We start from the raw sequence: 51,982 nt of genomic DNA, 5'->3' as shown, positions 1-51,982 counted from the left end.
GGGAGAGGGAGAAGCAGGCTTCCCACAGAGCAGGGAGCCTGATGCGGGGCTCAATCCCAGGACCCTGGGATCATGACCTGAGCCAAAGGCAGACGCTTAACGACTGAGCCACCCAGGCGCCCCAACATGTGTCTTTCTTTTTTTTTTTTTTTTAAAGATTTTATTTATTTATTTATTAGAGAGCGAGCGAGAGAGAAACAGCATGAGAGAGGAGAGGGTCAGAGGGGGAAGCAGGCTCCCCGCTGAGCCGGGAGCCCGATGTGGGACTCGATTCCAGGACCCTGGGATCATGACCTGAGCCGAAGGCAGTCGCTTAACCAACTGAGCCACCCAGGCGCCCACCAACATGTGTCTTTCATCGTACTCTGTCCTCCAGCTCCTCGCTCAACAGCTGGCCCCCGGGGTCGTTCAGCATGCTAGGCCAGTGAATAAAGGCCAGCGTCTGCTCTCTGAATCGGTCTCCTTCCTTCTCTTGCAGAACTGCCTGCTCACAAGTCCATTTGAAGATATTTTCAAGCAGTGTCTGCGGACAATTATTGAAGGGACGCGCAGGTCAGAATTCAGACTGTTGGACAGAACCTTACGCTGCCCGGTTTCTCCAGGGCAGGAAGTAATGGTAGCTCGTGTCCCTTTATCCTTTTGAACTCCAGAGATCAGATCCACCTCTTGACTCCCAAGCGCACCGACACCGGGTTAAGAGGCGTCTCTGAAATTCAAAGATAAACACACTTGACAGGAAAAGGCTGCGAAGACTTTCGCTCTTCCCTTGCTTGCCCTTTACTTCCTCTCTTTTCTCACTCCCTTTTGTGTAAACTCCTATTCCCTGGGAATCTTCCCGGCTGATTCTGAGAAGTGTTTGATGAGTTCCCCAACGAAATCCCTGGGGGCCCCAAACATCTCGAAGCTTGAGTGATTGTTTTGGGGTGAGCCCAAGTCCTTCCCCAGAGTCAGAGCTGCCCCACGTTTCACGGGACACTGCGGACGGCCGAGCAGGCCATGGTAGAAACTTGGGGGCGCGGAGAGGAGATCTTGGATCCTTGCCATAGACCAAGGGGCAGGAACTTTGAGGAGAGATGCGCAATTCTAATTTGAGAGAAAAGGCACTATTCCCTGGAAGAGTCTTGAACTACAAGTAGGAAGTTACTCAGGAAGCTAACATCCTCACTTCCTGCCCCTCTTCGTCCAGGGCCAGGGTTTGAAAGGAATTGGTATAGGTGATGAATCTTCTCCTCTAGGGATTTGCTTGCCTGCGGCTGAGCTCATAGAAAATAAACATTCCTGAGGCTAAGCTTTTAAAAACAAGTCTGTAACAAAGGTGGTTTTTAAAACAAGATGTATAATCTTCCGCCCATTCGCAGTGAGAACTGATCCCAGAGTCGATTAGTCGTAATACTACCGTCTTGTATCGGCAGCAGGGCCGGTCTGGCAGGCCTCAGGGACTGGGGAGAAGCACCCCCTAACTTACCTGGTAGTCAGGGGACTCGGCCTGCGCCTGGGTCTGCCCCTTCCCCACTACCCCTCCCCCCCCAATGAAGTTAATCCAGGTGCCTCTTGCCTCCCACGCTGTCGTTTGTCGTGACGCAGGCCAGACCTGGGGAGTACCTAGTGCCCCTCAGAGATACCCCTCCCCACCCCAACTGCCAGGAGCAGGGCTGGTGTCCCTGTTGGGTCGGGTCCCCTGCGGATGGACAGGGACCTCAAAGCCGTGCCCCAGCAGGCAGGGTGCTCTCAGTGCGACAGTGGGTTCTGTTTTTGGTTCCTCGCCCCACGTGGTGACAGCAGTGGGACAAACAAAGAACAAACTGGGCATTGTTACTGTGGAGTGAGCGCCCAGCGCTGCCAGGCACTTTCTTCTGCAGCCAGTGTGCACCTCGGGGCAGGGGGAGCTGCCCTGCCCTCCCCAAAACAGTATATGAGCGGTCCGTGCTAGGGGGTGGTTTATTTTTATTCCTGAGAGATCAGACGTGCAGAGCACAAAGCTGATTTATCAGTAAAAGCCAGAACTCGCGGAAGCGCCCTGTCCACAGAGCAGAGCAGCAGAGCCGCAGAGGGAGCGGCTGCGGGGACCCTCCCACCGTGATGCACGAGGTTGTGCAATGCTCGGCATAGTTGGAATTTTCTTTCAGATCCCTCCCCCTACAGCCACTTCATAGCCATGAGCAGGAGGGCTGTTTCCTCCTTAACCATTGCCCTTCCAGCACCTTCGCTGAAACAGCGGCTCCACCCCTTTAACCGTGGCCAGCGGCACCTCCGCCCTTTGTGTCCATCACAGACTGAGCCCGTGGGGTCTGGGCACAGGTAGTCCCGGGCGGGTCAGCCCTGGCTTCGGGCACCGATCATGTACTTAATCTGTGTCACAGGGACTGTAACTAATGTGCAGAGTGGTCTCAAGATCCTGGTTTTCTGTTGCACAAGTCTCAGTTCACGCTCTGAGCAGGTATGACAGACAAGTGCCAGATGTGACAACAGTCACCAGTACCTTTATCCCATGGGAAAGGCAGCTGCGTCTGGGAAGGCCATAGATTTCAAGCAAGAGAGGGAGCTGACAGCGAGCGCTGGTGGGGAGTTTTAAACATGCCCTCAAAGGGACACTACGCCTGTGTGGTTTGTAATAGGCCCCTCTGCCGAGCACAGCTGAGGGAACCAAGGAAACGGGGTTTTTTTTTTTTTTCCTTTCCTCTTTTGTGTGGCTGAGGATAAACAGTTGGGTCCTCAAGTTAAAGGTTTTTCTTCGCTTACATGTTGTACCCTAGAGATTCCCCTTCTGCCTCCATCAAAGGAAATCTGTTTTTCCTGTTGCTGTTAAATAGTCCTGTCACTCTTGCAAGACAGTCTGCTGAGAAAAACTTGGGGCATCGCTTCCCTATGCGAGAGGGAAGGGCCTCGGAGAGAGGCCAGGTGCACTCTTCCCCGTCCCTCGGAAGGTGTGTCTGTCTGTTGTTGTAAGTAGGACCCAGTGTTCTGGTAGGAGGCTGCGGTTTGACCCTCTACGCGAGAAGGCAGTGTGAGGGTCCGGTCATGGCTGGTCTCTCCCTGGGCAAGAGCCCCTGGTCAGGGAGACCAATGCCTGTACGCCCCATCTGTGTGCATAGTGTGAAGTCAGAACTTTGGTTTTGTATCTGGCTGCACGTCTCTGGTTCTTTGGTCAGAACCTTGTCTTTCTAGATTTTTCTATTTCCCAATTTCTGCTCCTCCTTTCCTACCAAATAGTCCCGTCCTCTCCCTGGTGGAACACCACATGGAGCCAGGACAAAGCACATCCCGGGTGACCTGAGCCTCGCTGAGGTAGATGTGTGGAAGTGAGAACAAGGTGTCTTTTGCTCGCAGTGTCCCATGGGAAACAGCACCTCTCCTCATAGAATTCGGTTCGGAAATTCCTCTCTGGATGGAGGCTCTTGTCTCAAGCCCTGATATTTTCAGTCTGTCGTCCAGCTGTTCTAACTCGAATGCGCTCATTTTTCTCCCTCTTCTGATGGTTTTTGGATGAAGTAGCTCTGGCTCCCACCTCGTCTTTGTCCCATCCGTGAGGGACGTGCACCGCGAGCCCGTGTACCCGCAGCCACCTTTCAGCTACTCCGATCTGCCTCGAGATGACAGAAAGGTACTGCATCCCCGCTCTGGCCCCTGAGTGGAGGGTGGAGAAGCCTTCTGGGGGCATGGATAGGGCCTGAATCTTAAGCAGCTTTCTTTAACAGACAGATGTGTTTATGATTTACTGTCCATTGGTTTGGCCCCCCTTTCAGTGGTCTCTCCTCCCCTGGGAGACCCCCCCCCCACTTTCATGGGGAAGAAGGTTCTAGCTTTGGTGCACAAATGCTTGTCTCACCCCTTCTTGTTTTAGCGAGTGCAGTTCGTGTCTGAGCCCTGCAGCCTCTCCATAAATGGAGTGATCTTTGGCCTGACGTCCACGGATCTGCTGTTCCACATGGGAGCCGAGGAGATCAGTAGGTGGGAAGCAGTTCTGGTCCAGCAGGCAGGACACTGGCGCCCTGGACCCTGGGCCTTTCTTCCACCAAGAAAATCAAGGGGCTGCTTGGCAGAGCCTTAACTGGGAAGTCCTTAGAGCAGCCCTTTGTGCCAGACCCTTTGGCCATTCGAGTTTCTCTGTTCCCAAGGGGAGCAACGGGATACATCTGTTTCTGCTAGCACTTGTCTGTACAGTGTTGGAGACCCCAAAGAACCATGGCCATGTGTCTTTGCGCTTTGTTTTTAATCCTAGAGGTTCATCTCCTTTTCTTCACCTCCCACACTCACGACCTAAACAGGACTGGGTGTCCCTGCTCCTAGAGGATGAACTGCCGAGCTACTCAGCAGGGTGTCGGTCTGCAGAGAATCAGACCTAGCCTGCCTGCTGATGCAGGTCCGGCAGTTCCCCCATCGCTGGGAGGAGTGTGAAGCAATGCATGTGTTAGGCGAGATGGGTGTGTGCTTGTTGGCTGAGGTCTGAGGGGCAAGGGTCAGCCTGACAGCACACTCACTGCTTGCTGGTGCACTCCTTGCCCATTCTTGCACACTGAAGTTTTAGCCAACAGCCTGCCGTGGTCTTGATCACCTGGGATGCCTGCTCCCCTTCTCAGGTGGGAACAGACCGAGCTCTTTGGCGGGGGGTCTTTCGACTTCCCCAGAGGTACCCTCTCATCACTGTGTGTGGGCCATGTAGCTTTTCCCCGGTTTATCGAATCCTCAGGTCCTCCCCAAAGAGACACAGGAGCTGAGAAACAAGGCTCTGCATTCCATTTCTTGCTTCTCTTGCTTCCCCAGTGCTTCCAGAACTTCAGACAGACTCAGCCGAATCCTCAAGCACATCCTGACCCAGAGAAGGTGAGCTCACTCGTGGGAATATCTGACCAGGACGAGTGTGCTTTGGGGTCCGGTGCTCTGACAGATTTGATTGCAAGCACCTTCCTTGGGCCACTACCAGGGAACTACTCCCTGTGATGACAAGCCTGCCTTCTGTCCCCCAAACACAGGGAGGAACAGGAGAGACAGTCTGTGAAAGCTCGGAGGCCATGTGGGAAGAGGGGACCCCGGCTCAGTCACTACTTACTGTTTCTCTCCGTCTCTGTAGCTACTACCCGCTCTACCCTCCCCAGGAAGACATGGCCATTGACTATGAGAATTTCTACACCTATGCGCAGCTGCCCGTCACCCCGGACATCTTCATTATCCCATCAGAGCTGAAATACTTTGTGAAGGTAAGTTTGAAGTCTGCTTTTTCCCAGAAACGCCAGGACCCATCTGACTTTCCCTTCTAGACCACTGATCCTCATTCCTCATCTGGGGACAGTGGCCTCATTTCTTTGGGAGAGGTGGTAAAGGACTAGAAAACGAATGTTAGTAAAACATTTAAGTAAAAGCCATCCCCCTGCTCCCCTGGGAGCTCCAGGGGCAGGTAGGAAGGCCCTCAAACAGTGGTTGTCACGTGGGGGCCATGTCAGGGTGACCTGGGAACGTTTCGCACATGCCCTTGCCTGCCCCCCTTTCCCGAATTCGGATATGACCTCTGGGGGAGCTCAGCCTTGAGATTGAAAGAAGCTCTTGGTCATTCTCATCTCTGCCACCCGGGGTGGGTCCCTCACGGGGGATCCACCCAACCCGTAGCCCTCTTGCCGAATCAGAGCCAGTTCAACCTCAAGAGGTAAAACTGTGTTCCCGTGTTGGAAAACGATAACCAGGTCAGGTTTGTCTCCCAAGTTGGGGAGCTGATTGTTACCCTTCTTCATTCCGCTTCAGAGGCTCAAAAGGAATTCAGGGTTTTCCGATAAGTTAACAGATTAGACTTGAGATATGTTCAGTTGCCTTCCTTTCCATTTTATCAACCCCTCTCTGGGGTCTGACTCTTAGATGATTCCAGCTTTCTCACATCGGCCCCTTTCCTCTCCCCAGGATGTCCTCGGCTGTGTCTGTGTGAATCCCGGGCGCCTCACCAAAGGGCAGGTGGGGGGCACCTTTGGCCGACTCTTCCTCAGGAGGCAGCAGGCCGAGGGTGGGGAGGGGAGGCGGAGTCCGTGCACTGCTGTCCAGGTGGTCCGGATCTGAGGCCTGGGCGCTTTATCGTCCCCCGTCATGCGGCGCTCGCAGACGTCTGAGAGCCCAAGAGTGGCCCTCTGACGGGAGCGCAGCCGTTGAGAGGTAGAGGAGAGGCCGCGGGGTACGGGCCCAGTGGGCAAGGCCTCATGCAGCTGGACCCTGACCCTGGGTCGAGCTGCTCTGGAAGAAAGCTGTTGTTTCTTCGTGGACACGCGAAGAGTCCCGGGCAAACTGGCTGTGGATGCAGCATCCTCGGAAGAGGCAAGAAGACTTTGTGATTTATCTACATGAATCAGACACAGGAACAACTTTTGGAGAAATAAAAGTAAATTCTGAGGGTGACTTCTGAGTTTAATTCCTCTTCCGCTCTTTCTTTTTCCTGGCAGTGAACAAAGAACATTGCCTCCTTGACCTGTGCCCATGAAGGCCTAGCATCTGTCACACTGGGTTTCCGTCCAGCCGCAAGCCTGGTTCTCCCCAGACCCCGTGGCCTCGGTGCTGAGGAGGTGTGCTGGGCGGGGGCCACGGAGCCAGGCTGCAGAGCGAGCAGCTGGCTGTGGCCTGGCCCTCCCCACCCAGCACTCGCCTGCGTGCTCTGGTCCCAGCCTGACCTCTCCCATCTGGAGGGGGCGGCTGCACGGAGCCCTGCCAAAGCCGGATTCCCCGGTGCCGACCCTGCCAAGCTGCACAGCACGTGGGGCTCACCCACAGCCCAGAGCACTTGGCCAGGCGGGGCCCTCTAGGGTCCCCAAACGTCTCGTGTGTCCCGGCGTTTGGGGAGAGGCCGTCACCAGCTAACCGTGGACCAGGTTTTTGCCCAAAGCTGGCAGGCTGTCCTGCGTCCTGTGCCCAAGCCAAGCCCGAGGGGCCCGACTCCAGGGTTGAGGGAAGTGTGCGAGGGAGCAGGGGGTGTGATGCCTTTGGCCTGAGTCAGAGATAAATAGGTGACCAAGCAGTGTGCAACCTTTGCCTCCCACCTCAGACGGTGGAATCCATGGCAGATCCAACCAGGTTTGGGAGAAACTGGTCTCCCTTTGAAAACAAGCAGCTGTGGTTTTGTCTCGTTTATTTTATAGGCGCCTCCTCTGAACACAAGAACCAGAGACAAGCCCCAACTTGGGGAGCTGATTTTCTTCCTCCTGAAGATCCCCCTGCATGGGAAGCACCCAGCCACTTCGTCTCCAGATGTGCCATTTTGGGAGCCCGGGCCCCTCTCCCAAACCTCAAACAGCTGTGGTCCCCCAGTTCAAGAAGAGCCTTTGTATCATTCCACCAACCCCAGTGTCCGCTAAAACCCTGCCCTCCACCCCCCCACCCCTGCCTTGGAAAACCCTTGCCCGGGAAGATTAACCAACAGGCCCTGGGCCGCGATAAACCAGGCTCTGGGCCCTTATCGTGTGAGCCCATGCGTGGTTCCTCCATGTGTGGCTCCTAGGGAGCCACACTCTTGGCAATTATACCCATGTTGCTGAAGAAGCTTTGTGGGGAATCGCCATGTCGTGGTCCCCCCTTAGCAAGGTACAAAGGCCCCTCTCCCCTTATGACAGACTCCGCAAGATCCAGAGTCCCTGTGGGATGGGGCAGTTGGTGGAGGGGGAGGAAGGTTCTGCATCCTGCGGGGGAGGTGTGTGCAGGGCGGAGGGAGGCAGTGGTGAGAAAGCTGGAGCTCAGCATGAATGGGAGCGCGAGCCTGTTGCCTGGAGACAGTCGTGTGACTGTTGGAAGTGATCCTGGAGGGCTCCGAGCAGGCATTTAAAACTCACACGGAAAGCAGGCTGCGGACCCCAGATTGCAGACAGCTCTGGCAGGCGAGCGCCTCTCTGCCCCCAGACGGTTCCCTTTTGCTCGTGTCAGGAAGCCGGTGCCCAGTGTCTGCCAACTGGCTGCTCCTAGACCCCTTTTCAGCTGGGCCCCTAATTTCCTGAATGGCTGTGCCTCTTGCTCATGGAGGGCTCTTGCCTCTGCCTGTGCTGAGGCACTGACCTCTGGAGTAAGGCTTGAGGGGGGAGGAGGGAGGAAGCCAAGGAGCCAGAGCTGGGCCAGGACTCCTGGGACACTCCTGCTTCAGAACCCCCTTTTGTTTGGTGGCGTCTCCCCTGGTCCTGGTCGTGCCTGTGCCCTTGAGACACAGATCTAAGGGTGGAGCCGATGGTTCTGAGCAAACAAAGTCCCTGTGCTCTTACCAAGTTCCACATCTCGAGGTCCCAGCCCTCATGCCCCCCCCCAGGGTCACCGCCTCTTCCTCACTCACTGGTGCTGGTGGAGCCTGAGGCTGCCCTCCCTTCACCCCTGCATAGCCACCCTTTAAGATTCAGGCTCTGTCCCCAGGAAGGTCAGGAGAGAGCTGCTGAGGGGGACCCCAGTGGGTTCTAAGAAGGAAGCCAGGGGACTGGGGTGGTGGGGGCAGCCAGAGGAGGGCTGGGGCAGGGCCATGACTCTGCTCCTTGGGGCCTCCATCCTGCTCTGTCTCTGCAGCAACTTTGGGCTTGGCGTTTCCTTTCCCTTGACCTGGGGTCACCCAGCCTGGCTCAGCCCATCTTGCAGCTTCCCCTGATGTTGGGAGTAGCCTTCTGGGCTGATTTTTCACTTCTGTTTAGTACACGTTTCTTTTCCCCTGACCTTGGGGCTCCTGGCTGAGTGCCCCCCACCCCACCCCCGAGAAGGCATCTTCCTCCACACTTGAGCCTGCTAACTAGCCATGAAGGGTCTTGACTGACTGGGGTGGGGATGGGGGTAGATTTTTTTTTTTTTAACACTTTAAAAATTAGTGAGATACACGGCCAGCATCAACTTTACCGTCTTAGTGTGTACCATTCAGTGGTTTTTAGTACATTCACAATGTCGTATAAACATCATAACTGTCGAATTCCATATTTTCCTCACTTCTAAAAGAAACCCCATCCGCATTAGCAGTCACTCCCCACCACTCCCCACCCCACTCCCTGGAAAACACAGACCTACTTTCCACCTTGACAGACTTGTCTGCTCTGGGCACATCACACAAATGGGATCATATAATACGTGGTCCTCTGCGTCCGGCTTCTTTCTCTGAGCATCATGTTTTCAAGGGCCATCCACGTTGTAGCAGGGGTCAGAATTTCATTTCCTTTCTCCCCTTGTTTGAGTACTATTCCCTTGTGCAGATAGACAGTGTTGTCTTTCTTCACTCATCAGGTGATGGACACTGGAGCTGTTTCCACATTTTGGCTGTTGTGAATGATGCTCCAGTGTTGGAACATCTGTCTTCAGTGCTCTCGTTACATACCCCAGCATGGCAGGGAAGGGACTTGAGGGTTATGGGGGGAGGGAATGCAAGGAAAGAGGAGGAAAGAGAGGGGCAGAGGGGGAGAAAAGAAGTGATGGGCCAGGAACAGAGCTCTGGAGCCAGACTGTGAAGTCAGGAATGCCTTGCAAAGGAGTTTGGACTTGATTCACCCCAGGGAACTTTTGGAGGCTTCTGAGTAGAGCAGGAGGACAGTAAGGAACCTGCATCTTAGGAAGGCCTGGCGGTGCCTCAAAGGGCAGAGTGAAGCTGGGAGAGGCTGGAGGCCAGAGACACTCTAAGAGCTATCAGAAGACAGAGCCACCCAGTACCCCTCTCTGTTCCCATGGAAACAGTACCCTGATTTCCCTGTGGGGAACCACCCCTCCTCCACACTCCTCCCTTGCCTAAACCAAGCAGCACATCACCCCTCCCTGGCCTCAGTGAATGGCCAGGGATAAGCATGACCGAGGATAGTCCGAACACCATGACTCCAGGACTTCTGCAGGAGTGGTAGAAAAGACACGGCCGCGGGAGTGGAGCTGCTGCAGCCATCTTGCCACAATGAGGGGAAACCCACCCTGAATAGGGACTAAACCAGAGGACACATTGCCAGGAGTTAAGAGGGGGAGATGTCAGCACCAGGCCACGTTTCTGAGCTCTGATGAAGCTAGCCCCCACCCCTCAAAATCTAAGCCACAAAAACACCCCGTTCTTTCTTTCTTGAACTAGTTGGAATTGAATTTTCTGTCATTTACAACCAAAACAATGAGGGCCTGATCTGGGACAGCAGGATTGGGATGACTGCCGGGGACAGACAGAGAAAACACAGCTCAGGAAGGCAAGGGAGTTAACATTTCGGAGGACGTACTGTATGCACTTTGACAAAGAGATCACATCTAACTCTCTCAACAAATCCTGCTGGCAGGTGCTAAGAGGTTGGAGGTCACCGGCCTAAGTAAGTGATGGAACTGGGATTTAAACTCCAAACCCGTTGTCTCTCCAACCTGCCACGCTGACCAACTTGGTACATGACAATGACAGACTGAGAAGGAGTTGGAGGTAGCAGCCCACGTGCCTGGGAGCACAGCGGGGAGGGGGTTGGAGGAGAGGTGTTTGGGGAGGTGCCTGGGACTACTGGGGGCAAGTTGGGACCAAGGGGGGCACCCAAATGGCTATTGGGCTGGGCTGTTGGGTGACAGGAGCCGCACTCTGGTGAGGGGTGGGAACTGGACTGTGGACTGGTTGATCTGGGAGTGGCCTGCATAAAACTCACCGCACTCAAAAGCTGGAGAACTGGGAGGTCCTGGGGGTCTGGCGGAGGAGGGGGGAGCTGGAGGTGAAGCTGACACTCCTGGCCTCTCAGTCTGGAGTCACTGAGGTGGGACTCAATCAGCTGCACTCAGGCTTTTGGGCCCCTCTGTCACCCCTCTATCCCTGAGCAGCCAGGCCTATCTGCCCCCTCCCGGTCTGCCCGAGAAATGGCAAGGGCCCCAGGGGCCAGCCTGCCCTTAGACCCATCTGGGCCCATGGCCAGTTCCCGATTCCCCCACCCAACCCACCCTCCTCCTCACGATCCGGGCTCCCCACCCGCCCAGAGCCTGCCTGACAGCTGAGAGGCCGGCGGCTGCCTGGGCCAAGGGGCCCCTCAGAGGTCTCTGGGACAGCTGCTGCCCAATGACTCTGCTGACCCCTGGTCCTTCTGCGCTGCTCCGGGAGGGCCCAGCCGAGCCCTGTCTCCTCTGCCTGCTCCATCACACCCAGATCTTTCCAGGGTCTGAAGCATCTGCTCAAGGGTCAAGTCAGCAGCGCCCCCCCACCCCCGGAAGAGTGGGAAGGGGGAGATGCCGGGCTGGCGGAGGCGGCCCCTCAGGGCAGCGGCTCTCTTTGGAAGCAGGCAGCAGTACCCTCCTGGCTTCTCTGTTCCAGGAGCAGGAGGAGAGCTGGGCCAGGGTCTAGAAGGCACGGCCATTCCTGATTCCCACAGGTCCTTCCCAAGGCCCACGTTCCCCTTGAGGACTCCGTCCCCTTCAAATGCTCTGCCCCTTAGAACACTTCTAGTAGCAGTGGTCTGCTTCTGGGGATGGGTATGGAAGGGCTAGGGGGCAGGGGCAGGAGGACTCGGAGAATTAGTTGTCATGTCCATGCTCATAGCGCATTTGAAATCTTTTGCCATGTGCTCAGATTACTTTCAAAGAAAATATACACACAGCGATCTGGCCCCTCCACTCTGTTCTCCATGTCCCGTCCCGTGGTAACCCCCTCCCCAAGAATCCATCAGGATGCCTGCTTCCTGAGAGCAGAGATCCTGTGCCATCCCGATAGAGGACATCGCGGGCAGCAGGCCCACGGGAGATACCTGCAGAAGGAATGCCTTCCCTTCCACCCTCCCAGACAGGCGCCCAGAGAGGAGGAAGCAGGAGTGCCTCTGCCCCTGGTGTGCGGACCTGAAGCCCGAGCCCATCACTTCCCACGCTCGCTCCTGTTGACAAACGCTGGCTGTGGGCCGATTCCGTGTCGGGGATGGGACCGGGCTGCAGAGGGGAACCGAGCAGACAATGCCTGCTCCCCCCAGAGCCCCGCTCCAGTGCAGAAACCGCAAACAAGCAAACACCAGGCACAGAAGCAGGCAGATGCTGTGGAGAAAACCAAAGCCGGGCCCAGTGCAGAGGGGGCGCCAGGGCGGGGCCCGCAGAGAAGTCCTTGGCTCCCGGCTCTTACTTCCTAAACCCCGTCTCCGAAACGCCCCCTTCCTGCTGTCCCCAGCCTCATGTCATTCATTCGCGGATCCATTCGTTTGCTTGTTCATCAGGTACCTGCTATGTGGCCCGCACTCTGGGGAGACGCTGGTGGCTACCGTCCGGGGGGGGGGCCGGACGTGAATCAGTGGACGGTAGCACAGAGGGGACAGTGGTCCAGGGTTTCTCCAAGGGATCACAAGGGGACTTGACATCAACTAGGGGTGTGGAAGACTTCCCTGGGGGAGAGAGGCCACAGCTGAGAGCGGCATGATGCGCCCCAGGGAGGTGGCCAGGTGAGGCGAGGGGCGGAGCATGTGCAAGGGGGCTGCCCCTGCGGCAGAGGGAGAGGGGGCAGCAGGGGCCCTGCCCAGGGACTGTGGACCCAGAAGTGTGTAAGCAGGGGCATGTGGGGCGGAGAAAGGGCAGGAGGCACATCATCTTCACCCCCAGAATCTTCCACCTCCTTTGGTGGCCCCACCGTCCTCCCTTCCCTCCCCCACCCACTCCACCCTGAGTCATCACCCTGGATTGGGCTCGACGCCCCCCTTCTCCTCCCTCCATGGGCCCCGTGGCCGGTCTGTCACCAAATTCCAATCTTTCTACTTATTATCTCCAACTCTGGCTTTTACGCCACAGCTCAGAGCCAAGTTCTGTCTCTTTCCTGAACCAACTGTCCCCAGAGTGGCCCCTGCCTCCGGTCAGGCCTCCCTCCAAGGTCCCCCTTTCTGAAGCGACCTTCCTAAGCGAAACCGTGCAGCCAGTCCACAGAGAAGGAACGAGGAATGGCCCCGAAGCCAAGGAAAAGACGGCCAAACTCACTTCGCTACACGGAGGCTACACGTGTAGCTACACGGAGGCTCCTTTGGCTAGGTTTAGGTTTCCCTTGCAGACTAGCAGAGATCAAAGAGCTCGAGAACCAGGCGCTTGGGGAGGCTGAGGAGAGAGGGGCCCCGCAGTCTGTGCAGGGGCCTGGTACCCAGCACATCCCCTGGAAGAACCAGCAGACAGAGCTGACCAATGACAACAGCGCGTGTCCTTTCACCGCCCCCACCCCCAAGCACGTAGCAATTATTCCGCAGCTGTGCTCACGTGTGTGTGAATGCGCAGCTGTACAAGGTGACTCACGGAGCCCTGCTTCTCATAGGAAAGGTCTGGGAACAACCAAAAGGACGGCCGGCTGAGAACGACTTAGGTATACCATGACACCCTGGAAAGCTAGGCAGCAGCAAAAAAGGGAAACTGAGGACACTTTCTGTGTACTGATATGGGGTGGTCATACATGTAATGTTAACTGAAAAAAAGCAAGGTGCAGAACAACCGGAAGGGCAGAGGCTCAATGAGACGCAGTTTCCCAGACGCCCTGGGGGTCACCTCCACTGCTTCTGACATTACGTAGAGCCTGTCCTCCCCCCAGGACCTGCCGGACCGGGGTGGGGGGGCCCTACTCACCTAGATATTGCCATTTGTGTAGAAAGGATGGGAGGGGCTTTGCTTGCACAGGCAAAGAGTATCTCCAGAAGTGTTTACAAGAAGCTGATAATGCTGGTTGTCTGCCTGGGGGCAGGGGTAAGAGGGAGACTTTTGCCTTGGGGGTGGGGTTAGTCACACTGGAGACTCTGGAAAACTGAGTGGTGGGCACCAAAGTAAGAGGGATGATGGGTCGCCTGGGTGGCTCAGTTGGTTAAGCGACTGCCTTCGGCTCAGGTCATGATCCTGGAGTCCCTGGATCGAGTCCCGCATCGGGCTCCCTGCTCGGCAGGGAGTCTGCTTCTCCCTCTGACCCTCCCCCCTCTCATGTGCTCTCTCTCTCAAATAAATAAATAAAATCTTTAAAAAAAAAAAAGTAAGAGGGATGCATGCTGGACAGGGAAGACAGTGCTCACCCACTACCCTCTTGGACTTTCCGCCTCTCCTATGCCATGGTCTCTGGATATCTCTTGTTTCCCGGATCACACCGTGCATCTACTTGTATTCTTCCTGACCTTTGCCTTTGCCTCTGCCTGCTCCCTCTGGAACATCTTTCCCTTTCCCTGCCTGGCGAACTCCTATTCATCCATTAACACCCTGCTCAAATATCACCTCCTCCTTGAAGTTTTCTTAACACTCCCATCAGCCTCTACCCTGGAGGACCTCCTTTATGGCACAGAATGTGTTGTTTTAGCATTGGCTATTTGTTTCATTTGGGGTTATCTGTTCCCTGCAAGCCGGGGACCAGCCTTGGCCACCTGCGTCTTTGCCAGCATAGCCATAGGCAAGAAGTAGAATCAAATATGAGTTTTCAAAATGAGCAGTGACAGAGTGTCTTGAGGAGGTGGGAAGTGTTGAAGACTGCCCCTGCTGATTCTGTGTTCCCCAGGCCAAAGGACAGCCATGCAGCTGGGATGCTCCCAAAGGCCTCTGGGGGAAGTGCCTGGGCTGGTCCCTCCTAGGACAGAGCTGTCACCACTCTGGAAACCCCCATGGTTCTAGGCCTGGGGCCAAAATCCAGACCCAAAGGAAAGTCCCCCCACAAGGCCCTGACACCCAACTCCCCAGGAGGGGTTCAAGACAGAGGCAAAAACTGGGGGAAGCTCCAAGGGGACTCTCATCTGGAATCCCAGCCTCTGGCAGATCAGAGTTCTCTAAAGGAGGGTGAAGAGCAAGGAGCGCAGGGCTGGAGTTGGCAGGAGCCCAGGGGAGGAAGGAAACAAGAAACAATCAAGGAAAAATCCAACCCAGGCCTGGGGTTGGCTGAGGCCATGGGGCCCTGCAGACTGAGCTCAGGCTGAGGTGGAGGAGGCTTCCTAGGGGCGGATGGAGCTCCTGCCTGGCTCCCTGCTGCCCTATGGCCCTGGGCGGTAGGGGTGCTGAAGCCCCTTCCAGATACTTTGTCTTTTCTCACTGGCCCCCTAGGTCCCCCCAAGATTATCACTACCCTTCCCTTGTGACCCTCTGCTCCCAGACCTGCCCCCAGACTCCTGGTCACTACTGTCCCACCTGCATCCCAGAGCCCTAGCTTCCCAGGTAGGTGGGGCTATGGAGAGCTGGCTGCAACCTTGGGGTCCTTCCCTGCCAGCCCCTCCATCCTCCCCACTTAACCTTGGAGGAGAGGGCTTCCGACTCTCTCCACAGGGGCTCGGGCTGCTGACGTAGATGATTTCCAGGAAGAAGGGGCTGGGAGGGGAAGGAAGGGCTGAGTCAGTCACTGTGTGGTGATTACAGGGCCCTATGGGGGAGGGGGGAGCAGCCATGGGGTGGGAGAAACCAGCTAGACCCATCTCCGGGCCAAGGAGAGCTCCCAGAGGAGGAGAAGGAAGTTGAATAGCCCATTCCAGGCATTTCTCCATCAGTAGCCTTCCTTGCCTCTAACCCCTCCCAAACGCCCTTCAGGGTCCTGCCCCTTCAGCCACCAGGGTGTCCAGGAGTCCTTCCAGTGAGAACAGTCCAGGCCTTGGCTGAGGTATTAGACCCTGGACATGGGGTGCAGTCGGGGTAAGAGGAGGACACTTGACCTGATTGTCTGTTGAGTCAGAAAAGCAGGACACCCTGGCTATCCCCTGGCCCAGGATCCCAGCCTCCCCGCCCACACTCAGGCCCTTACACACAGCCTGAGAAGTTGCGCAAAAAAAGCCAATTTTAGCAAATGAAATCCTGTTTCATAAATGCACATTAATTGCAGGGCTTCCACAGCCACCGGGTGTGTACGCAAAGATCCTGCCTATTCAGCAAAACCTCAAGGAGAGGAGCTGTCAGCAGGCTCCTGAGGGATTCCTCCAGCCCCAGCCAAGTGACATAACCTCATCTGTGCATGAAGAGGATGAAGCACTCACCTGAGTGCTTGCAAAGCATAGAACCCACCACCAGGCCCCAATCATGCCTTGGATGTAGGCTTTGTGCGGGTGGGCCCTGAGCTCTGGCTGATGGCAGGGGTGTACCGAGCAGCATGGGGAGCCAGCACTTAGCTGGAACCTTGTCACATCCAGGTGGACTTAAAACAGTCTCCCCCAGAGCACAGACGGTCGTCCCCATGACTCTGGGCCCCGGTTAGGAGTCCTGGCCTGGCAGCCAGGCTGGAGAGATGGCTCCCTAGTCGCTGAGGGAGGGGAGCAGGGGCTAGGGCCAGGCTGCGGGGGCCAAAGCCACTGTTCTCTACCCATCCCCCAATGTTCCCCAGTAGCCCCCCCCCAACCTCTCTGGAACTGGTTCCCAGTGTCATGTGGCCTCCGATGTCTTTGCTGTCCAAACTTCCAACCCTGCAACTTTCTATTTTGTCACCAGCTCTGAATGGAGCTCTTGACCCTTCCCAACCTCCTTCCCCCAAAGGAGGACTCTCAGCAGATGGGTAGAGGGTAGGGGGCCATGCCTCAGCCACATTCCTGCAGGCTCAGGAGGTCTCATCTGTGGAGTCATTCCAGGTCAGGTGGTGAGGCCAGCCTGCTGTCCCTCAAATCGACTGTTCCAATGTTTGCATGAAAGTGGCCCCTATGTGGGCTGTGTGCCCATCCACAAAGCACACACAAGTTTCTTATCTTGTTTGGGACTCATGTAACTCTCCTTTTACAGGCAAAGAGGCTCAGAAAGGGACTGTCCTTTGCCTGTGGCCACAGAGCAAGCGGGAAGCAGAGCCAGCACGGCACCTGGGTCCATGGCTCAGAGGCAGTGCTGAAGGCTTGGCACAGAACAGGGGTCCCCTCAGGGCTGTGCTGTGGGAGAAAGTGCAGGGCAAGGGGGCTAGTGGCTGGGTGAGAAGCCTGAGGCAGGAGGAAGGCCCAAAGACCACAGGTCTTGCCGTTTGAGGCGGAGCAGATCACCATCAGGGCCCTGAGCTTCAGTTTTCTGGCTTTCCTAGAGCGCTGAATTCCCAGCGACAAGAACAGCAGCAGGTGCTGCTAGATGCTTCAGTCTCTGTTGAATCACTGAATGGAGGGAGGGCAGGTTCCTTCTGCCTATGTCCCGTGCCCCGTGCAGGGCCTGCCCTTCAATAAATGTTTCTAGTACCGAATGAATGAATGAATGAATGAATGAATGAATGAATGAATGAAACAAAGTTAGAAGGAGTCTAAGTATGGGTTCCACCCCCGCCCCGGAAGCCACCTAAACTGAAGGCAAACGGGCGTGTCCAGGCCACTCTCCCTGCACACCCTCCGTGCCCTCTTTGCTAGGGGGCGGTAAACTCCTTAAAGCTCTTGCAAGTTTGTTAATATTTTAACTCGGGTGCCTCCAAGGCCTCATTCATTCCCTTAGTGGCCACTGAATACACTCGTGCGGGCGCCTCCCCAGACCCAGCCCTCCAGGGAGGGAACGGGTCCAAGGACGCTCGGTGAATTCTGAAGAACCACAATTCGGTCTTCCGGCTGCCGCCCCCTTGGCCCTTCGAACACCGAGAGTTCTGGTTCCGACAGGCACAGCCGGAGTCCGCAGAGTCCAGCCCGGGCACCCGAAACCGCCCGGCCCGCAGCCGCCCGAGCCTACACTGGACCCCGCGCCCGCGCGGCTGCTGGACCTGGGCGCCGCGCCACGGAAGGGGGAGCACAGGCGAGGCCCCGGGTGGGGCGGGGGTGTGGGCGGGGCCTGGTTGGGGACTGCCCGGGCATTGGCTCCCCGGGCTAGGGGCGGGGCCTCAGGGGCCACGGACCTCACTGTGAGTTCAGAGCCGGGATCGCGTCCCAGAGCCGCGCGGTCCAGCTCCCGAGCTTTCGCAACCCGCGGGTCCGCCGCCTGCGCGCCTCAAGGTGAGTTCGGGCCGGGACTCTGCAGCGAGTCCGCGACTCCCGGGGGCCCCCCTGAGAGGGCCATCCCGGTGGCGCCCCGGCCCGGCTTGCGCCCCGGCCCCTGTGTCACCCCTGCGCATTTCCTTTCCCGGGAGCTTCGGGCTCCATGGTGTTTCCCGCCCGCGCCTCGATCCAGGCGGCCACGCCCGCGCCCCCTCCGCCTGCGAGGCGCCCCGCATCCCGAACCCGAACTTGTGGTCCCGCCCTTCACCCTGAGCCCTCGCCTCCGCCCCACACCCGGGACGCGGGAGCGTCCTCCCGCCGCCCAGCGTCCCCGCCCGAGCTGGGGGTCGTATTTTTAGTCGATGGTGAGGTGTCCTCCTATCTTTAGCCGCGGCCTCGAGTGTCCTGAAACGGATCCAGCCTGGGCGCTCGGACAGAGGGCGGGGAGGGGTCGGCGCCGCAACCCGAGCTGGGGCTGAGGAACCGGACCCGAGGGAGCCAGGGGTGGGGGCCTGCTCGTCCGAGCTCTGGCCCTGCGCCCAGCGGACACTCGGACATCGCCCAGGCCGGAAAGCACGGGGGAGGATCCTCCCAAAGCTTGGAGACCTTGGCAAGATCCCCGATCGTCCCCTTTCCCCCCTACTGTCTGGTTGTGAGGCCAAAGCACCCCAAGAGAAGAAGATCCCTCAGACGATCCGCATCTGATACGCGAATGTGCCACTCCTTGGGGGGCCCCTGCCTGGACGGAGTCCGAAGCGCGCTCCAGACTCCGATGCGCGCCGGGACTCCTCCGAGATGCGGGGCGACAGAGCGCGCGCGCGCCACCTAGCGGTCATCGAGCCGTGCGCCGCCCCGCACAGGGACCCCGGGAGACTCCCCGCCGCCGGCGAGCGGGACTCTGCGCAGGCTGCCTCCAGGGCAGGCGGGAGAGGGCGGTCGGTTGGAGGATGGAGGCTTTCGTTTTTAGTCTTGTTCGGAGCAGTGTCCCCGATAACCAAAATGCTTGAGGAAGCCCCTACAGCTATTTGCTGAGTGAATGACAGGGCTGACAGGGACCCCCTAACCCTGTCTGTCGTACATCTCTCATTTGCACTGTGGCAGTAGGGTCTTCCAGTAGCCCTCTGGTGACGGCTTTGTCAGCCCATTTTATGGATGGGGAAGGTGAGGGCCAGAAAGGAGAGTTGTCTTGCCCAAGTTCACAGTGAGTCCCAGATGGAGATGGATTCAAGGTAGGGCTCCTGATTTCAAGGTCAGGGGGTGGCTCTTTGAACACCGTTGGTGGGGAGTGGCCTAGTACTCCTAGCGACAGAAGGGGCTGTGCCTCCCGGAAGTATTTCTCTCTGAAGGAGGCCCAGGGCTCCTGTCCAGGGCAAGCTCTCATCTGCTCCTCCCACTTCTGGGGGAAGCCACCCTCAGGCCCCCCATAGCCTTGTCCTGATGGAGAGCTCATTCTCATATCTCTGGATCCTTGCAAGTTGGGGGAGAGGGGCAGCCAACTGGACTTAAATGGAGGAGGCCTGGGGACCGAGTGGCCCCAGCCTAGCTGGGAGCCTGTTTCTTCCCGCTCCCCAGTTTTCAGAGGTTGGGTGGCCCACTGCATCAGAGCCACAGGAACCTGGCTGGGTACTGGGGCCCACTTTTCCTCTTCCCAGCGGGCGACCTCAGCAACATTAAGGTCTCTGAGGTTCAGCTTTTGCCTCTGTAAAAGGCAGTGGTGACGCCCACCATGCTCTGCCTGGGAGCTTTAAAATGGGAACCGTGCAAGGGCAGCTGGAGCCTGGGGTCTCATGCTTGCCAAATCTGAATGCTTGGGGCTTGATGAGTGCAATTCCCAGCTCTCCCCTGGGTGGCTGATGCTGGCCCAACCCTTCCCCCCAGCCCCAGTTCTCCCCACATCTGGAACTGGGTGGGTACATCTGGCTCAGAGTGAGACAGCTGTCAGGGACGCCCAGTTTGTTGTGGAAACACTCAGGCTGTCTTGGCGCCCTGTGTGATGGGGCGGGGGATGACAAATCCCACCAGTCTGACCCACTCTTCATGAGTGGAAAGGAAGGAAAAGCTGCCCCAGGACTGCTTGCCTACCAAGGAGACAGGTAGGATGTGTGTTGGCATGCCCCCAGGTCTGGCATGATGGTCACAGGTAAAGGTCTGTTCTGTGAGTGAGGGATGGGATCCCAGGACCTCGCAGTGCCCACTGCCTCCCCCACCCTGCGCACAGCTCCTTCCAGGCTTAGCTGGAATCCCGCCACTGGAGAGTCATTCCTTTGTTTCCTGTTAAACTGCAGGTGCTCAGGGAGGGGCAAGATGTCCGGTCTCTGTGGCTATGTGTGACTGACCTGGGGTGTCCGGTCCTGGGTGGGGTTTCCTGAGTGAGGGCCTGGGCTGGGAGTTGGGACTCTGCCTCTCCTGCATCCCCCTTCCTTCTTCCTGCTCCCTCCTGCCAGCCCCTCATTCTCTCCTCACCCTGCCCAGGATGGAGAATGGGGCCAAGGACCCGCCAGGGCTCCCAGCTGTGGCTGGCTCCACCCCTCCTGGCCAATTTCCTACCTGCTCAGCCCCTGGCTGCCCGGGGAGGGAACAGTGGGGGAGGGGTGCTCATCTGGTTACCCTCTGGATGACCTTGGACACATTTCTTTTCTTTGCCTTTTGTGCTCAGATTCTACATCTGGGCTCTCTCGTAGCCCCGTTTGAGGCTAGTCCCCCACCGTGGGAACGCCAAGGAGGGCCTGCATCGCTTCCTTTTTCTGTTAAACCAGTATGACACCCCGCCAGAGTGCACTTATTTTTTCCACATTAAAAATAGCTTTATTTTTTCTGATTACATAAATAATATGTGCACCTAAGTAACACATGCTTATTATTAAGATTTTGAGCTTATAAAAGTATGAAGAAGAAAGGCAAAGTCATCTAAATCTGCTATCTTGAGAGAACCATCACCAACATTTTGGCAACCATCCTTTTCACAGTTACATATATCATTTTATAGTAACAGTACCAAATATTATAGGTAATTTTTTTCAAGGACACCTTTCCATGTCACTGACCCCACACCCCTTCCCTGACCCCCACCCCACACCCCTTCCCTGACCCCCACCCCAATCTACATAGCCCATATGACAACCCAGTGCTGGCCTTCCAGATTCTTCTCTCTTTTTATGTAAGATTATATCTATGCGGACCTGTGTCTGTAGGTACACATACATGCATGCATATATGGGGAAGGGGCAGAGGGGAGGGGAGTTGGTCACTGCTGTCAGAAATGGAATTTTTTTTTTAAGATTTTATTTATTTGAGAGAGAGAGAGCTCTCGAGTGGGGCAGAGGTAGAGGGAGAGAATCTCAAACAGACTCACCGCTGAGCGTGGAGCTCAACGCAGAGCTCGATCTCACGACCCTGAGATAGTGACCTGAGCCAAACCAAGAGTCAGACGCTTAACCGACTGAGCCACCCAGGTGCCCCAGAAATGGAATCTTCCAGACTACGCTTTTGCATTTTGCTTCTCTCCCTCGGCAATGCCTTGTGCAAATCCCTCCAAAATGTGTTCTGACTGCAATGTTTAAATGAGGATGAGAGGAGGGTGGTTGCAATGATTAAATGAGATGTGTTTGCAAGGAACTCAGCAAAATGCCAGGCACAGAGCAGAGCCCCCAAAAATATTTGTACCCTCCACTCCATCTAACCCTCAGGTGCTGGGAGGGGTGGAGGGACAGTAACTATGTCAGACTCGGTCCGGGAGCTAGGAACTGCTAACCCGGAGGAAAAAGGGGGAACTCCGATGTGACCCCACTTCCAGGTGGGATGAGATTGGGCCTATCAGAAGGTGTCTACATTCGGCCCTGTTGGCTGAACACCTGCCGCGTGTCCAGGCCTGGCACAGACAGGTGGGCGAGACAGAGGTTATGGGATCTCTCTCCTTGGTCAACTAGGGGATTGAGACAAGTCTGTGAGACCGCCCCCCCAACAATCTTGACACTTGTTACGTCTTGGGGCACAGTTGTTGTGCAGTAGGGGCTGAGCACCCAGACAACAGCGAAGAGCAAAGCCGGAGACCCAGGGCAGGAGACCAGAGCCAGGACTTGGGATATGACTCCGGGGCCGTCACCCAGGTTCGCGGGCCTCAGCTTCCCCACTGGTCAGGAGGGGGGCTTGGCGCTAGTTATCCAGGCCCCAAGGGGCAGTGAGTCTGTAAGCGAACAGGCCCTTCTTCCAACATGGTTTCCATGGGAGAGTGGCCCCACCTGGGCTCCCGGGGCCGACACAGGGCCCCCCAAAATGGCACGGATGCCTCTGCCTTATGTCCTTCTGTCCCTCACTTATACCTTTGGTGTTGCAGCTCCTCAGCCCCCGGGAGACACTCGTGAGGACAAGACCGGAGAGCGTTGCTCCCTGCAAGACCTCCACCTTGCGGCTGCTAATTTTCCAGAGCATTTTCAACTCTTTCGGGAGAAAACGATTTTCGTTGTCTCAGCCCTCTGACTTCATTGATCATTACTCTTTCTTTTTCTCGTCCCTTGGGCCAACATCGGTCACACCCCACACGGCAGTCTTCGCCCTTCGGCGAGGTTTTGGTGTCTCTGGCCAGGGCGGTGAGAGGAGGTAGCAGGAGGCCGCGGTCCCCGCGGGTGCACCGTCCCGAGCGCCAGCAGCCAGGCCTGGGCGCTGAGGTCACAATGTCCACCAAGGTGCCCATCTACCTGAAGCGCGGCAGCCGCAAGGGCAAGAAGGAGAAGCTGCGGGACCTGCTGTCGTCGGACATGATCAGCCCGCCGCTGGGGGACTTCCGACACACCATCCATATCGGCAGCGGTGGGGGCAGCGACATGTTCGGCGACATCTCCTTCCTGCAGGGCAAGTTTCACCTCCTGCCAGGGACGGCGGTCGAGGGACCTGAGGAGGATGGCGCCTTCAACCTGCCCTTCCAGTTCACCCGCACCGCCACGCTGTGCGGGCGGGAGCTCCCCGAAGGGCCGTCCCCTCTGCTCAAGAATGCCATCTCCCTCCCTGTCATCGGTGGGCCCCAGGCCCTCACCCTGCCCACAGCCCAGGCCCCACCCAAACCCCCTCGCCTGCACCTGGAGACCCCACAGCCTTCCCCACAGCCTTCCCCGAAGGAGGCAGGGAGTGTGGACATCTGGAGAATTCCAGAGGCTGGCTCTGCCCACAACGGGCTGACCACCGAGTCAGGGGCTGAGGAGCCCTTCCTGTCCCATGCCAGCTCCCTGCTCTCCCTGCACGTGGACCTGGGGCCTTCCATCCTGGACGACGTCCTCCAGATCATGGACCAGGACCTGGGCCACATGCAGATCCCCACGTAGGAGCAAGGCTGGCCAGGCCGGGTGCTCAGGATCAAGCGATTGCTGGGAGGCAGAGGGGCGATACAGCCCTGGCCTAGAAGTCAGGATTCCTGAGGTCCCACTGTGTGGTCGCTGGCCAGTGATTTCTTTCTTTGAGCCTTTGTTTCCCTCCTTCCCAGCCCCTCCCTAGGGGCAGAGTGTGCCTCATTGCTTTCCCCTAAAATGCACTAAGGACACCTGCAGAAGTCAGCCCAAAGTGCCCTGAGCATCTTGGGCCACCTGGACCCCCACCACCAACTGCTCCTCCTTCCCTCACATCCCTTGGATGAAGGCTTTGCCAAGATGGACTCCTCTTTCCACCTGCCTTCTGCCTCATCCCCGTGGGATGCCCTGATTGGGGTCCGGGGGGGGGAGGCACAGCACAGCCAGGTAGACCTTTGGCTCTGTGTCCTGGACTGAGAACATGGCATTGATGACCGAATGTCCCTCGGCCCCATCCCCCTCACATGACCAGGAGGTTCTGGTCGCAATAAAACTTGCTGCTGCTGGTGGTTGTGCTCCCCGCACCCTTGACCTAGGTTCCCTCCGGAAGACAGACCGGTCTCTGCAAACTGGGCTGACCTGGGGGCGGGGGGACCCCACTCCCAGAAGGGTTTGTGCCCTTTGAAAGCTTCTATCTGGGAGTAGGAACCAACCAAATGCCAACTGGAGACATTGGTGTTTACAGGAGGTGGCTGAGCACTGGTGTGAGCCAGGCGCCGTGCCCAGGCTGCGGGGGTCTATTGGGGGAGACCCAAGAATGAAAGAATAACCCCTAGTGCAAGGGACCAGCAGCTTCTCCAGCTTCAGAGGACTAAGGGAGCACGCAGGAGGGAGGGCCGGGCCTGGGGCCGGGAGGTGTCCGACTGTGCTCGTCAGCACTATTTAATGAGCATCTACAGGGCACTCAAGCGCATTCCAGGTGCTGGGGATATCAGACAGACGCAATCCCTGCTCTCCTGTAGCTTGGATTCTAGTGGGAAAAGGATATTGAATTTGTAAGCAAGTAAGAGGATTTCCTACCATGTTGAACAACTATGAAGAAAACAAGATCGAGAATGCCTGGGGCAGAGGTGCAGCTGGTGTCAGGGCCCATTAAGATGGTCAGATGTGATTCTGAGCCAAACCTGAAGGCTAAGATATGCTTGTGCATAAGCAAAGACACTGAGGCACCGGAGTGAATGACAGAGGAGCCGCCAAGTGGTGAAAAGAGCATAGATCGCTGGGTCTGACATAGTCTGTGTGAGATTCAGTTTCTCCATCTCTAAAATGGGTCGACTACCTACCTTGCAGGGTTGTGGGAAAAAATAGGGACAAGGTTTATGAACTGCCACATGGAAGGTACTCAAAAGTGGCTATGGACACAAAGGACTCGGGGCTTGGGAGAGACAGGACTGTGAAAACAGGTTGGAGTCAGCTGGGAACAGCTTTGCTTACAAGGCTGAGCAGAGGCAATGGGGAGCTGCAGAAGGATTTTAAGCAGGAGAGACACGTGGTCAGATCCAGGTTTTAGGAGGGTCACCACCTGGGCCAAGGGACGATGGACTGAAGGTCAGAGAGGAAGAAGCCACTGCAGGATGAGGAGGCCTGGACGGGGCAGGGACAGTGGGGACAGAGGAGGGGAGAGTGCCAAGGTGGGGCTTGTGTCCGACTGGTACAGACCACGCGGATGGCTGGGGACAGGTTCAAGCCTCGGTTGTTCCCTTCTTCCATTCTCCGCTGGTTCTTCTCCATCCTCCTGACCCTGCGGATCCCAGACTCCCAGCCCGCCCCCAGCCTCTCCTGCCTCCGTTCCCTGTGTCAGATTTCAGAGTGGGGGCTGAATTTGACCCCGAGGCATTTTGCTTGGCCACAGAGCTACGTGTGTGTGTTAAAATATATACAATATGAGACTGACCGTTTTAACCATGTTTAAGTGTATGATTTAGTGGCATTAAATACATTCATGTTATTCTGCAACCATCACCACCATCCATTCCAGAACTTTCTTCATCTTCCCAAAGTGAAACTCCGTACCCATGAAACACTAACTCCCCACTCTCCCTTCCCCCAGCCCCTGGCAACCACCATCTACTTCCTGTCTCTACGAATGTGACTACTCTTGGGACCTGATGTAACTGGAGTCACACAGTATTTGTCCTTTGGTGATCGGCTTATTTCGTTTAGCCTGACATCTTCAAGGTTCATCCATGTGTTGAAATTTCCTTCTTTTAAAGGCTGAATAATATGTCATTGTCTGTCTATCCCACATTTTGTGTATCCGTACATCCATCAATGGACACCCGGTTGCTTCTACCTCTGGGCTACTGTGAACGATGCTGCTATGAACATGAGTGCACAAATACCTGAATCCTTGCTTTCCATTCTTCTGGGTATATACGCACAAGTGGAATTGCTGGATCATACTATGTCATTCTTTTTTTTTTTTAAGATTTTATTTATTTAGGGCGCCTGGGTGGCTCAGTTGGTTAAGCAACTGCCTTCGGCTCAGGTCATGATCCTGGAGTCCCTGGATCGAGTCCCGCATCGGGCTCCCTGCTCGGCAGGGAGCCTGCTTCTGCCTCTGACCCTCCCCCCTCTCATGTGTTCTCTCTCTCTCATTCTCTCTGTCTCAAATAAATAAATAAAATAAAAAATCTTAAAAAAAAAAAAGATTTTATTTATTTATTCATTAGAGACACACAGAGAGAGGCAGAGGGAGAAGCAGGCTTCCCGCGGAGCAGGGAGCCCGATGTGGGGCTCGATCCCAGGACCCCGAGATCATGACCCGAGCCGAAGGCAGACACTTAACCATCTGAGCCACCCAGGCGCCCCCATAGTATGTCATTCTATATTTGATTTCTTGAGGAACCACCATCTTATTTTCCACAGAAGCTGCATCATGTTACATCCCCGCTAAACTTTGTCTTTTTAGTCAGAAGATTTTGCCATCATTAGAGATTAGGGGTTTCACTATCAGTAGTGGGGTTTTACCCAGATCTGTGAGACCCTGAAGCCTATACTCGACTGCAACCCTCTCCCCCAACACGGGTTCCACCCCAGACCCTGGTAAAGTGTGAAGGCAAAGGGCAAGGAGCAGAAGAGCCCAGCTCCTTGCCTGCAGGCTCCCTCTCTGTGCTTGAAAGGCTTGTACCTTATGCCTTGGAAAGGGAAGACGAGAAAAAAAAGCAAACCTTCCTTAGAGCTTTGCCCAGCTGGAAGGCCGCACCTCACCCTGGACCTGAGCTGAGGTCACAGAAGCCATGCCTGTCCTGGGTCCGCTGGAACTGCTCCCCACCCACCCTGCATCAGGCACCCGCCCAAGGGCCCTGGAAAACCACTCAGGGCTACTGTGTCAGGCTGGAAAAAGGGAACTAGGCAGGGCACCTGAAGCGTCAGATTAACTAAACTAGGAATACTTGCTTGCACCAAAGTAGCCATGGGTGAAGAGAAGGATCTTTCCTCTTCAGCTTGTATAATGCTGCTCAGGCACTGTGCCCTCCAAACACCACCCACAAAAAGGAATTCCCCCAAATAGAAGAAATTGTTGGGCACCCAGTGTCCCCACTGTCCACTGTTTGAGATGCCCAACATCCATGCATTACTTCCTATAAACGTGAGGTAATATAAGCCTCCCTAGTATAATGCATCTACTCCTCTTTCTGTCAAAAATGTATTCACTCTTCTTCCAAAGGGAGACAACTCAAAATCTTGTTCATGATCACACCCACTTGCAAGGCCAGGATTCTCAGATGTTCATTCCTCCCTCCTGCAGTTTTTTTTTTTTACCAACCCATCTCAATGTTTTGCAAACTATGAACTATGCTGTAAAGTTAATTACCACCAATACACCCTATATGCAAGAGTGGAAAGAAGGAGAGAAGAATGGGAGAATTAAAATATGTAAGAATATACTTGACACAGCAAGAGGAGAAATATATGTAAAAGCGACAGACTTTTTCTACAAAATGTGGCTGGTATGAATAACTTCCCCTCCTTCACTATCCAGTTCGTATTCCCCTTGAAAAAGATTTTCTTTTCCTTTTTTTTTTAAGGATTTTATTTTTTTAATGTAATCTCTACCCCCAGCGTGGGGATTGAACCCATGACCCCGAGATAAAGAGTTTCACGCTCTACTCACTGGGCCAGCCAGGGGCCCCTTCCCTTTGCCTTCAGCCTGCATCCTGGTGGTTCAGGGTTTTTTACCAGGGCCACATCGTCCCAGACCTCTATTTTTAAAGAATCTGAGTCCTCGGTGGATCTCCCTGTATAGAGTTGACTTTTTTCCCAAAGGTTTTATTTTGAAACATTTCAATCCTACAGAAATACTGAAAGACAAGTACAATGTAAATCCATATACCTTCATCCAGATTTGCCCATTTTTACCATTTTGCCTCATTTGCTTTATCTCTTTGCCCATAAAAATTATTATCCTGACCTTTTGAAAATAAGTTGCAGACATTGTAACACTTCATCCCAAATACTCTAGCATTTACTTCCATGAAGTCTTTATTTAGCTCAATTCAGTCTTATTTGGCTTCTTCAGTCTATGGATTCACATCTTTCAGGGATGCCTGGGTGCTTCAGTCGGTTACACGTCTGCCTTCAGCTCCGGTCAATGTCCCACAGTCCTGGGATGGAGCCTCTCAACGGGCTCCCTGGTCAGCGGGGAGTCTGCTTCGCCTTCTCTCTCTGCTCCTCCCCCCTGCTTGTGCTCTCACTCTCTTTCTTTCTCAAATGAATAAAATCTTAAAACAAACACCTCTTGGGGTGCCTGGGTGGCTCAGTTGTTAAGCGTCTGCCTTCCGCTCAGGTCATGATCCCCGGGTCCTGGGATCGAGCCCCGTGTCGGGCTCCCTGCTCCACAGGAGGCCTGCTTCTCCCTCTCCCACTCCCCCTGCTTGTGTTCCTACTCTCGCTGTGTCTCTCTCTGTCAAATAAATAAATAAAATCTTTAACAAACAAACAAACACCCCTTTTAGCATTATTGGAAAATTATCATTTTCTCTTTAAACATTGCCTCTGCCCCTTTCTCTCTCCTTACCCTCTGACATCCAATTAAATGTATATTAGGGGGAGCCTGGCTGGTTCATTCAGTTAAGCATCTGACTTTTGGTCTCAGCTCAGGTCTTGTTCTCAAGGGTCGTGAGTTCAAGCTCTCGTTGGGCTCCACACTGGGCATGGAGCTGACTTCATAAAAACATCTTTTTTTAAATGTATGTTAGATCTCTCTCTATATCTATGTTTCTGCTCTACTTCTGTATTTTCTATTCTTTTGTCTTTCTATGCAGTATTAAGGACAATTTCTGCCTATCCAGCTTCTAGTTTCTATGTTCTCTCTTCAGCTATGAGTAATCTGCTTAAAGGACTCATTGTGTTCTTAATTTTGATTATTGTATTGTTCAGTTTGAGAAGTTCTATGTTGTTCTTTTAAAATTCCTTTGTGGCACTTCTTAATAAGTACTTGTCCCCTGCAGATGTGGGTTGTTTTTTTATTAAGATTTTATTTATTTATTTATTTGACAGAGCAAGAGAGCACAAGCAGTGGGAGCAGCAGAGGGAGAGGGAGAAGCAGGCTCCCCGCTGAGCAGGGAGCCCAATGTGGGGCTCGATCCCAGGACCCTGGGATCATGACCTGAGCCGAAGGCAGATGCTTAACCAACTGAGCTACCCAGGTGCCCCCCCCCAACAAATGTTTTTATACTGGTTTTTTACTCCTTTAAACACAATAAGCAATGTTATTTTATGGTCAGTATCAGATAATTCCGATATGTTAAATCTTTGTGTGGGTCAATTTATGTTTTATATTTTTTGTATTGATTCTTGTGCAAGGTTTCTTTTTACTCTGTGTGCCTGATTATCTTTGACCATGGGTTGGATGTCATATCTGAAAAAAATATTTTTAGAAATAATTTGGGGACTAGGATGACAGTACATTCCTTCATAAAACCCATTACTCAATACCAAATATTCTTGCTTCTGCCAGGTGACCTGGAGCAGTATAAGGATGGGTCTACTTTAATCCAAGTTCAAGGTTTAAGCTTCCCTGAACCACGCAGATATGATTCTGGGCTACAAGTCCATACAATTTAGGATCCCATCTTAAAGCGTGTATGTGTCCATGGTGGGGTGTCCATCCTCCTACCTTGGGCAGGCTTTGGATTTTGATTTTTAACCCTCCCCACCAAAAACCACAAAACAACAGCTCAGTTTCACAGTTATATCTTCCAGATCAGTAAATGTCCCCAGGACAAAAATTGCTTCGAATTCTGGACTTACCTCTTTGGGTTTTAGCTTCCTAAATATTGGTTCAGTTATTCTTTACTATGTCATTATCTTTTCAGTGCTTTTAAGATTTTTTTTTTTCATTTCCTCTGTTTTTTAGTTTGTTCAGTTGGTAAGATTGGAATTAAATACCTAACTAGGAGCTTGTCTCCCATTAACTACCCGAAATTAATATTAGGGAGATCCCCTGGGTTTCATTTCTGTTTCTCCCTGCCCCTGCTGGTTAACAGCAATCCTATTTTACAACAATAACCTTGACAATTACAATCACCACAGGGTACCTGGGTGACTCAGTTAAGTGTTTGCCTTCAGCTCAGGTTATGATCTCAGGGACCTGGTATCCAGTCCCACATCAGTCTCCTTGGTCAGGGGGAGTCAGCTTCTCCCTCTGCCCCTCCCCTGGCTTGTGCTCGTTCTCTCTCTCTCAAATAAATAAATAAAATCTTAAGAAAAAAAAAATCAATCACCCCAGCCAGTAGTAAGTAGTACTCCCTTTTTACTTTTTTTTTTTTAAGATTTTATTTATTTATTCAACAGAGAGAGTGAGAGAGTACAAGCAGGGAGGAGTAGTAGAGGGAGAGAGAGAGAAGCAGGCTTCCCGCTGAGCAGGGAGCCTGATGCGGGGCTCGATCTGAGGACCCTGAGATATGACCTGAGCCAAAGGCAGACACTTAACCATCTGAGCCACCCAGGTGCCCCTACTTTTTTTTTTTTTAAAGATTTTATTTATTTATTTGAGAGAGAGTGAGAGAAAGAATGAGCATGAGAGGGGGGAGCGGGAGAGGGGGGAGCGGGAGAGGGAGAAGCAGACTCCCCGCTGAGCAGGGAGCCCGATGCAGGACTCGATCCCGGGACTCCAGGATCATGACCTGAGCCGAAGGCAGTCGCTTAACCACCTGAGCCACCCAGGCGCCCGCTTTTTACTTTTTTGCCAAATGGCAAGCGGAACAAAAAAATGGCCCATTGGTAATCTTAGCTCCTAATTTAGAGAAATCATTATTGTGCCCCCTGGTGGAAGCATTCCTCCCTTGGATCAGGCCGAACCCAGAGGCCCAGGAATAGGAAACATTTTGCAAGAGTCATTCGTTGAGATTGTGAAAGGCTGCACCCCCCTTCCACTCCTTGGTTCCTTCCTGTAAGAGAAACACTATATACTGGTCACTGGTTCAGAGCATCCGTTGTTCAGTGATGCAGCATTTCTTAAAAGAATCCGAAAAGAACTGAAAGGCATTGATTCTGGGCCCATAAACTACCTTTCCAATTATACAGAACTAGCCTGTGTATTATTTTGAATAGTTTTTATTTTAAATTTCTTATTGAAATATATATGCAGCGAAGTGCCCAAATTTTGCGTAGTTCAATAAATTTTTCTAAAGTGAACAAACCTATGTACCCACTACCCAGATGAAGAAAAAGAACATTACTAGTACCTCAGTAGCCACCTCATGCCCACTCTTGTCACTATCCTCCAAAGATAACTACTCTCCGGAGTTTTAGCCCCAGAGATTAGTGTGTCTGTTGGTGTAACTTTATATAAATGGAATCATACAATATGTCGTCTTTTGAAACTGGCTTCTTGTATTCAGTATTACGTTTTTGAGATTCATTCATATTGCTGTAGAACAATAATTCGTTCTTTCCACTTTGTTTAATCCATTCTACTGTTATGGGCATTGGGGTTTTTTCCAGTTTGGAACTATTACAACGAATGCTGTGGTGTACATCCTTGCACATGCTTTTGGGTGTATATACTCACAAGTGGAGTTGCTGGATCACAGGAACTCTGTAGGTTCAGCTTTAGTGCTAGCATGCTGTCTTAGTCAGCTTGGGCTGCTGTAACAAAATATCACAGACTGGGTGGCTTAAACAACAGGCATTTATTTCTCGCCATTCTGGAGGCTGGGATGTCCAGGATCAAGGTGCTAGCAGATTTGGTGGCTGGTGAGAGCCCACTTCCCGGCTTGTAGATATCTGCCTTCTTGCTGTGACATCACATGGCCTTTCCTCAGGGATAGAGATATCTGTCTTCTTCTTATAAGGGCACTAATCCCATCATGAGGGCCCACACCGTCATATGAGCCATCATCTAAACCTAATCACTTCCCAAATACCTCACCTCCAAATACCATCATATTGGGGGTTAGTGCTTCAACATATGAAGCGGGGGAGGGGGGAGCACAAACATTCAGGCCACAACACATGTTGTACTTTTATTTTTTATTTATTTGACAGAGAGAGAGAGAGCGCGCGTGCACAAGCGGGGGAGTGGCAGGCAGAGGGAAAGGGAGAAGCAGGCTCCCCGCGGATCAGGGAGTCCGATGTGAGGCTTGATCCTAGGACCCTGAGGTCATGACCTAAGCCAAAGGCAGATGTTTAACCAACTGAGGCACCCAGGCGCCCACATATTGTACTTTGACTCCTGCTTTGGAGTCACCTCTGATACTCTTTGTCCCCACAATCATTTGGTTCCTAGGGGTAAAACAGTGCGCCAGTATTGTTTCTGGGTTTTTCTTCCAAGCTGCTGGTACCTATTCTGCAAGTTTAGTGCAGGGTAGGCAGTGACAAATAGCCCACAACTCCCATCTGCCACAGTAATGATAAGATGGGAGGCACAGTGATGCTAAGATGTCGCCTGGTTCTGAACTATTAAAATAGGGGAGGGGGGCAGGAAGAATGTGCATCTTGGACTTGACGGAATAAGGTATATGGCAAAGACCAAAGACCACACCCTGAGGACTGTGACATTTAAAAGTGGAACAAAGGGGCGCCTGTGTGGCTCAGTTGGTTAAGTGACTGCCTTTGGCTCAGGTCATGATCCTGGAGTCCGGGGATCGAGTCCCACATCAGGCTCCCTGCTCAGCAGGGGGTCTGCTTCTCCCTCTGCCCTCTTCCCTCTCGTGCTCTCTGTCTCTCATTCTCTCTCTCAAATAAATAAATAAAATCTTTTTAAAAAAAAGTGGAACAAAGGACAGAATCAGCAAAAGAGGCTGAAGGAACTGCCAGTGTGTTCAGAGCACAACCAGGAAAATGCTCATCTCAGACCCTGAAAAGAGCTTGAAAAAGGAGGGAATGTGGGGCACCTGGGTGGTTGGATGGGTTGAACATTGGACTCTTGATTTTGGCTCACACCATGATCTCAGGGTAACGGGATCCAACCCCCTCCAACCCTCATTGGGCTCCACACTCAGCTTGGCCCTCTCCCTCTGCTTCTCCCTCCTCCCCTGCGCATGCTCTCTCTCTCTCAAATAAATAAATTCTTTTTTTTTTTTTAAGATTTTATTTATTTATTTGACAGAGAGAGACACAGCGAGAGAGGGAATACAAGCAGGGGGAATGGGAGAGGGAGAAGCAGGCTCCCCGCAGAGCAGGGAGCCCGATGTGGGACTCGATCCCAGGACCCTGGGATCATGACCTGAGCCGAAGGCAGTCGCTCAACCGACTGAGCCACCCAGGCGCCCAAATAAATTAAATCTTAAAAAAAAAGAAAAAGGAGGGAATGGTCAGAGTGTCATGGTGTCTTGGTTAGGACCTGTTTCAATGAACCAGTGGGAACAAAATTGCCATTAAACCGGGCAGAAAGGGACTTGGAAATAAGTCAAGAGAGATAGGGAGGGTAAACAGAAACTTTGCTTTGAAAGGGTGGAAAGAAAGGGGGTGATAATCCCAGGCAACCATAGGCTGAAGGAAGGGCTCTGATTTTTTAAGAGGATATTAAGCCATGTTTGTACATGAATTTGCATGATTCCACAGTGAGGGAGAAATGAGTGGTACAAAAGATTCACGGATAGTTGCAGGAGGAAAGTTCTTCAGAGCCTAAGTGGAGGGACAAAAGTAGGAAGCAAGGGAGGTGGAGTGGATATCACTGAGGTTGGTGGCTGGGTTTGGTGGCGGGAAGGGGTGGTAACTTTTGCCAAGGCTCCAATATTCAGGCCAAAGAACTGCCCAGTTCAGGACGTTAATTTTCCTCTCCTTGAATGGGCACACGATTGGGGCCCCAGGTGGATCGTGCATCACTCCTGTCTTCTGCTACCCACCAACAGCTCCCTCCCCGCGCCCATGAGTGAGGGCAAAGGGTTAAACCACAAGGTTAAAGGTCGGTGAGGTAGCAGAACGTATATGCTCCATCTAGCCCATCTCTGGGTCTCCGGTTTTCAACATCTTCATTCCATCAATCCTCTCATTTCTGCACCAGGCCAGGTCCTCCCTCTCTGGCCCCGCCCTCCACATGGAAGACACCCGGCTCCGGCAAGAGCCTCGGGGCGCGCGCCCGCTGCCGTCGCGCCTGCGCAACGGGCTCCCTCGGCTCCCTGGCCCGGGTGGACTGTCACGAAGCCTGTTCGTGCCTCGCTCTCGGGCGCGCGCCTTCTGGCAGCGCCTGCGCAGAGGAACGAGGAAACCAGTTCCCCGGTGCGGTCCCGGCGCCTGCGCGCTGAGGGCTCCGGGCCTCCCGGCCTGAGGGAGAGGAGCAGGGAAGATGGCGGCTGTGGTAGAAAATGTAGTGAAGCTGTGAGTAGTCGTTTCTTTCTCTCCTAGGCCGGGAGGTCTTGTAATGGGCCTGGGAGTAGGGGGCGGTGCGGGACAGGACGAGGCGGAGGGAAGGACGTACCCGAGAAGGCCTTGTTGCGACTCCTAGTAGGGAGGGCAACAGGAGACTCCAAGAAGACGTTGCGCTTCTTTGGAAACTTGTGGAGGCCCTGAGGGGGGCACACGGGAGCCCCTTACGGGCAGCCTCCCTGCGGGGCAGTGCGGTCAGAGCGGTCCTTCGGGCTTACGGCGGCCTGAGTATGGCGCCCTCGTTGCGTATGAGAAACACGGTCTGGGTGCGCTCCCGAGACCAGACGCCTCGGTCCGGAGGGGCCGGGCTGAGGGCGGACCCGGGACCGACCCGTGTCCCCGCGAAGCCCGGCGCCGACCCCTCCCAATCCGCTGCCCGCGGCCGGTCCTGGAGCAACAGGCTCAGCAGCCCTTGTGCGGTTAAGCACCGCGGGGCTGTTTTGTTTTAACAGCCCCCTGACGTCGGGGTGGGGGCTGGGGGTCTTGAGTATCTGATTCCCAGGACCAGAAACATTATTGGGAGGAATTTGTTGAGCAGATACAGAAAGGAAAGAACTTCAGGGGAGAGGACCTTTGCACCGGTCAGTCCAGCCACCAAAAAACGGGAACTGGACGGAAGCGGTCCAGGACGCCTCTGCAGCCTAGAGGGGCATCTAGGTCGGCAGGCTGCGCGCTGTGCAGTCCCCTTGTGCTGGTCAGGTTTCGAGCAAAGTTAAAGTTAATGGTGGTTGGGAAAAATGGAGAGTGTGGTCTGTTGGCTGTGAGTTAAAGATGCTTTGGGACTTGATTCAACAGCCTTCTCCCTGAAGAAGATTGAAGTGGGTTCAGGCCTGGTGGGCGAATAGAGCACGCTCTTTTTAGTGGGTAAATTGGGCTGTGGTGCAGAGGTAGGAAATTTGAGAGGTGACCAGTTGTCCAGGCAGGGCTTTTGGATTTTGACTGGATGACAAAGATAAAGGTTTGGGAACTATTCTGAGGGACTTATAGCTTCTCATCTCCCTTTGTGGTGGGCTGAGCCCCCACTCTTCCCAAGAGCCTTTTTAAAGAGTACATTGCTTTGCCCACCGCCCCCCCCCCCCCCCCCCGGAGCCCCTTCTTTTGAGAATGCCTTCCCCCTTCCATTAAGCTAAGTGCCTTCTTCTTCTCTTGTGGTTTTTTTTTTTTTAACTTGCTTTCAGCTCCATCCTGCTGCCTCTTTCAGCTACCCCTCCTCCCAACACTATTATCTTTCTCTCTGATCTGCCCACTCCAGTTTCCCCCAGCTCTTTCTTCAGGCTGACATTTCCCTCAATTTAGAAATGTCGCTGTTGATCTACCATTTATATAGTTATCCTTCCTGACTCAGATGTTCTTTCTTTGTTTCCCTGCCTTTCTCTTTGTTGACTAACCCCCCACACCCCAATCCTATTGTAAAGGGAGGTTTTACACAGGTTTCATGCTTCCCAGAAAAGAATCAGAGCTCCTACCTTGGAAATCTTACTGTACTGGGGGAATGTCAGACTTCCCTAGGTTGAGAGTTAACAGGTAATGAGACTTTATGTTGGAAGACTTTCTTCGGGGAAATAGAGTTGCCAACCCTTTCATGTAGTGCTAGAAAAGAGGAGTTGCCCCTTTCAACAGAGCACGACTTATTTCTCTTAAAGGAACTACAGAGATTGTGAGGGTCACCAGTCACTGGTTCCTGAGTACTAGTAGTGAGTGCGAAACCAACTTTCTCCTCAGTTCTAGCTGCAGAGGGCTGTGGACCACAATTAATACATTTCCCTACAGAACTTGCCCTTTAAGAAGGGGCTTCCGTTCTTCCTGTAACGTTCTCACCCAGGAGAGAGATACTTTTCTGGAGCTTCTCTTGATCGTGATGTGCCTGCTTTTTGAACAGCTGAGGTAATACATTGAGGTCAGGACTACTAGCTCATCTTTTCTGACTTGCATATTGTTCTGGGAGAAGAATTTTCCTATAAATTCTCTCTCATTCTTAGTCTCTCCTCATTAGATCCTCTCTCCCCCTAACCTATGTGTTTCATTCCCAGTTCTCCCACGAGACAGTTTGCACCACCTTCTGAAATCCCACTTAACTCACAAGTGCTGTGATAGAACGTCTCTCATTGTTCTCCCCAAAACCAATTCTAGCCTCCGTGCTCTGACTTTGCGGCCCTTAGCCCATCTCCCCTTTCCTTCCATTTGACTTACAGTGTCAGTATCCATTCCCATCAGCAGAAACAAAGGAGCTGCTGCACTCGGCCTTGTTTATCCAATTTTCCTCTGTGTGATGAGGACATGGCTGCCTCCTAAAGGCCAGCTAATGTGAGCCTGTTCCCTTTTTTTCACTCTCCAACACAAGATTCATGCTTACCTCAAATTACAGTCATTACCACTCATTGAATCAAGCCAAGCCGTCTTGTGTTGTCATCGCCTTGTGTGTGGTGTGTCTTTTTCAGTTGCTTGGGAACATACTAAGCTATGCCTAAGTGGTCTATTGTGACTGCTCTGTGAAAGCCCCCCTCGATTCCAGAGCATGGTTTGTCAGTGTAGCTTGAGTTATTGACAGAAGCAACAGAGACTCACTGTCCAGCTTCTCATGCTAGGGGTCGTTAGAGCTTATCTAGTCCGGCTTCCCCAGTCTAGCAGAGGAACCTGAGCTCCACATGGGCTGACTAAATGTCCACATTCGTGTGGTGACTTGCAGCCATGCAAGGTCTTTTTACTCCCAAGTCAAGTCAGGATGTCCCAGACACCTTCATGGGTACTGGGGATACTATGGGAAAGAAACCACCTCTGCCCTCAGTTTATTTAAGATTCACTGAATATGTAAATAGGAATCACTATAGTTCCAATACTAATGTGCTTGTTCAACCCTGAGGATGAGAACAAGGTTGGTTCTATATACATGCTTCTTAGAATCAGGTAACTCCTGGCACTGTGTAGTTTTCCAGGTTTTTAAAGCACTTAAAGATTTACTCTTGATTTAGATTTCAAACTGAGTCTTTTGAGTGAAAGAGGGTTCTTTCCTATATGATTTGATGGTGTGAGAATGGAAAAGGGCCTCGGATGGGCCTATGAGCAAACAGGTTTTTTTTTTTTATTATTATTATTTTTAAAGACTTTATTTATGTAGTTGACAGAGAGACACAGCGAGAGAGGGAACACAAGCAGGGGAAGTGGGAGAGGGAGAAGCAGGTTTCCCGCTGAGCAGGGAGCCCGCTGTGGGGCTCGATCCCAGGACCCTGGGATCATGACCTGAGCCGAAGGCAGACGCCTAATGACTGAGCCACCCAGGCGCCCCAAGCTAACAGGTTTTATATCAGTCTAATGGCACTCAGGAAAAAAGTAGGCTTCAAGGAAGTTCAGGTGTTTTCAGATGGTTTCCATTGACTTTAAAATTAGCATATAGAATTAATTAGTTGGCTAAATACAGGTCTCCCCCCACTATCCAAAAGTAGAGTGTTCTTATGAAACTGTTCATAAGCTGACATGGCATAAAGCAAAGAAGCAATTGCTACTTCTTAAAAGCAAAAATCATCTCTGGATCTCTTTTGGTTAGTGAAAAGAGGTACTAACGTAGGTCTTTTATAAAAGCGAAGTGCCAGAAAGTACACCATCAGATAGTGGGAGAAACCTGTACCTAGTGCAGAATTCAAAAGATATAAAATGGCATACGGAAGAAATTCCCTCCCAGTCACCCAGTTTTTCTCTCTGGAGGCCGGGAGTTTCTTTTCCACTTCTTGTTACATAAATGGTAGCATCCTGTAACTTCTCAGCACTGTACCTTGCTTTTTTTTTTTTCTTGTCATCTTGGAGATTGTTTGAGATCAGCACATGAAGAGCTTCCTTCTTTTTTTATGGCTTAATAGAAATTCATTGTGTAGACATGCTGTAGTTTGTTAAATATATTTTAGTAAGGGCCCCAGACCTTGTTGAACTCTTCCTCATTTGTGAAAAGAAGCTAACGTGTGCTTCTCAGAGTCATGAGGGTTAAGAGAAACAGCATCTTGACTAGCACAGGGCTGGACTCAAGAGAGGCACAGAATGAACATTAGTTTCTCCCTGTCCTTGTGGGTTAGGCTTAAATCTGAGTAGGCACATGAGAGATCATGTGTTCCTGATGGTAATTTATTTATAAAGTGCCTCTCCTCATAATGGCTTAGTGAAGGGGTGTGGTGTCCCATGAGGCAGAAATGGAGGCAAATAGGACTGAAGCCACAGTCTCCTGGTCCCTTGAGACTTCTAAAGAAGCAGATGGCGAGGAGAGGGGTCGCCCCGCCCTGCACTGACACACACACACCTGATCTTTGTCTCTCCTGCAGCCTTGGGGAGCAGTACTACAAGGATGCCATGGAGCAGTGCCACAATTATAATGCCCGCCTCTGTGCTGAGCGCAGTGTGCGCCTTCCTTTCTTGGACTCACAGACTGGAGTAGCCCAGAGCAACTGTTATATCTGGATGGAAAAGCGACACCGGGGCCCAGGTGAGGGTTCAGACTCAGGAGCACAGGGAAGGAAGAAGCTTCCTCATCTTTTTTTTTTTTTAAATCTTTTTTTTTTTTATTTGATAGAGACACAGCGAGAGAGGGAACACAAGCAGGGGGAGTGGGAGAGGGAGAAGCAGGCCTCCCGCTGAGCAGGGAGCCCGATGTGGGGCTCAATCCCAGGACCCTGGGATCATGACCCAAGCCGAAGGCAGATGCCTAATGACTGAGCCACCCAGGCGCCCCTGAAGCTTCCTCATCTTAAGTGATGAGCCAGCTGAGAGTTTTCCTTACTGCTTTCCACGCATGGATGAATACAGTCTTGCCTTGATTAGAAGCCCAGGGAGGATGAAGCAGACAGGTTCATACCAGCATTTTGTTTTCTGCAGGACTGCCCTGCTGAGGCTGTCGTTGGGCTTCTGGGGAGCTATGTGTTAGCCAAGGCTCCAAGCTTACATATGTTTTTCTTTTCCATAAACTGTCCTTCCTCCTACCCCCAGGCCCTCACTGTCCATATTCCTCCCTCACTGTAGAACTCAGTGGGCGGTGGGGAGTGGGGGGGGTGCTACTCCTCTAGATGAAGTGTTTGATATTATTGCCTAGGACTGGGTTAGGGTTTGACTTTTCTCTCTTTCTTTTTTACCACAGGATTGGCCTCTGGGCAGCTATACTCTTACCCTGCCCGGCGCTGGCGGAAAAAGCGGCGAGCCCACCCTCCTGAGGATCCAAGACTTTCTTTCCCATCTATTAAACCAGGTAAAGCACACCCCTCCTTGAGCAGGGGTATGGCCTGCTGCATGTAAGGCCTGTTAATCACCTGTTACGTACCAGGCCCAGTGCTAGATCCTGAAGATGCTAAAATGAATGAGATGCCATTCCTTCCTTTAAAGAGCTCAGTCTAATAGAGGAGACAGGTAAACAGATAAGTTACGGTGCCAAGTAAACTGGGGTGTCTTGGTTCCTGGACAGCCAGGGATCAAAAGACAGTGACTGGCCCATGGCTGGCCTAGCACTGTGTAGACCCAGAGCGGTCTGCTTTCAGCCCTTCTGAGCCTCGCCTCATCCTGACCTTGCCTGCAGACACAGACCAGACCCTGAAGAAAGAGGGGCTGATCTCTCAAGACGGCAGTAGTTTAGAGGCTCTATTGCGCACCGACCCCCTGGAGAAGCGAGGTGCCCCAGATCCCCGAGTGGATGATGACAGCCTGGGCGAGTTTCCTGTGACCAACAGTCGAGCACGGAAGGTATAAGATGAACACTGTGGCTAAGGGAGCTTTGATGGAAAGCAGCCTCCTCTTTATCAGAGGCCACCCAGTAATCAGAATGGAAGCAGAAGCTTTGGGCCAGGCGGCAGGCCCCTGGGATTCTGTTCGTGCTCATTCCCTAATTAGCACTGAGTACTGACTGGCTTTGCTATTAGTATCCAGTTTTTCCTGTTTCTTTCCTTCTAAGTGCAGACTCTCCCTCATTCATCTTTTTTTTTTTTTTTTAAGATTTTATTTATTTATTTGAGAGAAAGAGAATGAGAGAGAGCACATGAGAGGGGGGAGGGTCAGAGGGAGAAGCAGACTCCCTGCCGAGCAGGGAGCGCAATGCGGGACTTGATCCTGGGACTCCAGGATCACGACCTGAGCCGAAGGCAGTTGCTTAACCAACTGAGCCACCCAGGCGCCCTATCTTCTTTTGTCACGGATATTTTTTGGTGCCTGGGGTTACATGGGTGAAGCAGACCTGGTCCCTACCAACAGGGAAGATAAAACTATACACAGAAATAATAAGAGCTAAAAAATATGGCAGGCACTGTGCTAAGTGCTTTTCCATCATTTTCTCTAGTCTCTAAACCGTAAAAGTAGGTATCGTGGCCCCTGTTTCACATACAGGGAAGCTGAAGCAGAGAAGTTAGAAAAATAAACCTATAAGCCCACACAAGTAAGCAACAAAACTCTTTTTTTTTTTTTAAGATTTTATTTATTTATTTGACAGAGAGGGCACAAGCAGGGGGAGTAGGAGAGGGAGAAGCAGACTCCCCGCAGAGCAGGGAGCCCGATGTGGGGCTCGATCCCAGGACTCCAGGATCATGACCTGAGCCAGAAGCAGACACTTAACCGACTGAGCCACCTGGGTGTCACACAGAGCTCTAATTTAAATCCAAGAAGTGGCTAAGTTGGTACAGCATGCTACTCTTGATCTTGGGTTCGTGAGTTCAAGTCCCACGCTGGGTGTGGAGATTACTAAAAAAAAAATAAATAGACATTAAAAAGTAATCTAAGAAATGAGGTGAAAGAAGGGAGCCACTCGTGGTGTGTTCCTAGGGCATCAGATGAGAGGCAGGAGAGGGCATGGCTACTTGGGGTACCAAGGAAGACTTTGTGAAAACGTGGCATTTGAGTCGGCCCCTTCGAGATGGTGGGGAAGGCACTCCAGGAGAGCAACGGAAGAGAGGCAAAAGGAAGGAAAACCCAAAGCATTGAAGGGAGAAGCAAGAGGATTCTAGGGTGTTGAAGGGCAGCAATGAGGAACGAGGCCAGAGTGGAGGGGCCGGCTCATGGAGGAGGTTCTGGGTGGCTTGGCCAGGCCCATCGCGGGGGAGCTTTTGGGCATACATTGTATCTGCCCATCGTAACCCTCCTGTCCACTCAGCGGATCCTAGAACCAGATGACTTCCTGGATGACCTGGATGACGAGGACTATGAAGAAGACACTCCCAAGCGTCGGGGCAAGGGGAAATCCAAGGTGAGGAGGCAAGGCGCTGCCTACTGGGGAGCCTACAGAGCCCCCTGCGCTATTGCTTGTTGCCATTTTTCCTCTCGAGTGAAATTAGCAGCCACTTCCTAGAGAGTTTACTCCTCAGAACTAGACATCTTAATAAGGGCATCTTTTTGGTTTTTTGGCAGGGTAAAGGTGTGGGCAGTGCCCGTAAGAAGCTTGATGCTTCCATCCTGGAGGATCGGGACAAGCCCTATGCCTGTGACAGTGAGTGCCTCACAAGTGGGTGGGTAGTCCCTGCCTTGGACCCAGCCCCTGCTCAGGATCTGAGAGGAGGGAGGGTTGTGTTCTTGCTCAGAGTGGTAACAAAAGGCCTGAATGCTTTCTCCTGCCTGCTGACTGGTTCCCTCTGAGACCCTTGGGAGGCCCCAGCCTCTGCTACCCGATGGGTGGGACCTGCATGCTCTGGGAGAGGTTTCTGCTGTCCCCTGGGGTGGGGTGCTGGGGCCAGGGGCACACACAGCAGGCAGAATTGGCCCCTTAATAGACCGCATCCAGGTCTGCTGGCTCAGTCAAGCCAGGGCCCCCAGAGTCCAGCACCGAGTTTTTCAATGTCTGCTCTCCCCCTTTTCTCTGACTCGCCCCACTTCTGTCCCTCCGCCCTGGGAGCACCATCGCCGCTGGTTTCTCTCTCGTTTGCTCCGCTTTCCTGCTGCTGCCGCTCCTGTCTCAAGTGTATCAAGGCCTTCTTCTCATGACTTTTCTTTCTGTCTTTCAGATAGTTTCAAACAAAAGCATACCTCGAAAGCGCCCCAGAGAGGTAGCTCTCTCAACTTTTCAGACTTTGGTTTTCCTGTCCCTTTTCCCTCCTCCCTTGTCTCTCCCACCTTTCTCATTTCCTGTGGTGCTAGTGTAAAAATCTCTGGAATGGCATGGGGATAGGAGCAGTGGGCTTTTTGTTGTACTCCACTCCTCACAGTCCTGGAAGCTGCCTTTACCACTGCTTGTCTCCCACAGACTTGCTCCTAGGGCTGCTCGGCCCCGCTGCATGGGGTGGCTTCAAAAGCGTTCTAAGGAACCCGCTACAAACAGATCCCGCTGCTTCCCCTTCCCCAGAACAGACACTTGGTGGTCAGCTAATGTTTCTCACCATCCCACCACCTCCTCCCATCCTTCCCCCATTCCTTCCTGCTGGCCCCCTTGCTCTTCTCAGGATCACTGCTTAAGAGTACAAGATGCCATGTGGGGATCTGCATTCCTTGCTAGTTGGCGGGGGTTGGGCAGGGTACTGATGTGGGAGTGTCTTCGAATTGCCTTGGGGGCCAGAGACCCCAACAGACTTATTGATAGGTGATCCCCCAAGTGATCCACTCCCTACTCCTTTATCCTCATTGGGCAGAGATGAGCTCTGTGGTATACATGGAATAGCTTGAGCTTCCCACGTTTACCGAGAGGTAAAAAAGTTTGGAGTCTCTTCCTTACCTTTTTTCCTTCCTGCCATATTAACAAGATTTTAGAAAATCCCCTCCCTTCCTGACCTGGAGCTCCCCAGACTATTCCCAGGGCAAGTGGTAACTGGGCCAGGGTTCAGCCTCCCAGACAGCCAGTGTAGGAGAGCAGAGGTGGCTATGGGCTGGGGTTTAACAGAGGCAAGAGCCACGGAAACTGGAGAGCCCCAGGGCCTGATGCTCCTCGCCGAGGTGAGGGCAGGTGGCCGGCACTGAAGGCCTGTTGCAGACAGAGCCGATGGGGGCAGGGGTGGTCGCTTCTGCCTCAGGCGAAGCCCCATAGCTGGAGGGGGCGGCGGGGATGCGGCACCTTTCCTAACACCTCGGGTCCTAACACCTCGGGCGCTAACACCTCGGGTCCTGACACCTTTCTCTGTCATCTTTTTCCCGCTCAGTTTGTGGAAAGCGTTATAAGAACCGACCAGGCCTCAGTTACCACTACGCCCACTCCCACCTGGCTGAGGAGGAGGGTGAGGACAAGGAAGACTCGCAGCCGCCCACCCCGGTTTCCCAGAGGTCGGAGGAGCAGAAATGTAAGCTGATGCGTCGGAGGCGGGGCGAGGGGGAGTCAACCTGCTCGAGGAACGCCCTCCCCGCGGGGCTGCTGGGTACCTAGAGGCCCCCGTGAGCCTTGTCGGAGCTCTCTTCCTCTCCGTAGCCAAGAAGGGTCCCGACGGACTGGCCCTGCCCAACAATTACTGTGACTTCTGCCTGGGGGACTCCAAGATCAACAAGAAGACGGGGCAGCCCGAGGAGCTGGTGTCCTGCTCTGACTGCGGCCGCTCAGGTACCTCCAGCCCCAGGGCCCAGAGTCCCCCGTAGGAGTCCCCCGCCGCCTGTGTGACACCCCCTCCCCCGCCTGCAGGCCACCCGTCTTGCCTGCAGTTCACCCCAGTGATGATGGCGGCCGTGAAGACCTACCGCTGGCAGTGCATCGAGTGCAAGTGCTGCAACATCTGCGGCACCTCCGAGAACGACGTGCGTGTCCCCACCCCACCCCCACCGCCCCCGGCCCACAGCTGCCTCCCAGGGGGGAGCCGGACCCTCCCCAGCGCTCCCGGGAGCACTTGGCTGGCAGGTGTCTCTGGAGCACCAGCTTGGCGTCAGATGCCCTTCCGGGCACTCAGGGCGCCAGACAAGACCAGCGGGGGTCCCTCCCTTGGTGGAATTGCCCTCCTGCGGGGAACAAGCAGCGAGCCGGGAAAGGCGCGACGGCTTTATGGCGTGCCGGGAGGACAAGGACAGCAGCGGTGTGGCAGGGTCGCCGGGTACCTGACGTAGATAGTCAGAGCTGGCTTCTCCGAGGAGGGGTTGGGATTCGGATGATGCGGAGGAGCCAGTCCAAGAGGGTTTGCGGGCACAGCCTGCCCGGAAGAGGAGCAACGAGGGCAGGGGCCTTCAGGCAGACAGGCCGGCTGGGGCCTCCCTGCAGCTGGAGCACAGTACAAGCAGGGCTTAGAAGGCAGGCATCGCCAGGTCTGAGGGTTTAATTGGGAGTGACGTGCTCTGTCTTAACATTTTTAAAAGAGAAGTTTGCTCTGTGAAGAATAGAATGTAGTGGGCAGGGGTGGAGGCTGTGAGCTGAGTTCCAAAACTGTTGGGGTTCAGGTGGAATGACAGTGACTCACTTGGTCCGGGTGGAGAAGTTCCTCCAGAAACTCCTGAGTCTGCTCTTCCCTGCCACCTGCCCCGCCGCTCTTGGAAGGAGTAGCAGTGTCTACAGAAGCTCCCATCCCTGCCCTCCCCCAGTGGGCTGCCTGAGGCCCACTGGTCGCTCACCTGCCCCTTCCTCTTCCATCTTGCCTCCTCTAGGACCAGCTGCTCTTCTGTGACGACTGTGACCGTGGCTACCATATGTACTGTCTCACCCCGTCCATGTCTGAGCCTCCTGAAGGTAGGTTGCCCTGATCTCTTACGCAGAACAAGTATCATATTAGTAACTTGGAAAATCACTTGTACGGGAAGTTCTCTTAAGTGTTCTTTCAAATCAGGGCATAGACACTTTGCCTTCACTCAGAATGCTTTCCTGGCATTTCAGCTTGGAGGGTTTAATGTTTGCACGTTAGGTACATTTAGAAATGCAGAACATCAACAGCCAAAGAGAAAACTGGTGCTGAGCGGAAAACAGTTACCAAGGAGTGGTTTGCTTCCCTCCAGCCAGTCCAGGAAACTCAGTTTGTAGTTTGTCTGATGTCAGGCTTTGGTATCAGCTCTTTGAATGTGACGGGCTTGAGTGTCCATTTCTTCCCTCTTCCCTTGCCCAGTCTGGAAACGTATGGAACCTGGAGCCTGAATGGGTCAGTCTGCCCCTCCAGTAGTGTGCTTAATAATGCTCCAAGTTTGCAGAAGTTCTTCAGCCAAACCAGTGGCGGCACCAGAAAGTGGCTGTCTCTCTGCCCGTCCCCCTCCAGCCAGGTCTCTGTGCCCAAACTCCTCCTTTACAGAAATTCAGGAGCTTACTCAGGAGGATGTGAATGCCCAGTGGCCTTTCCTGTACACAAAGGATGTGGGCCAGCATTACAGACAAGAGAAAGTGTCTCACTGTGTGGTTAGGCTGACTTGTAATATAGGTCACACTGCTGTGTCGTCGTCGTCCCCCCGTCCTCCCCCCGCCCGGAAAGGAGACACGAACAAAGTCTGAGAGTCCTTTGGAAGCTGCAGGCGACCACAGAGCTATTGTCGTCTGTCATGCCCAGTTTATAAATCTACTCTGGGGAGAAGTAGTGTGTTCTGTTTTCTCTCTCTTTTTTTTTTTAACCATAAAATACCAATTTACAGACAGAATTCTACATGAACTGTAGAAGGGCCTTCCTACTGAAGTACTGTCAGAGGCTGAGGTAGTGAAGAGCTGCAGGCAGCTGAGGGAGAATCCTCTAGAAGCCATGAGATGGTCTAGGCTCTTAAGTCAAGGGGTCAGCAAACTACAGCTCATTCATAAGCCAGATCCAACCGCAGCTAGTGTGTATAGCTCATAAGCCAAGAATGGTTTTTACATTTTTAAAGGAGATTTAAAAAAAAGAACATGGGACCAAGACTGTATGTGGCTCACAAAGCCTAAAATATTTAACATTCTGGCTGGCTGTTTACAGAGAAGCCTGCCAGCCCCTGTGGTATTGACCTTTGGGTTAGAAAGGACCTTCTTACATTTTGAGAGCCCTGTGTCTCTGAAGAACCTTTAAAAGGGGTGGATTCTTTCCCCCATACACGTCCACATACACAGATGTACAGTTACACTTAAAATTCTGAGGCATACACAGATGTACAGTTACACTTAAAATTCTGAGGCATTGAGGACTAATTTTGTTTCTCAAGAAAAAAAAAAACACAGAAGAATGCAACCATAATAAATATTAATAAGCAAAGTATGAAACACTTATTTTTCTGCAAGGGACATTTTTCCCAGTTACTCTGAGAGATAGATCATAACACACTGGGACGTCAGAGTTTCACCCCCTTTTCCTGTCACTGCTCCTTGGCCTCTTCTCAAACACCTAGTGATGGTGGAGAGCCCATCTCATCTTTCCATGGCTTTCCCAGAAAGCTATCTTATGTGGAGTCAAAACTGGTTTCTCTAGAACCACTATTCATGATCTTCATTCTGACCTTTGGGGCCATGAGAACAAAGTCTGGTTCTTCTGTAATCACAAGTCTAAAGCTGAGATGCTTTAAAAAGTTCTATCTGCCTAGGCCCTCCTAGAGATTTTGATTTAAGAGGGCCAAGAGGGTCTAGGAGTCTGTATTTGGAAGTAGGCCTCCAGGTGATTATTTCTTTCATCACCACTGAGAATTATTTTTCATGATATTTGAAGCCCTAAAGGTTTCTTCTAGCTCAGGATAACCGTGAAACTTTGCTACCGCAGAACATCTCCCAGCCTTCCTGTAGCTGATCCTGCTACTGGAAGCGAGGTGTGGGGAGTGGAAGGTCAGCACGGTAGGGTGGTAGAGGACCCGTCCTGACCCGTTTCTGCTTCTCTGCAGGAAGTTGGAGCTGCCACTTGTGTCTGGACCTGTTGAAGGAGAAAGCTTCCATCTACCAGAACCAGAACTCCTCTTGATGTGCCCCCCACCCCCGCTCCCCCCATACATCTAGGGCTGTTTCTCTCTTCCTCTCTTGTTTTTCATACCCACCTTTCCCCTCCTCTCTCACAAGTCCAGATAACCGCGGGTGGTCGTGCCGATCCACCTTTGGCAGCACCAAGCAGAGGTGGCAGCTCTGACCGCCTCTGGCCTAGGCCCTCAGGGAGAATGGAGCAGCACACTGCCCCAAGGCATACCTGTGACCCAGCTTCTCACTGCTCTCTGTGAAGTGCATTCACTCTGCCTGCCTTGGGCCCCGGCCCTGGCGATTACAGGGTTCGAACAGTGTCCTCTGAGAAAGAGTGGGAGAGCAGCTCACTTTTCTCTCAGCTCTGCCTCCACTCTGGTCCCCAGGGTTTTCCCTTCCCCTGGAGGCGAGCCAGACCAGGGCCTCTGCCAGGAGCAGCTGGGCATGAGCAACTGAGCAAGCTGAGGCAGCGCTTGCAAGGAGCTTTCCAGGCCCTTTGTGCCGCTTAGCCTCGCTGCCTCCTTCCCCCAGAGCGGCTCTCCGCAGCCCTCTCTTCCTGCTACCCAGGATCCTTTGCCCGAGCCAGGATGTTCTTGGTCACTTTCCTCGCTCTGCCCTGACCCACTCCACCCCACCCCACCCCACCCCACCCCAGGGGGAGTCGCAGCTTCACCTGATTCTTCCTTATGCTCACCTGGCTCGCTCACAGGCGGTCTCTTGATGACCGAAGCATTCCCCGTCCTTGGAATTTCCTGTCTTCTGCCTCCCCCCCTTATTCCCTTTGGTGTTGTGGGGAGAGGGGAAGAATCAGGGGGCCAGGCCAGCAGCTTGGGGGCCACAGGGAGACATTGGATAATGTGCCTGTTTTTTAACTCAATGAAAAAAGCCTACCTCCGAAATCCCCTTTTTGTTCTTCCTGGACCTGGACATTCAGCTCCTGCCCTTGACTGAATTGGGGGTCTCTGCCTCCTGCTCTGTGTATCCTGGCCCCTGGGTCACAGGGAAGCCACATAGACATCCCTTTCTTCCCTTGCACGCTCGCTAGCAGCTGGTAAGGTCTTCACACCCTGATTCCTCAGTTTTTTGCCTGGTGACACTGACATGAAGTAGTGGGGGGAGATAGTCCATACCAGGACCCCCTGGAGTGGCCTTCCCCTTGGCTGTGGGCAGGCCCTAATTCACTGTCGCTTTGGAGTTGAGGTGTCTTTCTTTCTTTAGTTCCTGTATTCCAAACATTAGTACAAATAAACGTTTTTACACAGAACTCCCTGCTGGGTGGTTTATCTCCTGACTCCCTTTCCTGGTTGAGAAAGTCATTTCATCCTAAAACTCTCTTCCTCAGGGAAGTGGTTTTTAAGTGTTTTGAAATACAACTTTTAATCCCAAATGAAAATTTTTGCTGAAGTCCAATATGTAAAGCAGAGATAAAATTGAGAACTTTGTTCTGATTTCTTTTCCTGTTTTTAAGATTTTTTTATTTGAGAGAGTATGAGTGGGGGTTGGAGGAGAGGGAGGGGGAAAGAGTCTCAAGCAGACTCCACACTTAGCGCAGAGCCGGACTTGGGGCTTGATCCTATGACCCTGAGATCATGACCTGAGCCGAAATCAAGAGTCTGAGGCTCAACCGACTGAGCCACCCAGGCATCCCTATTCTGATTTCTTCATGTAAGTTCATGTTCTAACAATTCCTTGTTACAAAAGAGAAGTTGTTTTTGTTTTTGTTTTGTTTTAAAGATTTATTTATTTGACAGAGACACAGAGAGAGGGGGAACACAAGCAGGGGGAGTGGGAGAGGGAGAAGCAGGCTTCCCGTGGAGCAGAGAGCCCGATGCGGGGCTCGATCCCAGGACCCTGGGATCATGACCTGAGCCGAAGGCAGACGCTTAACCGACTGAGCCACCCACGCGCCCCTAAAAGAGAAGTTGTTTTGATTAATACAAAACGAGTTAAAATCAACTTTAGCATCCTGTTTCTATATTTTGGTTGGTTTGAAGGTAATTCTGCTAGACTTGTATATGCAAGTGGTGACAGTTTTCTAACGGTTGATCTTGGGATTTCAGAAGGTTAGTTATTATATAAATACCAAAGGATGACAGAAGAAAACATCACGGTGGGACATGTGAAAGCTTTGTTCATGAGGAGCATAGAGGCACCTTGACCTTGCTTGCCTGGCATTCCTTACCTTACCTACCATGTGCATAAACACCCGCACGGCCACCTTCCTCAGGGAATGTCCATGTGCACAAAAAATGACTCCTTTCCTTGGAGCCAACATTTTATTGTTGACAGCCTCCGTAATGGATCTTCTATATCTCACTTGAAAGTGTGTTTTGTAGTTCTTAAACTTTTCAAGATTTCAATTATGAACCCCCCCCCCCCCGAGGTATCCTTAGGGTTTTTTGAAACAGCCTCAAAGCCACTGTTACCCACTGAAAGACGGTAGCCTGGGCGATTGCATTCAATAAATAAGCAGGGTGCTCTGAGCTGGGAATTTTATTAGTAACAGAGCATATCCCCTGTCCTCAGGCTTTTACATGGAAGTAGGCCAGAAGCAGAGGGAGTAAAGCAATGATCCTTGGTGCCTGAGTAGTCTAAGAGTCAGAAGAAAAAGAAATGTAAAAAAATAAAAGATGCCGTAGCAGGCATAAGTGAGAAGAACTTTGGAAAGGGTTTGCAGGAGTTGGGGTTTAGGATGGGACATAGAAGGATGGAAGAAGGACCAGCCATAGATTGGGCTGGGGAGGGAAGCCTGTGAGAAAGGCAGAGAGATGGGGATTCATCTGTGGCCCTGGGCTTCCCATCAGAGCTGGGAGTGGGGGAGGAAAAGCGGGCTGAAGTTCAGGATGGGGAGCACTCGACCGCAGGTTAAGATACCTACGTTCAGGGGCGCCTGGGTGGTTCAGGCATTAAGCGTCTGCCTTCGGCTCAGGTCATGATCCCAGGGTCCTGGGGTCAAGCCCCGCATCGGGCTCCCTGCTCCGCGGGAGGCCTGCTTCTCCCTCTCCCATTCCTCCTGCTTGTGTTCCCTCTCTCGCTATGTCTCTCTGTGAAATAAATAAAATCTTAAAAAAAAAAAAAAGATACCTACATTCAATTGCTAAGAACAGGCAGGACTAAAGGTTGCTAAGGAAGGGACTGGTATTAGATCTTGAGTTTAGAAACTTGAATTGTGGGGTGCCTGGGTGTCTGAGTTGGTTAAGCATCAGACTTAATTTAGGCTCAGGTCATGATCTCAGGGTTGTGAGATCCAGCCCCACGTGGAGCCTGAAGTCGGCTCTGCACTGGCCATGGAGCCTGCTTAAGATTCTCTCTCTGCCGCTTTCAGCCAACCCTGTCTCTCTCTCCCTCTCTTAAAAAAAAAAAAAAAAGAGGGGCGCCTGGGTGGCTCAGTCGGTTGAGCAGCTGCCTTCAGCTCAGGCTATGATCCCAGGGTCCTGGGATCGAGCCTGGCGTCCGGCTCCTTGCTCAGCGGAGGGCCTGCTTCTCCCTCTCCCTCTGCCTGCCTGCCACTCCCCCTGCTTATGCTCTCTCTCTCACTATCTCTGTCTCTGTGTCAAATAAATAAAATCTTTAAAAAAAGATTTTTTAAAAAGAAAAAGAAACTTGAATCTTGCCACCAGTTACCAAAACTAATAAAAATTAGTCCTTATTCGCCCTAAATCAGAACGGGCCATGGGGCACCTGGCTGGCTCAGTCAGTAGAGCATGCAACTCTTGATCTTGAGGTCGTGAGTTGGAGCCCCACACTGGGCATGGAGCCTACTTAAAACAAACAAAACAAAACGACAAAAAACCTGGCGCCAGGCAGGTAGGTAGTTGTCTCTTATCCCTAGCTGGACAGATCAACCTGAGGCCAGCGCTGTCCATGGTAACAGCTTTTGTGTGGCTTAAAGGTTTCATCCATTTTCCTCACAACCACTCCGTGAGCGGTATTAGCCCTGTTTGGAAGATGAGAAAGCTGCGACTGCCTAGGTCACGGCCAAGAAGGCCTTAAGAAGCCCGGGCTGCTCTCCGGCCCCCGCGCTGCCCCGAGGCTCCTCAGGCCCCAGCTGCTGGCGGCGCCTCCGGGACTCCCGCGGGGTCTTGGCTCCGCCTCACCGCCCGTCTCGCTGGAAGCACCGCCCCCAGGAGGGCCCCACCACTTCTGCGACGTCCAATGAGACTTGGCTGGGGGCGGGACGGGACGTCATTGAGGGCCAATCTGATGGGGCCTGGGCGGGGCTGCGGCGGGTGGGAGCCGAGCGGCCGCACCGCGGTCTTCCCAGCCGGGAGAGAGCCCGGCGCGGGCGGCGCGCACGGGCCCCTGCTGTGCGCGCGCGCGCCCCCCGCCCCCCGTCCCCCGCCCCCCCGCGGAGCCCCTCGGCCCACTCCGCCCTCCGGGTCGTGGCGCCCGTCCCTCCTCTGCTCTTCCGTCGCCGCCCGGACAGGGGCTCCGAGCCGAGCCGAGCCGGGGCAGGGGCGGGAGCCGCGGGACGAGCGCCTGAGGTGGGTGCGGAGCGGGAGGCCGGAAGGCGGGGAGGCCGGGCGGGCGGGCGCCTGGGTACACCCCGCCGACGGACCCCGCGTCGAGGTGGGGAGAGGCCGGCCAGGTTGCGGAGCCCGGCTCCCGGCCTGCCTCGGTCCTAGGCGCTCGTGCCCGCGCTCTAGTACCCCTCCCAGGCCACCTCCCTCCCCTCTGGGGACACCCCGTCCCTCTTGCTGCCCGCGGCCTCCTCACCCCTCTTGCTGTTTGTCGCCTGTGCACCTGCCATCTCGGCCCCGTGCTCCCACTCCCTCTCCCTCTCCAGGCCGGACCCCCGCCCAGTCTTACCTCCTCGGGACCCAGCACCAAATTAGCCTCGCTCCTTCTGCCCGCATCTGTCCCTCTTTGTCGTCTGTATACTTGTCACCTCAACTCAGCTCATCCACTCGCCACCCCGCCCCCAATATCATTTAAGTCCAGCCCAGGCCATCATCCCTCTCCCCCTCCCAGGGACTACCGCCCCCCCCACCCTAATTATCTCCTACACCTGCCCCACTCAGTCCCAGTCCCCTGTCCTCCCCCATCCATACTCCTTTGTTGTCTCTGCAGCTGTCCCCTTGGCTTTATTCATCCTTCTCCCCCCCCAACCCCACGCCAGACTCCTTCTCCCTCTGACCAGTGAGCCACCCCCTCCCCAGCTCTGCTCTGGCATTCCTCCTGGTCCGTGCCCAGCCCACTGCTCCCTCCGCCTAGCTCTTCCCTTCCTTCCAGCCCAGCCCTCTGAACACCCTCCCCAGTGCACCCTCTCACTCTCTCCCAGCTGGCCCAGTCTCCCCTGGTCTCTCCCACACACCAGCCTCTTTCCCTGTCCTCATACCTTCTCGTTTCTGTGATCCTTGCCCGTCCCCGTCCCTCCCCCC

General features: G+C 53.4%; 3 protein-coding genes across 4 annotated transcripts in view; all 3 read left to right on the top strand.

The window, feature by feature from the left end:
* The window catches only part of POLA2 (DNA polymerase alpha 2, accessory subunit), a 26,235-nt gene extending 19,952 nt beyond the window's left edge, over window positions 1–6,283 (top strand). The window contains exons 13-18 of the mRNA XM_021685032.2: window positions 479–552; window positions 3,493–3,601; window positions 3,842–3,948; window positions 4,762–4,821; window positions 5,069–5,195; window positions 5,887–6,283. Of these exons, the coding sequence (XP_021540707.1) occupies window positions 479–552; window positions 3,493–3,601; window positions 3,842–3,948; window positions 4,762–4,821; window positions 5,069–5,195; window positions 5,887–6,039 (630 nt within the window). The 3' untranslated portion in view covers window positions 6,040–6,283. The remainder of the gene's footprint in view (window positions 1–478; window positions 553–3,492; window positions 3,602–3,841; window positions 3,949–4,761; window positions 4,822–5,068; window positions 5,196–5,886) is intronic.
* Window positions 6,284–17,699: 11,416 nt separating this feature from the next.
* CDC42EP2 (CDC42 effector protein 2) lies at window positions 17,700–23,696 on the top strand. Its single transcript, XM_021685033.1, has 2 exons — window positions 17,700–17,744; window positions 22,060–23,696. The coding sequence occupies exon 2, from the start codon at window positions 22,397–22,399 to the stop codon at window positions 23,039–23,041; it is 645 nt and encodes a 214-aa protein (XP_021540708.1). The 5' UTR covers window positions 17,700–17,744; window positions 22,060–22,396; the 3' UTR covers window positions 23,042–23,696.
* Window positions 23,697–33,717: 10,021 nt separating this feature from the next.
* On the top strand, window positions 33,718–47,862 carry DPF2 (double PHD fingers 2). Of its 2 annotated transcripts, XM_044919201.1 has the most exons (12): window positions 33,718–33,829; window positions 38,182–38,342; window positions 38,991–39,098; window positions 39,423–39,586; window positions 40,983–41,075; window positions 41,237–41,315; window positions 41,827–41,868; window positions 42,952–43,089; window positions 43,215–43,343; window positions 43,422–43,534; window positions 44,369–44,450; window positions 46,535–47,862. In XM_044919201.1, exons 1-12 carry the CDS (start codon window positions 33,798–33,800, stop codon window positions 46,609–46,611), a joined length of 1,218 nt encoding a protein of 405 aa, XP_044775136.1. In that variant the 5' UTR covers window positions 33,718–33,797; the 3' UTR covers window positions 46,612–47,862. The 2 variants fall into 2 exon arrangements, with proteins under 2 accessions (XP_044775136.1, XP_021540709.1); XM_021685034.2 differs by lacking the exon at window positions 41,827–41,868 and having other exon boundaries at window positions 33,762–33,829.
* Window positions 47,863–51,982: the final 4,120 nt, after the last annotated feature.

Source organism: Neomonachus schauinslandi, chromosome 11 (genome assembly GCF_002201575.2).
Source record: "Neomonachus schauinslandi chromosome 11, ASM220157v2, whole genome shotgun sequence".
NCBI classification, from domain to species: Eukaryota; Metazoa; Chordata; class Mammalia; order Carnivora; family Phocidae; genus Neomonachus; species Neomonachus schauinslandi.
Note: the sequence above shows the minus strand (reverse complement) of the source record. Positions and strands in the feature narration are given on the sequence as shown.

Excerpts from the sequence above, each read along its gene's own strand:
- CDC42EP2 (XM_021685033.1), top strand. The coding sequence starts at position 22,397 with ATGTCCACCAAGGTGCCCATCTACCTGAAGCGCGGCAGCCGCAAGGGC.
- DPF2 (XM_044919201.1), top strand. The coding sequence starts at position 33,798 with ATGGCGGCTGTGGTAGAAAATGTAGTGAAGCT. Across the intron at positions 33,830-38,181 it reads GTAGAAAATGTAGTGAAGCT|CCTTGGGGAGCAGTACTACA; the intron begins GTGAGTAGTCGT and ends TCTCTCCTGCAG. Across the intron at positions 41,869-42,951 it reads CTCGAAAGCGCCCCAGAGAG|TTTGTGGAAAGCGTTATAAG; the intron begins GTAGCTCTCTCA and ends TTTCCCGCTCAG.